We start from the raw sequence: 72089 nt of genomic DNA on the forward strand, positions 1-72089 counted from the left end.
CTCTATGAGGGAGAAGTTATCTCTATGAGGTAGAAGTTATCTCTCTGAGGTAGAAGTTATCTCTATGAGGTAGAAGCTATCTCTTTGAGGTAACAGTAAGAGCGTTTTGGAGAGTTGGGACTAAACACACAACAGACCATATATATTTTTTTAGGGTTAAACTCAGGTATTTCAACCTTATAGTTATGTGGACAAAATAAACAATATTCCAAACGCTGCGGGACCTACATAGAGCAAAAAGATTACATAATTACCAACAACTATAACCCAATAATGCAGATCAGAGAGGTTGCAAAGAGGGACCTATAATATATTGCAAGGAAATAATACTACTCAGTTCATATGTTCGTGCAACAGAGGGACCAGTCTGGACAAATCTCAACTAATATTGATGGTATTAGAAGAGTGACTAGTTAAACCAGATTTAGATTCCTTTCAACAAACCAACTGCCATGAACAAAGCTTTTCGATGCACTCCATTCAATAACACGACTGGCAAAGGTTAACGTGCAGAAATATTGTCCTAGATTGCTGTCCAGTCCTTTTCACATATTTTTGATGGGAAAGGCTCTCGTCAAGTATTTTTCCGGTTGGTCCGATATGTATATATATATATATATATATAGTAATAACCCTTGTGTGGGACAGAATACATTCAGATTGTTAAGATAGCTGGCGAATTCCTGATTAAAAATGGGTTTTATTGAATTATTATTTTTGAAAACTAAATTGCATTAATCTTTAATATGGGGAAAAATTTTAAGTAATTCTTCTGAGAACAATAGCCCAAGTAATTTTGTTATTTGAGGATTTGCCTTAAGTTTGTGATTAGAAAGACTCAGTTTTACTTGTTGCAAAGCTGAATCGAGAACTAATTTTGAATATCCCTTTGTTAAGTGACTTTTAAGCTTATTTTATAAGTGGCTTCCTAGCTTCACATTATTGATGTGAAATACGTATATACATTTCTAAAGTTATTTAAACATTCTATATTTTCATGTATTAAACAGAAAGATTGCGTATCAAACAGGATTAATATAAAACAGCCAAATGCGGGTTGTAAGCTTTCAATTTAACATTTATAAGAGAACTGTAAATAAAGCCTGATATCCGTTATAACCTAAATTATGTTAATCAAATATCAACAAGGTAACTTTTGTTTTCAAGCCAAATGTTAAATTTCTTGATTTTCCTAATGTAGTCATGGTGTACAAATGCTGTGCATGCAAGAGTTTGAATTGCAAGGTTATCATGATATGAGAACTTGGACGATAACAACATATCATTTTACAGTCCTCAGTCTCAGTTTACGGTTACATGAAGTCCCTGATGTCCAGGTATCCGTGTTTGATGCCTTACCTTCAGGTGGACTAATGTGGTGTGTAAAGGGTTTGTTGGGACTTTATTCACTCGCAATGACTCACTCACAAGGGCGCACGGATGACCTCACACACCTCAGAGATCATACCCCTTCATCAACTAAGGTTTTAACTGCGTTATACGTGTGTCTGGTGACACAGTAAGTCTCCGTCGTCCTGGGATTAGTTGCTCCTTAGACTGTACATAGGATTACTAGTTCCTGTCAACGTAGAGAGACTATTTGCTCCTATTCACTTAGTAGTAGAAAGTTCTCAAGTCCCATAGTGCATAGGGTCTGGTGGGATGTAGCAAGAGCCCAACTCCCAAAGTGTACAGATGACCTGATAAGGTGTAGCCAGGGCCCAACTCCCAAAGTATACAAAGGACCTGATAGGGTGTATCAGGGCCCCAACTCCCAGAGTATACAAAGGACCAGATAGGATGTAGCAAGGGCCAAACTCCCAAAGGGTTCAGAGGACCTGATAGCGTGTAGCAAGGACCCAAATCGCTCAGAGTAAAGGGGACCTGGTTGAGTGCAGAAAATGTCTATCTCAGTAGGTGCACAGCACCACTTACACGTAAACAATGATAGCTTGAGATAACGTTTATCTCACCAGCATCGTTCCTACGACCCCTCTCCACCCCGACATTGCCAAAACGTCTACCTCAGGCACTATAATAAGCTGTAGACAAGAACGCTGACTTCAAAGCTTAAAAATAGACCAGAACAAAAACCAGGCAAAAACAGGGGTGTTTTGGTCTTACGGAAGACTTGATGGAGTCAATTACTTGAGGTGATCGATACCTATAACAGGCAATTAATATTTCCCCGTCACACTATTACAAGGACTGAAACTTAGGGACATTTCGGGCGTTTGTTTTTACTCTTGCGTGTGGGTTTCTACATAGGACTGAAATGTTGATTAAAACATGAACTTGTTCAAGACAAAAGACAAAACGTTGTGGTACAAAACGTTCCGTCCTGGAATGAAATGTTCACATCCTTCACAAAGAAATAAGTGTGTTATGTTTGGTAATTGATCAGTGGTTCTTGATTGGGTATGTAGTGTCTATTGATAAGACACGTGGTGTCTATTGATTAGACACGTGGTGTCTATTGATTAGACACGTGGTGTCTCTTGATTGGGCATGTGGTATTCTTGTTTGGGCATGTGGTGTCTCTTGATTGGGCATGTGGTGTCTCTTGATTGGGCATGTGGTGTCTCTTGATTGGGCATGTGGTGTCTCTTGATTGGGTACTTTTTATCTTTTGATTGGGCAAGTGATGTCTCGTGATTAGGCATGTGATATCTCTTGATTGGGCATGTGGTGTCTCTTGATTGGGCATTGGGTGTCCCTTGAATGGGCATTGGGTGTCCTTTGATTGGGCATGTGGTGTCTCTTCCTCGACGCCGTAGAGGTGCTTGTTCGACTGTCACTAGGACAACAGCTTAGGGGTTGTCATGAGATGATGGTTGTTAGGAAAACAGCTGGTGATGGTGGTAGTTAGAACAACAGCTGGTGATGGTGGTAGTTAGAACAACAGCTGGTGATGGTGGTAGTTTGAGAAATTACAACTTATCTCAAGAAGCAATCCATTCTTGTTCATAACATATTGCTTATCGCCATGAGCAATATTTAAGTGCCACTTACACCGGATTATTGATTGATGGATAATAAGAACGTTCATTAACTAATTGACACCTGGAGAGCTAATTAATTTAGTTTTAACATTGAATTTATTAAATTGAAATGTTTTGTGCATCATTTGCTCACAATTTCCGAGAATTGTGTTCCGTATTAAGCTTCGTAATAAGCTTATTCATATTTCAGGGTTCAAAGGATCCTCTTCCCATGCTGCTGGATATATCATGACTAAAAACGTTTATCCTCCGCATACTGTTGTATATATCAGAGTTCAAAAGGATCTTTTTCCATGTTGCTGTATATCAGGACTCACCGAATGTCTCTTCCAATGCATTACACTCACCTGAGCTCTTATGTTCAGTATATTGAGCACTACATCTAAACCTCACAGATAATATGAAGTTTCACTTCAGTTTCGACTCTATAGATTATGTACTTTAGCTTTGATGCTATAGATGGTGCTCTTCAGTTTCAACGTGATAGATAATGCACTTCAGTTTCAGCACTAGTGCAGTTTTAACGCACTGCACTATAGATAATGCACTTCAGTTTATATGCACCCTCAAAATAACGTGGTTTTAGTGTAATAAAAAGCATAGCAGTATCGACGCTCTCTGGAACTAAAAATGAATTGTGGGGTTCAGTCTTTGAGCCCATTATGTGCCTCTGTAACCCTTCCACTACCGACCACATGATGGGTATGGGGGACATAATAAATGAGCTAAACTAATTAAACTAACTCTGGGACTAATAAGTATTCACATAGAGTGGTTTGGTGGGTTGTTTGGTTCGCATGCTTCAGATTACATGAAACTAATTCATGTTTTAGGTTTCTTAAACCTTTAAAAATGTTTGCTTGAAACGTGTGAATCAGTGTTTACGTTTCCCTGGCATCCCAGCCAATCAGAATCAAGTACATCAGGCGAGTGTACATGTGACTCATGTACATCACAGTACAAAAGGTAACCCTTGGAATTTATTCACGAATTTATTCACGTATATTCACTGATTTATTCACGGAAACCGGGTATTTCTACCATTATTGTCACGTTTTCGCCAGATATTCACTGTTTTCTATTCCAACGAGTTTCTAATTAGTGCTACAAGATTATCCTTTCATTGAGTCAGAAATTATAGGCTCTCTAAGGCTCCTTTCTCACTAATCCAAACGAACCTGACCCCCCCCCCCTCATGCTTCCTCTTCCACTGATCCATGCGCATCTGAACCCCCCCAGGCCTCCTCTTCCACTGATCCATACGAATCTGAAGCCCCAGGCTTCCTCTTCCACTGATCCATCTGCACCTGAACCCCCCAGGCTTCCTCTTCCACTGATCCATACGCATCTGAACCCTTAGGCTTCCTCTCCCACTGATCTATCCGCATCTGAACCCCCCCAGACTTCCTCTTTCACTGATCCATACGCACCTGAACCCCCCAGACTTTCTCTTCCACTGATCCATACGCATCTGAACCCCCCAGACTTCCTCTTCCACTGATCCATACGCACCTGAACCCCCAGACTTTCTCTTCCACTGATCCATACGCACCTGAACCCCCAAGACTTCCTTTTCCACTGATCCATCCGCACCTAAACCCCCCAGACTTCCTTTTCCACTGATCCAGCCGCACCTGAACCCCCCAAACTTCCTTTTCCACTGATCCATCCGCACCTGAACCCCCCAGACTTCCTTTTCCACTGATCCAGCCGCATCTGAACCCCCCAGACTTCCTCTTCCACTGATCCATGCGCACCTGAAGCCCGAAGGCTCCTCTCTGACATATATCCCACTTACAAAACCGTAATATGTTCCAGGCTACAGGTAATGCGTTATATCCAAGCGTCGTGTGTCTTCGTGGTATATCCTTCATTGGCCTTTTTCGTCTGGCTTTTGACTGACAAATGGTGCCATTTGTCTTCATCACATGAGCCGCCCTCTTTCTCATCTGCCACATGTTCCCGCGTTTTGATTTTGACAACATTTCATGCTTCTATGTTATGTATGAGTTCAATTGTTCAGAGCTGCGTCACAGGGGGAGCTTTAAGAACGCTCTTCATATGTTGACCACTCCACACACTAGAAAATGAAGGGACGACTACGTTTCGGTCCGTCTTGGATCATTCTCAATTCGATTGTGAGAATGGATCATTCTCAATCGACTTGAGAGTGGTCCAGGACGGACCGAAACGTCGTCGTCCCTTCATATTTTAGTGTGTGGATTGGTCAACATCCTTCAGCCTCGTTATTGTGACTCATTGCCTGCACGCTCTTCATATGTTTTGTTATGCAGGTTCAAGAGCTCAGTTTACTTGAAATTCATTCCAATACTATGTATGAAACATTCCTTTTGTTTTGTCTCTGATAGTTTAGGTGTAATAATTATAAAAATAGTCTATAATTATTTGCGAATATTAATGCATTGCAGAAACGGTTTCAACCCAACAACTATAAATAGCATCATGCATAATAGATGTAGTGCAACAATTTACAATATACTTGTTCAATGATTATATTTAACTTAATTAACTATACTTAACTCCCTAAAGAAAACAGCGGGAGAGTGTGCTGGGGAGAGTTGAAAGGAGGGAGTGAGGGCCTTTCAGTGATACATACGATCAGTTGATCTGAAAATTTTAGTAAAGCACTGAATCAACTGATCCATTGTAAGGTAAGTAAAACACTTCACTGATCTTTATGATTTATTCAGTTTCACTTACAAACGGTTGATGATGGTAACAAACAGTGTGATGAGTGTGTTACACTTTGTACAGTAGCCGGTGACACTAAGCGCTAAGTAGCAACTAATTTATTCAACAAATGACAGGCAGTTTGCACAGCGACAGGGGTCTCACTGTGGCATGGTTAGTAAACAAACACCGTCTGACGGAAGGCACATGAGACACACACACACACACAGACACGCACGCGCGTGCACATACAAACACACACACACACATCTGTGCATTAATTATAAACCATGGAAGGTCGAGACGATGTTGGACGCTTTGGAACGTGATAATATTTTTTCCTGGTAAAAAGTCGATGCTCTGAGAGGATACGAAAAGGAGAGAGAGAGAGAGAGAGAGAGAGAGAGAGAGAGAGAGAGAGAGAGGTCCAAATTAATGAAATATTACCTTTCGTGTTCTTGCTTGCAAATATCATGGTTTGGGTGTAGGCGATTTTTACTAGATCCTGACATGTTGCTCCTGTGGATGGAATAGTTGTGCGTTACACAATAGCTCCTCAGCTGTGCAAGCTCCCCATGCAGGGGATTTTCTTCTAGCAGTACGTATGTCTGCAACATGCACGCGTTTGAACCAAGAGACCTTCCACATTGAAGTGGCCCATTATCCCATTTTTCCACAGTGTACATGGATGTTTTGACAACAGAGTCGAAACGGATTAATAGGGTTTTAATTATATGTCACAGGGAATATTTTATCTGGAATTTCTCCCCAGCAGAGAGAGAGAAGTTCTATTCGGGTCTAAGTAAGGGATCCAATCAAAAGGGGTCCGATGGTAAATCAATCTATCCGTAGAAATATGTTCATCCACCCAGGTTGATACTTATATCACCTTCAGTGACAGTCAGGCTAGTGATATCACCTTCAGTGACAGTCAGGCTAGTGATATCACCTTCAGTGACAGTCAGGCTAGTGATATCACCTTCAGTGACAGTCAGGCTAGTGATATCACCTTCAGTGACAGTCAGGCTAGTGATATCACCTTCAGTGACAGTCAGGCTAGTGATATCACCTTCAGTGACAGTCAGGCTAGTGATATCACCTTCAGTGACAGTCAGGCTAGTGATATCACCTTCAGTGACAGTCAGGCTAGTGATATGACTGTCTATGACTCAAGACTCAAGTATACTTGTCACAGTGTAAATGGCGTGACCTTGAAGTGACTTAAAAGGTCTTGAAGTGACTTAAAAGGTCTTGAAGTGACTTAAAAGGTCTTGAAGTGACTTAAAAGCAGGATTCTGTGCACAGACGAATCTAATGATATATAAAGGACTCACAGGAAATGTTTGGGTGAGGAGTATTAAGTTTCCTTTGTGTCAGTGCTTCAACAGATGGAACCTTGAGAGGACGTGCCTAGTAGGGCCAGGACGTGCCTAGTAGGGCCAGGACGTGCCTAGTAGGGCCAGGACGTGCCTAGTAGGGCCAGGACCTGCCTAGTAGGGCCAGGACCTGCCTAGTAGGGCCAGAACGTGCCTAGTAGGGCCAGGACCTGCCTAGTAGGGCCAGGACCTGCCTAGTAGGGCCAGGACCTGCCTAGTAGGGCCAGGACCTGCTTAGTAGAGCCAGGACGTGCCTAGTAGGGCCAGGACTTACCTAATAGGGCTAGGACTTACCTAATAGGGCTAGGACGTGCCTAGTAGGCCCAGGACGTGCCTAGTAGGGCTGGGACGTGCCTAGTAGGGCCAGGACGTGCCTAGTAGGCCCAGGACGTGCCTAGTAGGGCTAGGACGTGCCTAGTTGAGCCAGGACGCGCTTAGTAGAGCCAGGACGTGCCTAGTTGGTCCAGCTCGTGCCTAGTAAGGCCAGCACGTGCCTAGTATGAGCAGGACGTTCCTAGTAAAGCAAGGACGTGCCTAATAGGCATGTCAAGCAACAAGGGACACTACAAACCAAGTAGGATCAGTACGGGCCAAGAGCTGTTAACAAGGAGACGGAGAGGAGGGGCCAGATTCACGAAAGCACTTACGAACGTGTACATCTTTCCTCAATCTTTGACGGCTTTCGTTAAATTTATTAAACTGTTCACAAGTATGAAAACTTCCTATTCAACTGTTGTTATTGTTATAAACAGCCTCCTGGTCCTTCGGAGTTCATTAACTGTTTAATAATTGGAAACAAAGCCGCCAAAGATTGACAAAATATGTACACGTTCGTAAGTGCTTGCGTAAGTGCTTTCGTGAATCTGGCCCGAGGGCTCTGGAGACGCCAACTGGATGGTATCCTAGAGAAGAAAGGGAGAGAGAGGTCCATACTCCTGGCGTGTTTACAGAACGGAAATTTAAGAATGTTATGTGATTTTCTTAGAAGATATAGAGAAAAGGTGAGTGTGGCCTGAAGGTCACATTCTAGAAGAGTTGAAGGAGGCCTGGTCGAGGACCGGGCCGCGGGGACGCTTAGCCCCGAAATCATCTCAAGATAAACTCAAGATAGAAAATCATCGGCTCTTGTTCCATTATTACCCCCTCGTATGTTTATTTCCGCCTTATATCTTCACTTCCATACCCAATGAAGAGTCAGGAAGGGCAATGATGAATGTCGTGATATGGCAATCAATGAAGAGTCAGGAAGGGCAATGATGAATGTAGTGATATGGCAATCAATGAAGAGTCAGGAAGGGCAATGATGAATGTAGTGATATGGCAATCAAAGCTTTAATGTCTTTGATGCCATCATCAGTTGTTCAACAGTTGACCTCGGAATTATATTTACAAAATATTGGAAATTGTTGTCAATCATACAATGAAGTTATTTATTCTGCTAATCAAATCTTCTCTGTCACACCATAATGCTTCCAAATGGGCTTCTATACATAGCAAAGCGTAGAAATGAAATACTTCTAGCTATAATAATTGTTTTTAAGCAAATAAGCTAACCATTAGTACTTCACAATCATGTATAACTAACATTTAGAAAGCACAGATCTTATTTTATGACATGACAAAACAAATTAGTATGATTTTTTTTACAAGCCAATACACTATGGCTCAGTGTTTAGAGGTGATGGTCGGGACCTTCTCCCTAGTCCACACTTGTACCTTGGAGATAGAACGCTTGCCATAGGTAGGGAGGGTGTCCATAGGCGTTCACTAAGGACCTGTGAACGCCGGGCGTTCAGTATTGGTGACGAGACATGCATAGTTGTCGGAGGAGCTAGAAATTCCACATGTGGGAAGCAGTAAGAAGCCAAGCTGAGGAAAGTCTGATAGTGAAGCCTCTTCTCTCTGTTAACGTCTGCTAAGTTAACTGGGAAATCGAAAGTCAGAAGCGAAGTTAGGTGTGTGAGGGCGGAGGTGAGGGCTGAGGAGCACAACAGGTGGAGAGGAGCATGGTCGCTGGTTATGGCTGAGGGGAGAAGGCTGAGGTAAAGAAGGGGAAGAAAGAGGCAGGAGAGGAAGAGGGAAACAGATGCTGGAGAAGGAGCGGCACTCAGTCCTCCTTGCTGGATGGCTGCTTCGTGTTCACCTGTGTCAGAGAAGGAAGAGGGGAGTTAGTGACGAACATTATGTGAAGAAGGATGGTCACACACACACACACACACACACACACACACACACACACACACACCTGGAGTATGCAGCCCCAGCATGGAGCCCGTACCTTGTCAAGCACTAGACGAAACTGGAAAAAGTTCAGAGGTATGTCACTAGGCTAGTCCCAGAACTAAGAGGCATGAATTACGAGGAAAGGCAACATGAGATGCACCTCACGACACTGGAAGACAGAAGAGTAAGGGGAGACATGATCAACCACTACAAAATTCTCAGAGGAATTGACTAGGTTCATAAGGATAACCTGTTTAAAACGGGTGGTTCGCGAACAAGGAGAAACAGATGGAAGCTGAGTACCCAAATGAGCCACAGAGACGTTAGAAAGAACTTTTTCAGTGTCAGAGTAGTTAACAGGTGAAATGCATTAGGAAGTGATGTGGTGGAGGCTGACTCCATACACAGTTTCAAGTGTAGATATGATAGAGCCCAGTAGGCTCAGGAACCTGTACACCAGTTGATTGACAGTTGAGAGACGGGATCATAGAGCCAGAGCTCAACCCCTTGTTAGCACAACTAGGTGAATACAATTAGGTGAGTACAAGACATGAATCATTGCTATAAACAACATGTGGCTAGAAAGGCGGGATCCAAGAGTCAATACTTGATCCTGCAGGCACAAATAGGTAAGTACACACACATACACACACACACGCACACACACATGGAACCCTCGCGACTGAGTAAACAGCGTTCGGGAGTCGTAGTCCAGAGGGCCTGGTTCGATCCCGCTGGAGTCGGAAACAAATGGGCAGAGTTTCTTTTACCCTGATGCTAATGTTCACCTAAGAGTAAAAAGACACCTGGTAGCTAGACAGCTGCTACAGGCTGCTTACTGTGTGTGTGTGTACTCACCTTTTTATGTTTGTGGGGGTCGAGCTTTGGCTCTTTGGTCCCGCCGCTCAACTGTCAATCAACTGGTGTACAGATTCCTGAGCCTATTGGGCTCTATCATATCTATATTTGAAACTGTGTATGGAGTCAGCCTCCACCACAACACTACATAATGCATTCCATTTGTTAACTACCCTGACACTGAACAAATTCTTTTTCTGTGTGTGTGTGTGTGTGTGTGTGTGTATGTGTGTGTGTGTGTGTGTGTGTGTGTGTGTGTGTGTGTGTTAGAGAGAAAGATATGTAGCAGATATAATGGAGGAAAAATAGATTGGTTAGAAAAATGGGGTCCACGAGCTAATAGCTCGATTCTGTAGACGCAAATACAAATAGTAGAGTAAATACACACACAACAATATTTAAAAACTCGTTCATGTTCTGAATAATTTTCAGTGTAGCCAGTTGAGAGTGTAGGATCTGTAGCTCAATTATACACCAGGGCTTATTTCGCGTGAAGTATTCAGAGGGCAGCGTGGGGTGTGTTTATACTTATAAAGGGGAGGGAGGAGGTAAATCTTCCTCTTGCTTGCCTTAACTGGTTGAGCTACAAGTACGTATTCATCTCTACATTTGAGGGAGCTAGAGGGGGCGCAGGAGTACATGTACTCTGACAGGTGTAGGGGGTAGTACTCACCCTTCTGTACATGTACTAGGACGGTGGCGGGGTGTGAACCCTGGGGGACACAGGAGTACATGCCAGAGTCACCAGGACCCACTGACGACACCACAAGTCGGGTCGTTGTCTCTCCTCGACCTCGGTCAATCTGTCAACAAAGAGATTTTGATGTATTATTCAGTGATGTTAGAATGAAATATATAAATATCTAAATATATATGCTTCAGATCTTTAGTATTTTCAGTAAATATGAACATTGATTTAAGTCTGGGTGTACAAACATTGCCACTAATAAATCCAGTTGCCTTATTGATATGTTCTAGTGCAATAATTGTTTTTAAAGCCTAGTTCACATGTTCGTAGTTTGGGCGTTCGTGTTTGTTTCATGGTGATAAATGCTTGCCATCTCGGGGACTCATCTTCGGGTTGACACCGCCCCTGGGGTACTCATCTTGACCCCTCCACTGGGGGACTCATCTTGACACCGCCCCTGGGGGACTCATCTTGACCCCTCCACTGGGGGACTCATCTTGACACCGCCCCTGGGGGACTCATCTTGACCCCGCCTCTGGGGGACTCATCTTGACCCCTCCCCTGGGGGACTCATCTTGACCCCGCCCCTGGGGGACTCACCTTCACGCCGCCCCTGGGGGACTCACCTTGAGGTTGACGCCGCCCCTGGGGGACTCACCTTGAGGTTGACGCCGCCCCTGGGGGACTCATCTTCACACCGCCCCTGGGGGGACTCACCTTGAGGTTGACGCCGCCCCTGGGGGACTCACCTTCACACCGCCCCTGGGGGACTCACCTTCACGCCGCCCCTGGGGGACTCACCTTCACGCCGCCCCTGGGGGACTGACCTTGAGGTTGACGCCGCCCCTGGGGGAGTTGTAGTCGATGAGGCTGGTGTCATGGTACCAGTAGACCAGGGCTGAGGGACCGCGGAGTGAGGTCACGAGACAGGTGAGGGTGAGAGAGGAGCCCTCCTCGATGTATAGCTCCCGTGGCCCCAAGATCTCCACCTTAAGGTTTCCTGAAGCAGCGAGACAGTAGTGAGACGGACGAGGGCGAGGAGGAGGACAGGGACGGGCGAGGGGGACAGGGACGGGCGAGGAGGACAGGGACGGGCGAGAAGAATGGGTGGGAGATGGAAGTCAGACAGACATGATGGACAGAAAGGGAGGAGAAATACGACAATAAAAGGTGGGAAAGACAGTTATGGAAGAAGGAGGTATAGGAACATCCCACCACCCACAACACCCACATTGGTAACGAATCTCATCGCTATTAATAACAATCTCTACCAACAAAATATTGGCTCAAAATCACTCTTTTTCTCTTTTTATCATTATCAAACGAACCGAGTGAGACCTTTGAATATAATCTTCCCTCCTTGGAGAAGCTGTGATGTGGAAACCATTTAGTTCAAGATAACATGCGCCCGAGAACAGAAATATTTAATAAACGAGTAAACCAAACTAGTTGATTTCCAGCACTCGAACCAGGACCAGTTTAACTTACCTCTAGAAGTAACTTCCCGCCAAACACACACCGAAACTACGACGTTGGTACAACGTTCGAACAAGTTTTAACACCTCCTAACCAGTTATAAAAACCAATATAGCAAGTTGTAACAGCGTTCTAATACGTCATAAACACGTTAAGCCAAGATGTAACAACTTTATTACAAGTTGTAACAAGCGGAAAATAGAGACAGTTTCGGTTTGTGTTTCCAGGGTTATCTCTAGAAGAGACTTATTTCTAGAAGAGACATCTCTAGAAGGGAAAAAAGGTTCAATTTCGGATCCTCGGAGCATTGGAAAATCATTCTGTGAATATCGCCATATTCATCTCTTCAGAGTGAGAGATATTCAAATTAGTATCAAGAACTGTATAAATATGAATTAAGGAACCTGCACAAGACTCGAGAGACTTTTGATTTGAATCATAATGATATTGAGTCAAGCCCCCTTACCTTGCGATGATTTCGGGGCTTAGCGTCCCCGCGGCTCGGTCCTCGACAAGGCCTCCTCATATGACATTGCAGATGACACCGATTGGAGCAATCAGTAATTGAGCTTCCGCTCTCTTGGTCACAACATTCTGCCTTACTGTACATCATCAAAGACTCCAATCGCTGATCGATGTTACATTTGATTAAATAAGTTCAAGATACATGGTAGGCCTTGATGCTGCTCTTCATAGGTCTATAATTCAAGGTCTAGGTTCAAATCCTGGGAATATCCAGCGCGTAGGTTCTAATCCTGGGAACACCCACCTCATGGCCTCTAATCCTTGGAACACCCGCCTCACAGGTTCATTCTCTCATCACCGCTCCAACGATTTTTCTCAGTGAACTTAGTGACTTGAGCCAAGTTTATCTCTTTTGAGAACAGCGTTCAGTGAACCAGTTACGGTGATTATGTCACCAGCCTGTGACAGCTGACGCGAGCTGTCAAGCTTCGGAGAGTAGCGAAGAGGAAGGTTAAGCTGATGAGTGAGAAGCTTCAGAGACAAACTAATATATATATGAACACGTTGTTCTGAATGAGGGTGAGAATAGCTTAAGGTACCTCAATAAACCTCAATAAACTTATTTATATTTAAATTTTAAAAAGGTAAGCCGTGGGAGGAGCAGCTTGAGCTTACAAAGCTGAAGAAGATGTGTGTGTGGTGAAGCAATTATAACTTGAAGTACGACCCCAGAAGGTTATTACATCACTTAGAACAGCTCAGTGAAGGATGAACAAAGGTCATTCTAAATACCACGACTGGTGGAAGGATTCAACACACAAGATAAAACCAAACTCAAAGGAACTTTTAAGATGCTTAAAAAGTAAGATAATTATAAGGAGAAAGTTTTAAGCAAATACGAATATATAGCAGAGGATGAGTCACAATAATGTGGCTGAAGATATGATGACAAAACAACACATCAGAAGATGAGGAGACGAAAACGTTTCGGCCCGTCCTGAACGCACCAAATTATAGTCGTTTCTCCATCTTCTGATGTGTGGTTTGGTCATTACGAATTTATACCACTTGCAAGGGATAGGAGAACGAAGTGCTGGGTCAGAACGAAGGTTAGAAACGGTGCCCAACCACTTGTTTCATCGAGGATTAAACACAGACCTGGAAAAAGCCAGCTTGTCACTGTATCAACCAGTCCAAGTAGTTGGACAAAAACATGCTTTAAAGTATAGTCAATTTAAATCCCGATCATCTTAAAGGCATGCAAAACCTCAAACTAAATAGCTACAGCTTCATAATTGTCTAATCGTTTTACACAAAAAAAATTAAATATTTTCACCCTAACAGAGCAATAAACAAGAAGGAAAATATATCTGATGAAGCAGGAATGTTTCCCAGTTTTAAATGATGAATGTTTCTCTGTAAATTGTGAGCTGGCAATTAAATGGGAGGTAAAAAGAGACGAGAAGGCTAACGAGAGAGGAATTCTACAAACGTTGGTACAAGAGCTTATTATTATTTTAAAGTTTTCATTTTTATTTTACAATTTAAGTCTAAATGGACCGACTATCCACTTGGTGTGGTTGATAGAGCGACGGTCTAGTGTCTTGTAGGGTTTGTTTTAAAACCCAAATGGTCCAAGTGATTGGGTGTCGTTTCTTCACCCTATTCTCATATCCCAGGTCGTTGACATCCTATCCCAGCTCTTTGTCCTCATATTCCAGCTCCTTATCCTTATATAGTGGCTCATTGTCCTCATATCCAGGCTTCTTGCACTCATATTCAGACTCATTGTCCTTATGCAGACGATGAGGCTGAGGCTTGTCCTTATATCCCAGCTCCTTGTCCTCATATCTCGGCAACTTGTCCACATACCACAGCTCTTTGTCCTCATACCCCAGCTCCTTGTCCTCATATCCCTGCTCCTTGTCCTCATATCCCTGCTCCTTGACCTTATCCACAGTGCTGCGCATCAGCTGTTCATCAGACTTCATCAGCTGTTTAATATATGTAAACAAAGTTGCCATGATTGAAGAAAGTAGTTTCGTAAGTGGTTCCGTAAATGCTTGATGAATCTGGCCTTAATGTCAGATGCACACTAGACCACAATTACCCCGGGGGCGCACGGTAGACCAATAATTTTCAAATAGTATTCAAAACCCTTTTGCAAGCATTCAAAAACCTTGCATACCCTACCCCTTAGGGATCTGGCACAGAAAAGAACAAAATTAAGGGATCTGGTCGTCTCTTCGCTGTAAAAGAAATATAGGATCAGAGCTATTTACGTATAGGCAAGGCATAGGGTTGTATTGGTAGCCAGTAAGTTCGAAAACCTGGTTGTGATTTATGTGTCAGGTTGAGGGTAGGTGCCGACCCGTCCTCGACTCAAATCCATTCCATCCAGCGGTCGACCCCACAGACGCATTCATAAATCTTTACATGCTGTTCATTCAAAATGGTAATTTGCTCAAATATTAATTATTATAATATTTTAGCATATTGTACATATTTAGCCATTGGTTAGGTTAGGTTAGGTTAGGTTAGGTTAGGTTAGGTCAGGTTAGGTCAGGTTAGGTGTTTAGGTTCAGTTTCCGATTATTTGTATTTGTAGTACGTGGGTTAAGAATTTATAGCGCTGTGGTTCGAACAAAATTCGTCAGTGAAGCACTTGTTCCGGAAGTGTTCAGACGTCATCAGGTGTGTGTGTGTGTGTGTGTGTGGAAAGAGGGAGGGGGCGTAGGTGAATACAAATACGTGAACACACACACACACACATTATATATATATATATATATATATATATATATATATATATATATATATATATATATATATATATATATATATATATATATATATATATATATATATCTACACACACACACATACAGACTCGTTGCAAGTTCTGGCGCTAATACGAGCTGCAAAATGACTCCCAAGGTAATGAAATTATTAAAGTTGAGTCGCTGAACCCGTCATCCCCCCAAACTTTATATCTTAAATTTTCCTGTAAAAAAAATTAAATAACGCATTGCGATTCTCTTCTAAGTTAATCATCATTATGAAAGTCAAGTGTCAGAGGAACACTTGAATAATAATGAGAAGGAAGTAAATAATTAAATATCGAAAGAAATGTAGTGACAAAAATATTGAAAGACACGTGAAGATTTTAAATTGTTATGGAAATCGCTAAAAATTGCAAGTTCTACGTGTTAAATAATGTGTCTTGCAAAATTGTTGCAGTCATGGAGGTCGTGTTTTGTACAGAAGTTGCAGAGATGATAATGTTTAGAGAAGATGATACAGCGGTAAAGATCATGTTCAGTGAAGATGATACAGTGATAAAGATCATGCTCAGTGAAGATGATACAGTGATGAAGATCATGTTCAGTGAAGATGATACAGTGATGAAGATCATGTTTAATGAAGATGATACAGTGATGAAAATCATGTTCTGCGAAGATGATACAGTGATGAAGGACATGTTCAGTGAAGATGATACAGTGATGAAGATCATGTTCAGTGAAGATGATACACCGGTAAAGATGATGTTTAGTGAAGATGATATAGCGATGAAGATGATGTTTAGTGAAGGTAATACAGCAATGAAGATCATGTTTAGTGAAGATGATACAGTGATGAATATCATGTTTAGTGAAAATGATACTGCAATGAAGATCATGTTCAAAGAATATGAAAATGTGTTCTACACTTGGGCCACGCTAGGTACCTCAACAATCCCCCAATAGATTGTTCTCTCGTGTAAGAATTGACCAAACAATCAGCACTCTAGGATCCATTCAACCAAAAAACTTACCATTCAGTGGGAAGTTATCATTTAACGATGAATGATAAGGTAAACATTAGAATGAATCATTTAGCCAGAAAAAGCCTTTGGAAGGGAGATGATGACAAGGATCTGGGATAGGACAGATGGAAGGAATAGTGCCCAACCACTAGGACAATCGGGGATCGAACACCTTCCTGCATGAAGCCAGTCACCTGCTGTACCAACCAGCGAAAAATATCTTGCTGCCACGATCTATCTTGCTATCTTGCTGCTATATCTGCGTGCCACCAAGCCTACAATTACTTCTAAATATATTTCATAGTTATATTTAATGTTGTTTGCGCCTGTGGCAAGAATTTGTACCGAAGATATCTCAAAAGTTATTGGTACCTTAAATTCCTTGTTAGCCCTAATGTTGATAGTGATTGTGGTAGACGTAATGTTGATAGTGATTGTGATAGCTGTAATGTTGATAGTGATTGTGATAGCTGTAATGTTGATAGTGATTGTGGTAGACGTAATGTTGATAGTGATTGTGGTAGACGTAATGTTGATAGTGATTGTGGTAGACGTAATGTTGATAGTGAGTGTGGTAGACGTAATGTTGATAGTGATTGTGGTAGCCCTAATGTTGATAGTGACTGTGGTAGCCCTAATGTCGATAGTGATTGCGGTAGCCCTAATGTTGATAATGATTGTGATAGCCCTAATGTTGATAGTGATTGTGATAACCCTAATGAATATATTAATTGTGGTATCACTAATGTTTATAGTGTTAGTGGTAAACTTAATGCTTAAGAAACGTCTCCTGACAGTCGGTCTTGACTTAACACTTGAGAACTTGTAGTAGATAATATACTTAAGAGTTGAAGTTACACTCGGGTCTTGAAGTGCTCAAAGTTGTAGTAATAACTCCTCGTTAATCATAGTTACACTTCACCCCATCATTCAACGACTAGTGGCCAAATTACCCGCAGCTGATTTTAGCAAGTTACATTTGCAACGGAGAAAAGATAGACGATGCTACCCGCCAGACATCATAATCTGACACACCAAGAGAATAATGAAGATAAATGGCTTAGTATCGGTTGATATCGAAATGTATTTATTGGGATGGCATTTAGCTTATGGATTACGGGAAGACGTATGCGTAGCATGCCTGGCATATGTATGCATAACTGTTATATGTATGCATGACTGTCATATGCCTGGCATGACTCACAGGAGAAACATTTATTGACCTGTTGAGGCAGATGTGTGTGGATTCCACATACTAGTGCAGGTCTGGTTACTCAGAATTAATACACTGATGGTGCCTACGAAAAGGAGGAAGAGAGAGAGAGAGAGAGAGAGAGAGAGAGAGAGAGAGAGAGAGAGAGAGAGAGAGAGAGAGAGAGAGAGAGAGAGAGGTGACGGAGGAAGGAGGGGCATAACAGAGGAAGGAGGGAGGGAGATTTTAGTCACTTATCAACATGTAATTGTGTCAGTTGCTTCCATAGGTGTAAACAATGATATTGTTTACAAATTGGGATCACTTGGGATCTTTACACATTATGGGATAAATGATCCTATAATGTTTATGGATCATTTATTTGAGCTTGTTACGTTATCTCAATATAGAGGAGGTGACGATACTTACAAACATATGAAGCAAACTAAGGTAGGCCTATTTCTCCATATGAAACACCTAATTATATATTATATTGACCACAAGTCTACTATAGTACCAAACAATTTGGTTCACAGATTAACTACTGTGTTTTTTAAACAGGGGGGATTGGTTCTCTGGAGTTTAAGATGACATGTGGAAAGTGATATCATGTTTGGAGCAGAGGTGTTAACGAAGGTGATTCTCACCGTCCTTAGTAGACGCTGTGTTGTTGGCGACGAAGACCTTTGTCTTGGTCACAACATGGCTGGGATCTGTGGAGAGAGACAGATTGTGTTGATAAGGTTTGGCTGTATTACTTCCGTTTGTATTCCCTTCCGTTTGCATTAATTTTGGCGAGGCGTCATGTTCCTACACGTGAACATGAAACCTCGCAAAAATTAATGACGAGATATAAATAATAGTTCTACCTGCTTCCAATATTACTTGCTGGGCTTGCTAATACTTAAGACGTTATGGTAATCGTTGCTCATAAATCCCCGTCTTAGCTAAAGCATTTTCGTTCAGCATAAATTATTTATTACTTTACACAATTATATATTCAAGCTATTTTGTTGTCTACACTTCACACTCTAGATATATCTATTTATTTATATATATACAATTCTTACATTCTTGTACAGCCACTATCACGCAGAGCGTTGCGGGCAGGTCCTTAATCCTAATTTTTTCCCGGAATACGACCCGACAAATCGTTTAACAACCAGGTACCCATTTACTGCTGGTTGAACAGAGGCTACAGATAATGATTGGTGCCCAGTAAATCCTCCCCGGCAAGGATACGAACCCAGGCTAAAGCAGTGGCGAAGCGCAGGGTGAATGTTTTACGACTGCGCCACGGGAGTACAAATATATTGAAACTATATTTTCCCCTCGGTATAAAACTGAAGATCAATCAAGGTAATCAGACAAATTTTCCTTTGGGAGTAAGAATAAAAGATGTTTGGCTTGGCGCTTTCTGCTTGCAATTGCTAGTTCGTTTTAAAAAGCCTTTAGGAAGAGTATGCAGACAAGAGGGTGTGATTGGAGGATAGTGAAGGGACGGTGAACAATCCCTTTGATCATCGGGACAGGAGAGGACTAATGATGCGAGGATAGTGAAGGACAGATCGCTAACCGCTGGAACCATCAGGGGATCAATACTGACCCTGTGAGAAGGAAGACACTGAAATAATTAATTTATTTGGATTTGTGTGTGCGTGTGTGTGTGTGTGTGTGTGTGTGTGTGTGTGTGTGTGTGTGTGTGTGTGCGTACTCACCTAATTGTGCTTGTGGGGGGATGAGCTCTGGCTCTTTGGTCCCGCCTCTCAACCGTCAATCAACAGGTGTATAGGTTCCTGAGCCTATTGGGCTCTATCATATCTACACTTGAAACTGTGTATGGAGTCAGCCTCCACCACATCACTTCTTGCTTCCACAACCTGCTCCCTAAATGCCTTCCATTTTTCCACTACTCTCATGCTAAAAAAAATTCTTGACTGTAACTCATATGAGTTTCCAGCTTCTACCCATTTCACCTCGTTCTGTTAGTGTTCCGGGTGAACATTTTGTCTATTTCCACTCTGTCAATCCCCCTGAGTATTTAATATATTCCTATCATATCCCCTTCCCCCTTCTTTTTTCTAGTGTTGTAAGGTTCGGTTTCTTCAGACGCTCTTCATACTCCATCCCTCGTAACTCTGGAACGAGCCCCGTCGCAAACTTCTGAACCTTTTACAGTTTTCTTATGTGCTTCTTTAGGTTGGGACTCAATGATGGGGTGGCATAGTGTAAGACTGGCCTCACGTAGGCAGTGTAGAGTGCCCTAAATCCCTCCTTACTTAGGTTTCTGAATGATGTTCTAACTTTTGCCAGTATAGAGTATGCTGCTGTCGATGTCCTATTTATATGTACCTCAGGAGTTAGATTAGGTGTTACGTCCACGCCCAGGTCTCTTTGTCGAATCGTCACAGGTAGGCTGTTCCTCCTCATTGTGTACTGTCCCTTTGGTCTCTAATCACCTACTTTCATTTCCATAACCTTACATTTGCCCGTGTTGAACTGCAGTTGCCATTTCTCTGGCCATCTCTGCAACCTGTTCGAGTCCTCTTGGAGGATCCTACAATCCTCATCTGTCACAACTGTTCTCATTAAATTGGTGTCTTCCACGAACATCGACATTCAGGACAATACTCCTGTAAAAATGTCATTGACGTATATTAGAAATCGAACTCTTCCCAGCACCGTCCTTGAGGTACTCCACTCGTTACTGCTTGCAAGTCTGGCTTCTCGCCCCTTACCTTTACCCTTTGGCTCCTTCCTGTTAGGTAGTTCCTTATCCATGCTAGGGCGTTTCTGCTTACTCCTGCCTGCCTCTCAAGTTTGTATAGCAGTCTCATGTGTGGTACTGTATCAAAGGCCTTTTGGCAGTCCAGAAATATGCAGTCTTCTCCTTCCTTCTCTGTCCTGCCTTATTTTTGTTAATTTATCATAGTTCCAAAAGGTTTGTTAAACATGATTTCCCTTTCCAGAACCCATGTTGATGTTTGTTTACAAACCTTAGTCTCTCCAAGTGTGTAGTCCGTGACCACCGCACCAATGATCGTCTAGACGATCATTGGTGCAGTGGTCACGGTACCCATGCCGTCCAGGGTGATCCTGGACGGCATGGGTTCGAATCCTGGCCGGGTCAAAGAGTTCTTAGTGATCTATGGCTTGCGCGTTCATGCAGCTTTCTCACATATATATAATATGTATATATATATTCCAATATGAAAAAAACAGAAAGAAATGAGGGAATAAGATGAAACTGATTTTATGTCCTTCTCCTTCCTCTTAACGTTCACCAGACCATGACAATTATGTTCTACAGAACATTCATGGAGTTAGTTACATAGCTGGAACCCACTAACTAATTCTTAGGTATTGCTCGTTCCTGTCAATCTTCCTGTTACTTTGTTACAGTTAACACTAATTGTAATCCCCTTTGCCGTCACTGAATGAAAACTAAATTCCCCAATACCGTGAAAATGATATTTAAAATATTTAGAAAATAACTACCAGTGTACAAATGTAATTATCAGAAAAGCATCTTTAAGTCCTTGTAATTATGCAGCACTTTCATGGAATATGAGGACAAGGAGCTGGGATCATCAGGGCTCGAACGCCGGTCTGAAATAATTTTCAGTATTTTTTAGGAAGTCTGATTGGTTCAGTTCTAATGGATTATAAATTACTTGCATCTTCCAGCATACAGGTTTGCAAACATAGACTTACCGAAGACTTTGAGCTGGACTCACTGTGGACTTGGAACTTGTCTCACTATGGACTTTGAACTTGACTCACTATGGACTTTGAGGGTGACTTACCGAGGTATTTAAATATGACTCATGATGGACTTTTAGGGAGACTCATCTTGGACTCTGGGAGAGGATGGGGGGACGAGGGTGATTCGCTGTGGACTCTGAGAATGACTCACTGTAGTCTCAGTAGGACTCACCGTAGACTCAACAGGACTCACCGTGGACTCTGAGAGTGACGTGACGGGAGAGTTTGGGCTCGGTGTTGACCTGACACTCGTAGACGCCCGCGTCCCTCAGCTGTGAGTACCGAACCACCAGCGTCCACTCCGTGCTTCCCTCAGCGTGCACCACCTGTCGGAGACACAGATGGTCTACTGGAGAGGTCTGGGGACAGGTGAACCACCTGCTAGAGAGGTAGACACAGGTGAACCACCTGCTAGAGAGGTAGACACAGGTGAACCGCCTGAAGCGGTTCCGTAAATACTGGGTGTTTCGTCTAGTAATCTGAAATATTTATATAAGTGTAGCTGGTGGATAACTATTGTCGACTAGTACCTGACTAGTAACTATTGTTGAGTAGTATCTGACTAGTTACTATTGTCGACTAGCAACTATAGTAATTATATGTATTTTTTATGTTTGCTTTCATGCCTTTTACACGGCCCCATAGACATTTATTGAAAAATTTCCATTTAATATATCAATGTTGACATTTGAATGGAAGTATATTGGATAGTCAAACCTCGTGAGTTAATGTTATGTCAGACGAATCTTTCAACGCCTTTTGTATCCTTTTCTGATGTACAAAAAAGCAAATCCGCCTCTGCCAATCTGACCCCAAAAATTTACACTATAAAAGTCTGCGAAACGTCTCATAATTTAGGAAATGCGTGACTACTGGAAGTATCAATCACCTTGCAGCGGTACGAGACGACCCAAGCGCTGAAGGTAGCTCGTTACGAGCTTCAAGACGGGCCAATAACCTGCCGTTGATTCACTAAACACCTCTTACATCACGCAGTCACCTGAGAGGAGCCTTGGGCGGTCGGTGGCTCTAATGGGTTAATTTTATCTCAGTGTGAAGAAGCGTTTTGATCAATGTGGCTATCGGGAAGTGGGTAGGTGGGTGGAGGGATGGTAGATAGGTGGGTGGAGGGATGGTAGATAGGTAGGTGGAGGGAGGGATAGTTTGGATATGGATAGTCGTTATGGTAACTGGTCGTTAAGGGTTGTTTATGAGTTAGATGGTGAATGCTGGCTGGGAGAGGTTAATAGTGATACTTTGCTTGTTAGAGATAGGTTGGCTGTGGGTGGGATGGGAGTTAAGGTGGAAAGGGAAGAGAGAGAGTAGGGGTAAACGTTGGTTAGGATTGGTTGGAAGAGAAGGAAGGGGCGCGAATGGAAAGCGAGTGGGTAAGGGTAGAGGAGAAAATAAATATATATATATTCGTGAAGATGAAATGGCAACGCTTTGAAGTGTTGATCAGTGGAGTGCATGTGATGAAAATATTGACAGAGCGTAGAGGGCTCGGTCGAGCAGGATGGGTAGAAGCGGAATGGGACACGTAGAGCACAGAAGGATAAGAAAATATAGAGCAGGCTACAGGTGGCCAAAACCTTCTAGAGCTGGCTAGAAACAGCCACAAGAGAATAGAGCAGGCTAGAGCAGGCTATAGCAAAAGAAAAGATGGTAAAGAAGAGGATAGCTGAGTAGATAAAGGTGAGGATAGCAGAGTTAATTTGGGCACCATACAAGTACCAACTCAAAAAAAGTGAGACTTCACTATCCAGTTTTGATAGAATCTCGAAGTTATAATCAACAAGAATGACAAAAATAGGAAAATAAATCACAACTGTTCGAAATAAAATAATATTGTTCTAGAGTTAATATCAAGAAGCTTAGTTAAGCATTTAAAGCTTTCCTTTTTACCATCACCTTCAGTTTGGCCAGTTGCGAACCCCCAGTTAGAACGCTGAGTGGATGATCCCATGACAAGAGTGGTTAGATAAACATGAGTTAGGGTGTTTGGGAAAGTACACAAGAGAATGGTTGGATAAGGCATGAGTGGGAGTAGTTGGATTAGTAGATAAAGAGGGGGAGGGGTTGGATAAGGAGATGAATGGGGAAGTGGGGGGTGGATTGGGTACCTGGAATCGTTGGTCGGCAGAGTAGGTGTGGAATCCTGTTGTCAGAATGTGTAGGTCCCTCCGCCTCAGCCACGTTACCTGGGTAGAAAAAAAACATCTTTAATAATACCTCTCCAATTACAATTGCCAATTTATACTATTTTTTAAACATAGTTGTTAAAATTGGTAAAAATCTGTATTTAGAAGGTGCTTAAAGCAACATTGAAATATAAAAACTGGTTATTCTGTTGTTTGAAACATTTATATTTGATTTGCATAATTGTGCTCCAAATAATAGTAACCAGCACTTGTATGTCATGTTGTAGGTGGCATATTAATCATTGTAGCTGTCATATTCCTTGCTGCACCTGTCATATCCCTCGCTGCACCTGTCATATCCCTCGCTGCACCTGTCATATCCCTCGCTGCACCTGTCATATCACTCGCTACACCTGTCATATCCCTCGCTACACCTGTCATATCCCTCGCTACACCTGTCATATCCCTCGCTGCACCTGTCATATCCCTCGCTGCACCTGTCATATCCCTCGCTGCACCTGTCATATCCCTCCCTGCACCTGTCATATCCCTCGCTGCATCTGTCATATCCCTCGCTGCACCTGTCATATCCCTCGCTGCACCTGTCATATCCCTCGCTACACCTGTCATATCCCTCGCTACACCTGTCATATCCCTCGCTGCACCTGTCATATCCCTCGCTACACCTGTCATATCCTTCGCTGCACCTGTCATATCTCTCGCATGCACCTGTCATATTCCTTGCATGCACCTGTCATATCCCTCGCTGCACCTGTCATATCCCTCGCTGCACCTGTCATATCCCTCGCTGCACCTGTCATATCCCTCACTGCACCTGTCATATCCCTCACTGCACCTGTCATATCCCTCGCTGCACCTGTCATATCCCTCGCTGCACCTGTCATATCCCTCGCTGCACCTGTCATATCCCTCGCTACACCTGTCATATCCTTCGCTGCACCTGTCATATCTCTCGCATGCACCTGTCATATTCCTTGCATGCACCTGCCATATCCCTCGCTGCACCTGTCATAACTGCGCTGCAACTGCAATAACTCAGTATCCACATCACTCTTACACTGCACGGAGCTGCAGAAACAGGTGTGAAGTTCCACTGCCATATCCTGCATTCACGAGCCCAAGTTTACTGAAAGAACCAGTTGGTTGAAAACTCTCGGCGTCTTTTCCCCCAGACCCGGACATTCCACCAGTCATCAGAGAGTGCCTCTGGAGTAGATCCACGGTGGTGGAATAGCTCTTTTAATAATAGGTATAGAAGTGTACAACAAGGAGAGAGTTTGGTTCATAGGTGTTAGAATGGGGAATTATTTTTTATTCTAGTTTTCTCTCATTCGTCAGACTGTTTAACACGTGGTAAATTCAGTTTGTTTACCTCAGACTGTTTACCTCAGTCCTCACCCGACACCGGTGTGTCTGTGGCAGTAGGTCACCTTACCAAGATAGCGACCATGGTCTCGTGTGCAATATATTTGATGGGAGGAACTCGCTTCGTGAAAATGTCAAGAATATCACTATGTAAAGTTTTTCAAAAGGCCGTTTACCCAGTGTTGAAACAGCTCCACGTATGGGGAACTAGAATCCATGTTTTGAGATCGAATTCAGATTCCTGAACTCTTCAGAGGCAATGGAACTCATGCTCCTTTATGCCCAACCTGTGTCTCAATATTTCCCCAGATGCTCCACATTTTCTTGATTCTATTGCTTACAGAATACTTACCTGCTTACAGTTAAAAACGTTCTGATAGCCGAGGAAGAATGATGGGAAAATTTAAATCTAATATATATGTCTAACAACAATAGCAAACTGGATCTGAAAGAAGAGATGCGACCAGCTTCTCAGTAATCTAGTGGAGAGTGAAACACTCTGGCTACGAAAACAGATAAGGATTCGTCCTGTTAGGGTCAGCGATCATCTTATCTTGCCATGACGCGCGCCAGTGTGTACTTATCTATTTGTACTCACCTATTGGTGCTTGTGGAGGTTGAGCTCTGGGTCTATGGTTCCGCCTCTCAACCGTCAATCAACTGGTGTACAGGATCCTGAGCCTACTGCACTCTATCATATCTACACTTGAAACTGTGTATGGAGTCAGCCTCCACATCACTGCCTAATGCATTCCACCTGTTAACTACTTTGACACTGAAAAAGTTCTTTCTAACGTCCCTGTGGCTCATGTGGGGACTCATTTTCCACCTGTGTCCCCTTGTTCGCGTTCCACCCGTGTTAAATAGTTTATCCCTGTCTACTCTGTCGATTCCCTTGAGGATTTTGTAGGTAGTGATCATGTCTCCCCTTACTCTTCTGTCTTCCAGTGTCGTAAGGTGTATCTCCGGTAGCCTTTCCTCGTAACTCATGCCTCTTAGTTCTGGGAGTAGCCTAGTGGCATACCAATAATCTTTTTCCAGCTTCGTCTTGTGTTTGGCAAGGTACGGGCTCCATGCTGGGGCCGCATACTCCAGGATTGGTCGTACATATGTGGTATACAAAATTCTGAATGATTCCTTACACAGGTTCCTGAAGTCGTTCCTGTCGGAGTCGTTCTTATGTGTGTGTGTGTGTGTGTGTGTGTGTGTGTGTGTGTGTGTGTGTGTGTGTGTGTGTGTGTGTGTGTGTGCTCGTATTCTACCCTAATAATTTCCAGATAATGCTTCCACTTGCGAGGAATATCTCTTGTGGCACCCTATTGTTTTTAAAAATGCCCCGTGCCACTCTGCTCTAGATTTATTTGAAACTAAACAAGTTAACATCACGACCGGTTTGATACTGGACTATAGCTAGCACCTCACACCGACCAGGACTATTGATCCCCCAAATCTGGGTCCTGGATTAGCTAGGAGCACCACACTAAACACTGGACTAGCCACCACCACAGTCTGATGCCTTGAACTATCTATACCCATCCTCTCGACCTTGGAATAGTAAGGAGCTCCATTGAAGGATTTATACTAGTTAACACTCACTATTCTTGGCCCTGTACTAGCTAACCCTACCATTCTTGGCCCTGTACTAGCTAACCCTACCATTCAGGGCCCTGTACTAGCTAACCTCACCATTCTAGACCTTGTACTAGCTAACCCCACCATTCAAGGCCCTTTACTAGCTAACTACACCATTCTAGGCCCTGTACTAGCTAACCCCACCCTTCTAGGCCTTGTACTAGCTAACCTCACCATTCTTGACCCTGTACTAGCTAACCCCACCCTTCTAGGCCTTGTACTAGCTAACCCCACCATTCTTGGTCCTGTACTAGCTAACCCCACCCTTCTAGGCCTTGTACTAGCTAACCTCACCATTCTTGACCCTGTACTAGCTAACCCCACCCTTCTAGGCCTTGTACTAGCTAACCCCACCATTCTTGGTCCTGTACTAGCTAACCCCCACCATTCTTGGCCCTGTACTAGCTAACCTCACCATTCTCGGCCCTGTACTAGCTAACTCCACCATTCAGGGCCCTGTACTAGCTAACCACATCATTCAGGACTCTGGACTAACAAGCTAGCGTTAAAGAAAAAAGTTATCTCTACGAAATACTAAATCAAGTTAACGAAATGTTCCTACGATCAGGCCACTACCTCTGGTGTTAGAGATTATCAAACTGCATCATTTTTTGAAACTGGAAACAGCCTCTTTCATCGGAGATAACGACTCGTTCCACTCAGCGAAGGAAGCTATAATGAAGGTAATTAGATATTACAGCAAACTGAGTGTCTTGAAGGCAGGTACTTGGCCAGGCAAGACTCGTAGACATTCGTGATAACATTTTTGTGTTGAAAGGAATACTCAAGTCTCCTTTCTTACTTTAAGTTGGGGTTATATAGGAGAGATGAGACGAGAGTGTGGATAAAGGTAATAGGGAGGCTGTGATAAGGGTACATATCCCAGTCATCACTAGTAGGGGTAGGTCTGAGGTTAGAGACTTAATGGGAAGGCTGTGATAAGGGTAGATAGATCAGGTGGTAGAATGTGCTGCTGATGTAGGGTAGATTAGGTGGTAGATAAGGGGAAGGTGAGTGGGGTGGAAGGTATTGGAAATGATGAGGGAACTGGAAGGACATGAAGGAGATAGTGGATGATAGAATGAGGGAGATATTAGTAAGGTAGGAGAGCTGGAGGATGAGATAAGGGCAGGTGATGAAGATGGTGGCATGAGGTACGTGGGAGAAGGAAGGATGCTGGTTATGGATGAGTAATGAAGGCAAGACCGATGGTTGATGAGGAAGACTAGGGTAAGGGATGAGTTGTGTCATGGAACAAAAAAACCTTCATGTCATTACTCGGCCCATAGTGTGAGTCATACTCACCCACATCCTGCATGAATAACTGTATGAGAAATGATATTTGCATTAAATGAATTATTATGTGTATTGAGGCTATGTCAGTTTGTATGTTGATTTGTATAGTTTATTTCAGTAAGACAAGATGGAGCATGGTAGATCTCTGATGATCTACAGTCGGCGACACTTTACAACTCCTGTGGTACACTGTAGCCAATAGGAAATCCATGACATTAATAATCAGATTCACAGCCCATGAATAGACCACAATCTTCCCTTCTTTGTGTCATGTTACGTTGCTCTAACTTGGTGTTTTCTGACTATTATAGATTTTGTCTAATTAAGGTCCTATTAGGTACACTCAACCAAATTTTTGAACAGCGAAGAAAGAGTTACCAGAGGACCCATTCCTCAGCAGAGCTGTTCATAGGAAGGAAGTTTTGGTAAAATCTTGTTTAAGATAAATGTGCTCTTCCTTATGAAACGAATTATGAGACAATAACTGTGTCTATCGACATGCAGCTTTCCTGTGATCTGTTGCTGTTAGCAACCAGTCTGGTGGATTATTTCTGAGGTAGAGCATTATCCACGCCAGGCAGCCAGTACCTAATCCACCCCAATATGTTTCTCTCTCTCTATCCTCCTACTATCCGTCCCCTACGCTCTCAGCATCCCAGCAGTAATTCCTCTGCATTACAAGCGTGTTCCAAGCTATTAAGGGAAATTGGATAGTGGACTTCCAGGGTGCTAAGACGTGGTGGTTGGTTGTTAAGCCGCGACGTCGTATCCTTGGATTACCATCCTCAACGATGCTGACGTATCACCCCCCCCCCCCTCTCCCTACAGGGATCGTCCTGAAGCTCATTAATCTTGGAACGGGTTTCTGGAATTCCTAGATCAGTGATTCTGAAACTGGAGCTACCGTACTTCTGGCGTCCTCTCTAGTGTTGAAGTGTTTCAAAGATACTCTAGTTGACTTTTTCCCAAGGGTGCTCTTGTATGTATGTATTCCAAAGTTGGTCTAGTATGTAAATATATATTCCAAAGTTGGGCTAGTATGTATATATATTCCAAGGTTGGTCTAGAATGTATATATATCCGAAAGTTGGTCTAGTATTTATATATATGTTCCAAGGTTGGTATAGTATTGCTTTGTTCCAAGTTTGGTCTAGTATTGCTTTGTTCCATTTTCGCTAGTCGGTTTATATGTTCCACCTTGGAACATATAAACACTAGAGACAACACAAGAGGTACTCGTGTCCCCAGTTTCATAACCACTGTATTTCCCTGTTCTAATGTCCAAGGCTCTGAATCCTGCATTTGTCCACCCACGATGGTCATGTACTTGAGTGTAAGAAAACACTTCAGGTTGAAGGACATTGTAGGCTGCTGACGAGTTAGCTGAAGTCATTTATCACTGCCGTTGACATCACCATCTTTCCTGACCAACGAAGGAGGTTATTCCTTAGTCAAATCAACTATGGGGATAATTCCCCCAAAATTACTGTAATGAGGAATAACAAAAATCTTGGCAACTATTTGAAACATCTATCAGAAAAAGAGAGCATCGAACTATATATAAACTTTCCACACAGGTTCGTACAGCAGCCTGTCTTCTCCAGTTGCTACAACGGACAGAACACGGTGTACTAGAACACTGGGGCCTGACTTATCGATCCAGGCACAGTCGCTATGATTTATAATATCCCTTTATTTGTTCGTGCCTTCTGAGCTTGGTACTGCTTCTCCCATCTGAATTTGGCAATGCTTCTCCTCTTTGAGCTTGGCACTGCTTCTCCTCTCTGAGCTTGGCACTGCTTCTCCTCTCTGAGCTTGGCACTGCTTCTCCCCTCTGAGCTTGGCACTGCTTCTCCCTTCTGAGCTTGGCACTGCTTCTCCCTTCTGAGCTTGGCACTGTCTCTCCCCCTCTGAGCTTGGCACTGCCTCTCCCCCTCTGAGCTTGGCACTGCCTCTCCCCCTCTAAGCTTGGCACTGCTTCTCCCTTCTTAGCTTGGCACTGCTTGTCCCTTCTGAGCTTGGCACTGCTTCTCCCTTCTGAGCTTGGCACTGCTTCTCCCTTCTGAGCTTGGCACTGTCTCTCCCCCTCTGAGCCTGGCACTCCCACACCTCTAGATGCTAGGCATACCACATATATATATATATATATATATATATATATATATGTCGTACCTAATAGCCAGAACGCACTTCTCAGCCTACTATGCAAGGCCCGATTTGCCTAATAAGCCAAGTTTTCATGAATTAATTGTTTTTCGACTACCTAACCTACCTAACCTAACCTAACCTAACTTTATCGGCTACCTAACCAAACCTAACCTATAAAGATAGGTTAGGTTAGGTTAGGTAGGGTTGGTTAGGTTCGGTCATATATCTTCTTTAATTTTAACTCCAATAAAAAAAAATTGACCTCATACATAATGAAATGGGTAGCTTTATCATTTCATAAGAAAAAAATTAGAGAAAATATATTAATTAAAGAAAACTTGGCTTATTAGGCAAATCGGGCCTTGCATAGTAGGCTGAGAAGTGAGTTCTGGCTACTAGGTACGACATATATATATATATATATATATATATATATATATATATATATATATATATATATATATATATATATATATATATATATATATATATATGCGAACAAGCCTGAATGGTCCCCAGGACTATATGCAACTGAAAATTCAAACCCCAGAAGTGACTCGAACCCATACTGCTAGGAGCACTCTGCTGGCATACAGGATCCCTTAACCGCTCGACCAACACGACCGGACAAAAGAGGATGGTAATCGAGGCTATTTCCATCCCCCCGCCGGCACTATATATAAGATATATAGTGATGTATAAGATATATATTATATATATAAGATCACAATTTTTCCAGCCACAACTTGGCTCATGTCTCTGACAATCAGTCAACCTTACTCACTGGTCTCTGAGCAGAATTTCCTTCCAACTTACGAGTTCCTCTAAATTTCCTGGCAACCATAAATATCTAATCCTTCACGCCATGAATAGCCTTTCTAACTCTATTCAGCTCTAAGTCACATTCAGAGTCGATTGTGATTTTTTGCCTGATAACGCATTGGCGAGTCTCTTCCCCCAGCGCCTCGCTCGGAGTTGGTAGCGTGGATTGTAATGATGGCTGGAATTGTGTGGGAGTAAGACGGCCGGCCGAGCGCTCTCTTGGAGGTGTTGTGACGCTCCGAAGGCCCTCTTGGAGGCACCCTGACGGCCCGAGCGCCCTCTTGGAGGCACTGTGACGCCTCGAGCGCCCTCTTGGAGGCGCCCTGATGGCCCATGCGCCCTATTGGAGGCGCTGTGACGCCCCGAGCGCCTTCTTGAAGGCGCCCTGACGGCCCGAGCGCCCTCGCGGAGGCGCCGACTGCCCCGGCATCCTCCGCACTATCGTACAGTAGCACCCTTCAGTTATTTGATATATGGACCAAAGAACATGAAGACCGTCATGGGCTGGCTTTCATGCTACGCTGTACAGCAGCCGCTGAGTGTTCTTGCGGTGGCGTGTAAGCTGTCTAGGCTCAGTTAGAACCCTCTCCATCCTACTGACTTCCCTTCCGAACTTTCACCCTTCTCGTATTTTCCCACCACATCTTTTCCATATGTCCTCTCTCATCCCTTCCCATACTCCACCAAGCCATCTCATATACCTCCACAGCCTTCCCTTTCAATACCATCCTCAACCTATAATTTTCTCACCCCAGAAACAGCCATAAATATGTAAGGGCAACAAGGCATGTCTGATGCTTGTGTGGGAGGGGTGACGGGGTGCTTGTATGGGAGGGGTCACAGCGTGCTTATGTGGAAAAGGTCACAGGGTGCTTGTGTGGGAGTGGTGATTGAGAGTGGTTCTGAACCCTGCAGAATCACAATTATGTGAATACCTAATTACACCATCAAGGTTTGGTCTTTATCTCATGGGTCCAGCATCTCAACATTTACTGGACTTATTTACCGATTTCCAAACTTATTGGAAAGCAATTTTTGGAAACAGCAGAATGTATATAATCTATGTATATAATCCACCCATCCCTAATCAGGCAAGAATATTTTCTTCCAATCTTAGAAAGGTTTTTGTCAGTGTCAATTCATTTCAATATCTTTGTGACTCGTCTGGGTACTAAGATGGCACCTCCTGGCCGGGTACAATAGTGTCTTTGTTTGCCAAGTTTTTTGCTTTGAGAATCTTGTTGGTTTGTCATCATTTGCGTGTGTGTGTGTGTGTGTGTGTGTGTGTGTGTGTTTATGTATATATGTGTGTGTGTGTGTGTGGCAGGTGTATTTATTATGTCTGCCAGACAGAGATGTTATTTTTTGGACCTGCCATTCTATCGGGACCCAGAACCCGATTAGTGCCTGACAGCTGAGTGGACAGCGTTTCGGATTCGTAGTCCTGAGGTTCCGGGTTCGATCCCCCGGTGGAGGCAGAGACAAATGGACAAAATGTTTCTTTCACCCTGCTGCCCCTGTTACCTAGCAGTAAAAAGGTACCTGGGAACTAGACAGCTGCTACAGGCTGCTTCCTGGGGGTGTGTAACAAAAAGGAGGCCTGGTTAATGACCGGGCCGCGAGGACGCTAAACCCCGAAATCATCTCAAGATCCTAATCGCCGGTTGACTAATACACTAACTCCCAACCTAATTTTCAGCATTAAATTTTTTAAAAATTCTCTCACGCACACATTCACGTGTGTATGTGTGTGTGTGTGTGTGCGTGTACCTGTGCGTGCTAATTGCCTCAGAAGTACGCCATATTCATCTCCACTTACGAGCACATGCTCCAATTATCCCGCTCAACTCTGAAGCTTCATAATTAATAATCTTGATAGAAATATATTACAATCGCCCCTAAAAGCTAGCCAGCGTGGGAACTCTGAGTCTGGTTAGGGAAAGAAAATAATTTCATTTAAAGTAGCATAACACAATTAATTATGTCTTCTCGTAATTCATTAATTGGCAGCGTAAATAATTTTTGTCATTTACATCGATGAATATAATATATATAAATCTAAATTTGAATAATACACAGGCTTCATAGGCCTAAACTGAGGCCTATTATACTATTTAGTTTATCATTTTATATTTCATATATATATATATATATATATATATATATATATATATATATATATATATATATATATATATATATATATATATATATGTCGTACCTAGTAGCCAGAACGCACTTCTCAGCCTACTATGCAAAGCCCGATTTGCCTAATAAGCCAAGTTTTCATGAATTAATTGTTTTTCGACTACCTAACCTACCTAACCTAACCTAACCTAGCTTTTTTGGCTACCTAACCTAACCTAACCTAGCTTTTTTGGCTACCTAACCTAACCTAACCTATAAAGATAGGTTAGGTTAGGTTAGGTAGGGTTGGTTAGGTTCGGTCATATATCTACGTTAATTTTAACTAAAATAACAAAAAATTGACCTCATACATAATGAAATGGGTAGCTTTATCATTTCATAAGACAAAAATTAGAGAAAATATATTAATTCAGGAAAACTTGGCTTATTAGGCAAATCGGGCCTTGCATAGTAGGCCGAGAAGTGCGTTCTGGCTGCTAGGTACGACATATATATATATATATATATATATATATATATATATATATATATATATATATATATATATATATATATATATATATATATATATATATATATATGAACGATCTCGTCGTTGCAAAATAATCTTATTAATGATGTTTCTCCATAAATCTGAATCAAATATAATAAAAATTACCGGAAGTGATTAAGGGCGCTCACAATATCAATTGTATCCATTAAGTAGCTTCAAGCTGACACTCTATGTATTAGCCAACGCCGACAAAATTGAATCCCATAAAATATTGCTGAGATTCCATACCATGGCACTGGAAAACTCTAATTAGGAAGTGATAAAAATAACCAACCTATGTGTAAAAAAAAATTGAATAAATTTCATTAACACAATATTTTTCCGATGTAATTACACCTCGTGTCAGAATTAGATTATATATTACTCGTATAAGAACTATTTTTTAGATAATTATTACCATTATATGTTTAATTATATTCTGTGAAATTTCTTAAAAGGCAATTTAAATTTTATTGACAGGAAGTAGGAAATTTATTTTTTGATTATATGGTAATATATATATATATATATATATATATAAATATATATATATATATATATATATATATATATATATATATATATATATATATATATATATATATATATATATATATATATATATATATATAGTTGTATTTGGTTTTGCTAATATTGCTGAATTTAATATATTTATCAACTGAACCGTATGCTATATATTGTCCTGTATCCTTTATATAACACATTGTAGGTAATATTATTATTATTTTCTTTTCACTGGTAATCCTTAAGTATATTTTATGCTGTTTACTTAATAATTAGTATTTTTTTCTCCAATATCTACGAGCTACTAAATATTTTTATTAGTGTTTGGGATGAAGAGCTTCTGCTATAACTTATCACCTACTGTCAATGAATTTGTCTTATTTTTCATTGTTGTTTACAGAATATCTCTGGTGATTGTCTGCAGAAATTATGGTATATTTAGTATCCTTGTTGTTTGTGGAGTACCATTGGAACTTGGCGCTATGGTGGTTTTTCTGCCGTCTCACAGTGGGCATAAAAAGGCATACAAGACATTTATCTTTTAAGGCTTTGCGGTGGGTGACAAATTAGTCCATCAGGAGTAAATTAGTGGTCATCTTACGCTTGTAATATACTGTGATTAATAGTGTTCGTTAAGTGTTAGTAGCGATCTTACCAATAAGATACCGTTAGTAGCTATCATAGCAATATAATATATATTGTAACCAAATATTAAATTAGGTATATATTAACTCCCATTTACTGTATAAATGATTGCAAAATTTATGAGGAAAAAATAGAGTCCAAGAGTACAGAGGCAAGGAAGAAATGAGCTTAGGATCCGTCGTGGTACAGAAGACAGAAGCAAATAATAAAACAGGAAAATACAACCAAAGCACTGGACATAAGTAAGAAAAGATTAAAGCAAGGGGGAGAAGCAGGAAATGATAAAGCAAGTTTATGGAGGCGGCTGTAATGAAACGTGTGTGTGGAACGAACATCAATAATCCAGGGAACCGACATGTAATGAAAATTTTTCACTGTGAATTGTTTATTGGTATGATTTATATGGTGCCTTGTTGATATTAAGGTCGTGTCCCTTGTATGTTAAATGTAGCGCACTCACTCTCTCAACATGACAGGTACTGGAGGTTGTGCACGCCGGTAGACTCACCAGCTGGTAGACTTACTTGCTGGTAGACTCGCCAGCTGGTAGACTCACTAGCTGGTAGACTCATTAGCTGGTAGACTCATCAGCTGATAGACTCATCAGCTGATAGACTCATCAGCTGGTAGATTCCCCAGCTGGTAGACTCACCAGTTGGTAGACTCACCAGCTGGTAGACTCACCAGCTGGTAGACTCACCAGCTGGTAGACTCACTAGCTGGTAGACTCACCAGTGTATATATACTATCCAAATGCTGAAACAATTAACAATTGAGATTGACTGGAAGGGATGGAAAGAGGACATCATTGTAAAAATGAAGAGTGAGGGAGGGGGGGGGGGAAGGAAGAAGAAACAGAGAAGGGAGAGGAAGGAGAGGAGATGGGGTAGGGGAAGGGAGTGAAAGAATGATGCTCAACCTATCGAACTATCGGAGGTCGAACTCTGTCCTGCAAAAAAGCGAGGCCGTTGGGATTCCAACCAGCCCAAGTGGAAGGAATAGGGGAAATTATCAATAAGAAACTTTTTGTTAAGAAAGTTACGAATGTTGAGTACTGAGCAATAGTTTACACTATTGTTACCAGCCCACAATGAGCATTGAACATCAACATCAGTTGAAGCATTGAACTTCATCTCCCGACGTTAAGACGGGAAATGAAGTGAAATATGACACAGGCATTACCTTCCTCCAGTGAAGTGTCACTGTGGCACCACTGGCACAGAATTAAAGATAACATTTTAACTCATTGATACGCGTAAGGAGGAAACATTAACTCTATACGTTACTCTTTAACACGAGTAACGTATAGAGTGTCAGTCTTGTTGAGGAGGCTAGAGCAAACCAGAGTTTTCACAACACTTGTCATCAACGGCATCACAACAAAAACAGATATACTCACATTGTCATCAACGGCACCACAACAAAAACAGAGATACTGACATTGTCATCAACGGCACCACAACAAAAACAGAGATACTCACATTGTCATCAACGGCATCACAACAAAAACATATACTCACAGACTTGTCGTTGAGATGGAGGACGACACAAGGCAGTTTGGCTGTCTCCCCTTCCTGTACCGTTACCGTCGATTCTGCTGGACCGAACTCCGGTCTCTGTCCCCACCAGCCGTCCGTCACCCCAACGCCTGTTAGACAGATACAAAATAGATGGAGAGACATCTATTAGCATTCACAGATAACCTTAAGATAATAAATAATCGGTAATAGACAGGTGGTATATAGTGAAATATGACCGACGTTTAGACGGGAGATGAAGTGAAATATGACAGGAATAATAATACCAAAGTAAACATTATATTTGGTCATGTGTAACACGACTGTTTATTATGATATATAGCTCAAGACCTGTCAATCTCATGGGCTATAGATGCTATCATCAACTTACTGACCAGCTTGTTGTATACCTTAGTATACTTCCACTTTATACACAAATAGAAGCACATTACGTCTCTCTCTGAGTATATATATATATATTCCTTGGGGTTTTGCCAGAGCTTACCGGGTCTTCATGGGTATATATATATATATATATATATACATATATATATATATATATATATATGTATATATATATATATATATATATATATAAAGCGGACATCGGTGTAGCGGCAGAGGTCGTTACTGAGTTGTTTGGTCGTCGCATTGCGTTAAGGAGAGGTCGTTGCTTTGCCTAACGATTCAATATATTTCAAGAGGCTAGTTGCTTGCCGATTAAGCAATCATGTTCTCAAATGGAGGGAGCTTGGAGTACATTCGGGCTTGAGTTAATTAATCCACTGTTTTATTACAGGTATACGAGCTGTTTCCATGTGACCTATGGAAGGACTACGTTGCAAGTATTATGTATAATGATACATATTGTAGAGGGCAGAGCAATATTTTGTAGTATAAAGCTCATAACCTAGACTTGTACCTCTACTCTCAGACACACATACTGTAGACCCCCCCCCCCATAACAGCAGACCCCTCCCCCATAACCACACCGCAGACCCCCTCATAATCACACTGAAGGACCCCCCCAACTATCATTCCAAAATCCTTACTATCACATGAAGATCATCACCACTACACGTAAACCTACTACAATTACACGTAAACCATCTACAATTACACGTAAATCCTCTACAATTACACGTAGACCTCTATCACGTCTACCTGTAGTCCTTAACAACTACAATTAGCAATTAGAACCCGAAATTTTCTCCTTAGAACACAAGGTGTAGAAACATTTTATATATTCAGTTAGTGGACGCCAACTCCTAACTCCTTACAGCCAACTGTAGTCGTGTTAAAGTCCTTGAGAGTAGAAAATGTTGAACTCCATCATCGAGTGTTGCAAACCCGACACTTGCAAATGCATGACATGTTGATTATCTCTAACTTGTCATCTCGGCAGGAGGAGCCTTAACCATGACGAAGTTGGTGAGGAAATTGCCTGTTATCTTGAGAGATTGGGTGATATATTATATAACCTGTTGGCGGGAGATTGCCTGATCTGGCTGCATTGTAGTACAGCAGAACAGTTGCAATGTTTGGACGATCAATGTCGTATATCTCATGTTCTGAATTCGTTTGAGCATGATATATGAATTATATATTCTTAACTCTCAAATATAGTCTATATGTCGAGTCATACTCAAACGTCAAGGACACAGAAGAATGCAAGCATGACATTATGTTCGTTTGGACAATATGACATCAGCTGGTGACATGAGTTGAATGGGAACATATTCTAGGAAATTCCATGACATTTAGAAATTATTGACGATCATCAATGATGAAATGATCATTGATGGTGATTGATCAATTCAAATAATTTAATTGTTTAAATGCGGTTTTGTTTAAAGGACATTATTGTCTGAAAGAGCTGTCAGCTTTATAGAGGCTCTCACATACATTTATACAGTCACTAAAGCTATGAGCAGCTGCAGTAGGGGTATGAATATGTTCAGCTATGATATGAATATGTTCTACTGTGGTATGAATATGTTTAGCAATGGAATGAATATGCTCATCTTTGGTATGAATATGATCAGCTGTATTATGAATACACTTATCTGTAGTATGAATATGTTCAGCTGTGGTATGAATATGTTCACCTGTGGTATAAAAACGTGCAGGAGAGGCCTGGAGATGAGAGTAGGGTATGAACACATCCAAGCTGTTGAAGGAAGATTTAGTGATAGTGGTATGAATACCTAAGGCAGTGACACTACCACATGCAGCGGTGGTATGACAAAATACGCCAGTGGTATGACCAAATACGCCAGAGGTATGACCAAATACGCCAGTGATATGACTAAATACGCCAGTGGTATGACCAAATACGCCAGTGGTATGACCTGCACCAGTTGTATGACCAAATACGCCAGAGGTATGACCAAATACGCCAGTGGTAAGACTATCCTTCATATTCCGACGGCCAGAAAGGTCACGCTGTTGGGTATTCGAAGCCGCGACCACAAGATCTTTATATTCACATCAACAGCGTTAAACTTTGAGAGGCAAAAGTTAGTTTTGAGAACTGCCTCTCTAACTATTTAATGACTGCCGTTGGCAGTTCTCGCCCTCATATATATATATATATATATATATAATGTATGTTGTTGAATATGACCGAAAGGTATGAATAATAATTCTAACACGATTTTTCTCAATATTTCTTATGTTTTTCTTCACTGTCGGTGATAATGAAAATATCAATTCTCCAAAATTTATTTTTATTTATGGTCTGACGCCTGAACGCGTTTCGTAATATCTTATGACATTTTCAAAGACATAATTTACACACAAATTCATTGTACTTATACTCTATTGGGTGAGGTGATATGGTACAAAAGTTTTGGGTGAAGTGAACAAACGTGTGACAAACACAAGACAGAACACTGAACAATGAGTATAACTTGGATATGTGAACATAAGAATGGAAGTAACTGCAGAAGGCCTATTGGCCCTTACTTCCTCTGGCAGCTTCCATATTTGTTCGGGGTCTTGAAGTGGGGTAGAATACAGTTGTGCATTAATTGCCTGTTGATTGCTGGTGTTGAAGTTATGATGTGTAGTGCCTCGCAGATGTCAAGCCGCCTGCTATCGATGTACCTATCGATGATTTCTGTGTTGTTTGTTAAGACTTCTCTGGTGATAGTCTGGTTGTGAGAAGAGATTATGTGTTCCTTGATGGCTCCCTGTTGCTTATGCATTGTTAATCGCCTGGAAAGTGACGTTGTTGTCTTGCCTATATACTGAGTTCTTTGGGGCTTACAGTCCCCAAGTGGGCATTTGAAGGCATAGACGACGTTGGTGTCCTTCAAGGCGTTCTGCTTGTTGTCTGGGGAGTTTTCCATGAGTAGATTGCCCGTTTTTTTGGTTTTATAGTAAAATGTTAATTGTATTTTCGGATTTTTGTCTGTAGAGATAACGTTCCTATCAACAATATCTTTCAGGACCCTTTCCTTCGTTTTATGGGCCGTCGAAAAGTAGTTCCTGTAAAATAGTCTAATAGGGGGTATAGGTCTTGTGTTGGTTGACTCCTCAGAGGTGCATGGCGTTTCACCTTTCTTTTTATGATGTCTTCAACAAAACAGTTAGAGAAGCCGTTGTTCCCGTATCTTTTGTTGAAGATATAATGAAAAGAAAGGTGAAACGCCATGCAACCTCTGAAGAGTCAACCAACACAACACTCTATATATATATATATATATATATATATATATATATATATATATATATATATATATATATATATATATATATATATATATATATATATATATATATATATGCTTGTTTATTCTACACAATACCTGAATACTTGTTTACAGTTTATAAATAAAAAGAAATTAAATAGTATTTACAGGCTATTTAAATAGTAAATTAAGACAATTGTCTTGGTCCAAGACGCACCTAATTTAGAAGGAGTTTAGACCCAAAGTCTTCACATCTGAAAATAAAGGGAGTAACAACGTTTCGGTCACAGGACTTTATAATATTCTAGGACGGTCCGAAACGTTTTTTCATTATTTTTCACACATGTGGGTTGAACATCCAATTTTTAGCAATGTTATTGCAACATTTTCAACAGGATATTTGTTGTTATATTTGATCATAAGTTTATTGAAAAAAAAATTATGGATTTTTTATTCGAGGGAAACATGCTTTGTTGCCAACATATACAACATATTCTCGATTTGTGGTGGACCAAAAACATTTATCTTATCTATATGAGAGAATACATTTGAATACTACATGTCAACCTTGAATACTACGCGTCAAACATGAATACAACGTGCCAAAGAAAGTGTTTTAGTTAAACAATACACCACTTTCGTTTTTTATTTGTTGTTAATTGTTAAATAATTTTGCTCAATGCTCTTTACTTCAAAATGACAACAGTATAAATGTAATTTTATTTCTCTGGTAATTTTGCTTTTTCTTCAAGTTTCTTTGCTACGTCGAGTTTCTTTAAGTACCGTGTCTTTCAGCCCAGGGTGGACACGGTCTGTGGGTGGACACGGTCTGTGGGTGGACACGGTCTGTGGGTGGACACGGTCTGGGGGTGGACACGGTCTGGGGGTGGACACGGTCTGGGGGTGGACACGGTCACGCAGGCGTTCATCCTCTCTTTTGCATAAATAAACCTCTTGAGCCTCTCGCTTTTCAATTTAGTCCTCACCTTGAAAGTGTGTGTGTGTGTGTGTGTGTGTGTGTGTGTGTACTCACCTAGTTCTCACCTAGTTGTGTTTGCGGGGGTTGAGCTCTGGCTCTTTGGTCCCGCCTCTCAACCGTCAATCAACAGGTGTACAGATTCCTGAGCCTATCGGGCTCTGTCATATCTACACTTGAAACTGTGTATGGAGTCAGCCTCCACCACATCACCCCCTAATGCATTCCATTTGTCAACCACTCTGACACTAAAAAAGTTCTTTCTAATATCTCTGTGGCTCATTTGGGCACTCAGTTTCCACCTGTGTCCCCTTGTGCGTGTTCCCCTTGTGTTAAATAGACTGTCTTTATCTACCCTATCAATCCCCTTCAGAATCTTGAATGTGGTGATCATGTCCCCCCTAACTCTTCTGTCTTCCAGCGAAGTGAGGTTTAATTCCCGTAGTCTCTCCTCGTAGCTCATACCTCTCAGCTCGGGTACTAGTCTGGTGGCAAACCTTTGAACCTTTTCCAGTTTAGTCTTATCCTTGACTAGATATGGACTCCATGCTGGGGCTGCATACTCCAGGATTGGCCTGACATATGTGGTATACAAAGTTCTGAATGATTCTTTACACAAGTTTCTGAATGCCGTTCGTATGTTGGCCAGCCTGTGTGTGTGTGTGTGTGTGTGTGTGTGTGTGTGTGTGTGTGTGTGTGTGTGTGTGTGTGTGTGTGTGTGTGTGTGTGTGTGTACATACACAAGTAGCATCACATGTATGCTTACTGATGCACTAAAGACAATCGTAACCCAACATCAATTAGCATCAATACCAAGCAACTGTAACAAGACTTCAGTCGTGCCTGTATTCACCATCACTAAGTTACAAAAATTTCAGGCGTTCTCATAGCCTATTTGACCCTACAATCAACACAATCAGGTATGTGAAATGATTGTTTAAAAGGATTTAAGATGACCAACAGACACATCTAGATATAACAGAAGTGACGACGTTTCTGTCGTTTCAGGACCATTATTAAATCGTGATAATGGTCCAGAATGGACTGAAACGTTTTCACTTTTCGGCTCATAAAGAAATATTGTTTATGGCATCACTGAGTATTTACATCTGAAATTGTTTTATTGAATATATATATATTTTTTACTTATGTATTTCCTATATTTATTTTGTAATATTTTGTATGTAAAATATATTTATTCATTTACTGCAGTATTTCTTTGGCGACAATATGATATCACGTCACCAGATAAATTGTTAAACCAATCGTAACTAAAACAACTCTCCTTCTCTTCATCGTTGTTAATGCGTCGTCACGCCATCTTCACTGAGTCGTGACACTAGTTCCATCACCATCAAACTCCTCCCTGAGCTGGCCAGACCAACGTTGATCTTCCAGGTAATTGCCCTCCCAAGCTTTTACGACCTTAACCACACACACATATTATCTGGTCACTGCTTGTACCTTTTCTTCCATCTGCTGAGCCCACAGTCAGCACCAACTTCAGCGGTGTACAGAGGCCCACTACCGTTGTTGGTCCTATGTGTATATATATATATATATATATATATATATATATATATATATATATATATATATATATATATATATATATATATATATATATATATATATATATATATATATATATATATGGGTGTCCTGCGTCATGGAAAGGTTTAGTCCCCTGGCGAGGCTACTGTTGTTGTTATAGATTCAGCTACTCAGAACAAGTTCCTAGTAGCACGGGCTATGGTGAGCCCGTTGTGGATTTACCTGGCACAGAAGCGGTCCCTGGCGAGGGGTTGCACCCTGGAGAGGACACGCTAGCCTCGATAACCAGAGCGCAAATCGTAAGATTGCAGGATGCTTACGACATACATAAACAAATCTATTAGAGCTTTGATGGGGGATCGAACCAGTTCGCTGGATGTTTCCAGACGAGCTCTAGTCACCTGCTCCACGATATAGTCAAAAGAATTGTAACCTGAAAAGGAAGGGACTATGAAGAGAAAGTGCCAAGCTATTACGACTATATAGCACTTGGAAGGGATCAGGATAAGGATTTGGGATGGGACGGAGGGAAAAGGAATAGTGCCCAATGACTAAGACGGTCGGGGATTGAACGCCGACCTGCATGAAGCGAGACCGTCGCTCTACCGTCAAACCCAAGTGGTTGAGCTGGACGGATTCAGCTGTCATCGCCACTCTTCATGCCATGAACCTACATATATGTAAGGAATCATGTTTCGGTCCGATCTGTAGTCAGCACATGACTTGATAAGGTCCAGGATGGACTCAAACGTCGTCGACCTCATTTCTGTAAATTTCATTAGTGTGGGCCGAGTTATTTAGCAATGTATCGAGGGCTGTTCGTTCTTGTGGAGGGGGGGGGGTGCCCAGACCGGGTGAGGATGATCCAAGTGAGTGTACTCACCTAGTTGTAATTGCAGGGGTTGAGCATTGGCTCATTTTTCCCGCTTCTCAACCGTCTATCAACTGGTTTACAGATATCTGAGGCTCTCGAGCTCTATCACGTCTGCATTTGAAACTGTGTATGGAGTCAGCCTCCACCACATCACTTCCTAGTGCATTCCATTTACTAACTACTCTGACACTGTAAAAGTTCTTTCTAATGTCTCTGTGGCTCATTTGGGTACTCAGCTTCCACCTGTGTCCCCTTGTGCGTGTACCACCCGTGTTAAATAATCTATCCTTGTCAACCCTGTCAATTCCCCTGAGATTTTTGTACGTGATGATCATGTCTCCCCGGGCTCTTTTGTCTTCCAGCGACGTGACGTGCTGCTCCCTCAGCCTTTCCTCGTAAATCATGCCTCTTAGTTCTGGGACTAGGCTAGATGCATACCTTTGGACTTTTTCCAGCTTCGTCTTGTGCTTGACAAGGTACGGGCTCCATGCTGGGGCCGCGTACTCCAGGATTGGCCTTACATACGTGATATTCAAGGTTCTGAAAGATTTCTTACACAGGTTTCTGAAGGCAGCTCTGATGTTAGCCAGCCTCCCATACGCCACCCATGTTATTCTTTTTATGTGGGCTTCAAGAGACAGATTTGACGTGATATCAACTCCCAGATCTTTCACTCTGTCCGTTTCGTGAAGGAATTCATCTCCCTTTCGGTATCCAGTGTCTGGCCTCCTATTTCCTCCGCCTAGTTTCATCACCTTCCATTGATGAAATAGTGTGTGTGTGTGTACTCACCTATTTGTGCTTGCGGGGGTTGAGCTTTGGCTCTTTGGTCCCGCCTCTTAACTGTCAATCAACTGGTGTACAGATTCCTGAGCCTACTGGACTCAGGAATCCAGTATCTACATTTGAAACTGTGTATGGAGTCAGCCTCCACAACATCACTACGTAATGCATTCCATTTGTTAACTACTCTGAAAATAATTCTTTCTAATGTCTCTGTGGCTCATCTGGGTTTAAGTTTCCACCTGTGTCCCCTTGTTCGTGTTCCACCCGTGCTAAACAGTTTGTTTTTGTCCTGTTCATTACCCGGAGATTTTTTTAGGTGGATATCATGTCTCCTCTGACTCTTCTGTTTTCCAAGGACGTGAGGTTCAGGTCCCATAGCCTTTCCTCGTAGCTCATAACTGCCAGTTCTGGGACTGGTCTGGTGGCATACCTCTGAATCTTCTTTAACTTTGTCTTGTGTTTAACTAGGTATGGACTCCAGGCTGGAGCTTGCTGTGTGTGTGTGTGTGTGTGTGTGTGTGTGTGTGTGTGTGTGTGTGTGTGTGTATGTGTGTGTGTGTGTGTGTGTGTGTGTGTGTGTGTGTGTGTGTGTGTTTGGGGGTGTGTTGGGTTGTGCAATTACCAAAGTGTAATTACCTAAGTACAATTACAGGATGAGAGCTATGCTCATGGCTTCCTGTCTTCCTTAATATAGCTGTCATATAAAGTTTTCGTATTAATGTTGTGGCTGCTGATGCTACTCCTTCTGCAGTTGCTGCTGCTGCTGTTCCCAGACCCGTTGCTCCTGTTTTGGCTGCTTCCACTTGCACAGCTGCTGTTGCTATTGTCACTGCTACTCCTGTTGCTGCTATCACCGGTACTCCTGTTGCATGTTGTCACCGCCACATCTGTTGCAGCTGTCACCCCTCACGACATGATTAATATCGTGACGCATTCGACTAAAGCGCGTCTGGGATCATCCCGGACGTAGGTTCGAACCCTTATTGAACCACTTGGACTGGTTGCAAGATCGAGGATCTCACTGTATGAATGGTCGGAGTTCTATTTTCGATGGTCGAAGTGGTTGGGCATCTTTTCTTCACTCCTTTATATCTCAGCTCATGTTTTCATATAACAGCTCTTTGTTCTCATATCCCAGCTCCTTGTCCTCATATCCCAGCTCCTTGTCCTCATATCCCAGCTCCTTGTCCTCATATCCCAGCTCCTTGTCCTCATATCTCAGCTCCTTGTCCTCATATCCCAGCTCCTTGTCCTCATATCCCAGCTCCTTGTCCTCATATCCCAGCTCCTTGTCCTCATATATCAGCTCCTTGTCCTCATATCCCAGCTCCTTGTCCTCATATCCCAGCTCCTTTTCCTCATATCCCAGCTCCTTGTCCTCATATCCCAGCTCCTTGTCCTCATATCCCAGCTCCTTGTCCTCATATCCCAGCTCCTTATCCTCATATCCCAGATCCTTGTCCTCATATCCCAGCTCCTTGTCCACATATCCCAGCTCCTTGTCCTCATATACTAGCTCCTTGTCCTCATATCCCAGCTCCTTATCCTCATATCTCAGCTCCTTGTCCTCATATCCCAGCTCCTTGTCCTCATATCCCAGCTCCTTGTCCTCATATCCCAGCTCCTTGTCCTCATATCCCTCCTTAAATAGATTTTTCAGTGTCAGAGAAGTTAACAAATGAAATGCGTTAAGCAGTGATGTGGTGGAGGCCCATGAATAGAGTGGACGATTTTCTTTTAAATGAATACTATGGATTTTTTAGTATACAAAGAGCCGGTATACTATCGGTATACTATTTTCTCGTACACTTAAGCGTTGCTTAATTGGGACGGCTGTCACTATGCTACCCTCTCGACTCACACTCCGCGAAGCCCGGGTTTGATTCCCGGATGGGACAGAAATGGTTAGGCACATTTCCTTTCACCTTATGCCTCTGTTGACCTATCAGTAAATCTGTACCCGGGTGTTTAGCAATTGATATGGGATTGCGTTCTGGGGGTGAGACAGTTAGTTGTTCGACTTTAGGGAACCTCGATAAACAGGTTTCCTGTACCCGATAAAACGAATTATGATATAAATTGCCTGTCACTCACAACAAGCAACGAATACATGCACGCTGTAATATCTCCCAGAAGTGAGTCGTGTCCCAGCACAGTTTCCCGACAAGTATCTGCCATTACTCTCCACTAGATATAGCTATTTGGTAACTACCTCCTGGCACAAACGGGCCGTCCGTAGCACCTCCTCCTCCCTGGCAATATCCCCCTCTCTAACTCCCGCAATTCTCTGCCCATCAGTGTTGCATTTAATCCAGCTATTGCGTGTTATCCGATCAGATCCACCAGGGAATGTGTCCAGTCGGCCGAGACGCCCGTCTCCTCAGGCTAGTGAGGTACAAGCTCTCACCCAGCATTATAGAGAACATTACTTGCTGAATATATCCGCCTGAATATCGTCCACTAAAGCTACATAAACAGTCCCCATTATCAACTTAGACACCCATTCATCTGAAAGTAAAGGAAGCGTTTCCTTTCGTCCAGGACTTGATAACGGTCCAGGATGTGACAGAAACGTCGTTATTACCTTTATTTTCTGATAAATGGGGTTGGGTGTCTCATTTTCAGCACCGTTATTTTGAGAAAGTTTGCGTTATCAGCTTCTGGGGAATGAAGCATCGGTGCAAAATACATTAATAGGCATGAGTATATGTAAATAATCGTTTGTAATGTATACTTCACATGCGGAAGATGAGTTGGGTTGAGGACCAATATTTAGGCCGGAGTGCACTGTTCTCTTGAGTGCAGGAAGTACAATATTACTCGCATGTACATATGAATGAAGTGCAGTATTAGCTTACGAATACACTTGAGTGAAGGGAGTACAACATTAGCTTGAGTGAAGGCATCTCAGTAGGCCATCTAGCTGATCCCATGATTGAAAACAATCATGAAACAATCAACAATTAAAAAAATATATTAAAATATCTTAAACACTAATTACAAATAGACAAAAACACGAATAAAATACATCATGGAAATAAAAAAAATAAGGGAAAAAAGATAACGAAATAAGAGCACCAATTTGAGAAATATGGCTAACGAAGTTATTGATAACGTTATGGACTTGATATTAACAATTTATCAATAAACTGCTTGACTTTTGTTTAATAGTTTATAAATGACTTAAAAAAGCTTTATGGAATTTTGAAATTGGAGCAGCGGACATATGAATATTTTGCGTGATATGAGAATGTGATGGAAATAACAACGGGGTGATGAATATTTTGTTGCCATGTTGAGTATGTGGGTGATGAATATTTGTTGCCATGTGGAGTATGTGGGTGATGAATATTTGTTGCCATGTGGAGTATGTGGGTGATGAGTATTTGTTGCCATGTGGAGTATGTGGGTGATGAGTATTTTGTTGCCATGTTGAGTATGTGGGTGATGAATATTTGTTGCCATGTTGAGTATGTGGGTGATGAGTATTTGTTGCCATGTGGACTACATGGGTGATGAATAATCATTACCATCACCAATCGCCAACCAGAAACTTCTCACCTCCAATCACGAACCGACAGTTTCTCACCGGGAAACACTCACACCAATCACCAATCTTTTTCCGACCAGAGCCTCTCACTCCAACCATTGTACACCCTTCCCTTCCCTACCAGTAGTCAACCACTCTACCAACTGCCTCGCCAATTTCTACCCTTTCTCCAATCAGCTGTGATTAGTGAATTGGCAGCTGGGCCATTAACGACGTTTACAGCTGTAGTTGACGACCTTCAGGTGGGGGCCGGTCAACTGTGTGGTGGGGAGAGAGAGAGGAGCTGGTAGAGCAGGAGAGAAAGAGGCTGATAGAGCAGGAAAGAGAGAGAGAGAGAGGGGGGGGTGCTGGAGAGGAGGAGGATGGTGGGACCAGTAGGCGGTATATGAGGACAAAGAGCAAGGAAATGGGGGACAAAGAGCCGATATGAGGAAAAAGAGCCAATATATAAGGATCAGGACAAAGAGCCTATATAAGAGGACGAAGAGATGGTATATGAAGATAAAGATCCGATATATGAGGATATAATGAAACTGAAAAGAGAAGAGAGCATAAAATAAAGACAAAATATATGTGGGGAAAAGGGAAATTGATAGTGTCTTGAGGTTATCTTGAGATGATTTCAGGGCTTTAGTGTCCCCGCGGCCCGGTCCTCGACCAGGCCTCCACCCCCAGGAAGCAGCCCGTGACAGCTGACTAACTCCCAGGTACCTATTTACTGCTAGGTAACAGGGGCATTCAGGGTGAAAGAAACTTTGCCCATTTGTTTCTGCCTCGTGCGGGAATCGAACCCGCGCCACAGAATTACGAGCCCTGCGCGCTATCCACCAGGCTACGAGGCCCCCAAAGTTAAGTTAAGATAAGAAATTGAAGGATTAGAGAAGATATGTGGGTGGAAGTATTTAAGAGAACGTGGAGATATTGAGACAGGAGAGAGAACGTGGAAAAGACAGAGAGAGAGAGAGAGAGAGAGAGAGAGAGAGAGAGAGAGAGAGAGAGAGAGAGAGAGAGAGAGGAGAAAGACCGTGGAAGAGACAGGATAGTGCGCATGTGTTTACACTGAGCGGCGACTCATAGCTGCTATTGGATCTTGTGTCATTGTGCTACGTTAGCAAAAATAACATTATGTTGTTAAGGCATTCACTAGCCTGTGTTAGTTCGTATCCTTGACGCTCGCTTCAGATGAACCGGTGAAGCAAGGGCTGAGGAAGAAAGAGTAGAGGCAGCGAGAGCAGAGGCCACAGAGGAAGCAGGAGCAGAGGCAGCGAGAGCAGAGGCCGCAGAGGAAGCAGGAGCAGAAGCAGCGAGAGCAGAGGCCACAGAGGAAGCAGGAGCAGAGGCAGCGAGAGCAGAGGCCACAGAGAAAGCAGGAGCAGAAGCAGCGAGAGCAGAGGCCACAGAGGAAGCAGGAGCAGAAGCAGCGAGAGCAGAGGCCACAGAGGAAGCATGACCAGAGGCAGCGAGAGCAGAGGCCACAGAGGAAGCAGGAGCAGAAGCAGCGAGAGCAGAGGCCACAGAGGAAGCAGGAGCAGAGGCAGCGAGAGCAGAGGCCGCAGAAGAAGCAGGACCAGAGGCAGCGAGAGCAGAGGCCACAGAGGAAGCAGGACCAGAGGCAGCGAGAGCAGAGGCCGCAGAGGAAGCAGGACCAGAGGCAGCGAGAGCAGAGGCCACAGAGTAAGCAGGAGCAGAGGCAGCGAGAGCAGAGGCCACAGAGGAAGCAGGAGCAGAGGCAGCGAGAGCAGAGGCCGCAGAGGAAACAGGAGCAGAGGCAGCGAGAGCAAAAGAAACATTACATAAGAAAGGAAAACAAAAAGGCTAAAAGAGCAAAGGCAGCGCCAACAACAGTAAACAAAAGAGCATAAAACCATATTAATTATTTCGCAACAATTACAAACACAACCTTAGCATAACAAATACAGATAATAAACACGTTCCTTGCTAAGCAGCGTTCCTTGCAACTCGTATTTATTGCGAATTTTCATGGTGAATAATAGAGCCATTGTTTCTGTAATAGAGTTACCAGAGAGCTTTCTGAAAGAACTTTTAGACCGTTGGTATATTTAGGAAATTGGTAAGCGATGTTAGCCGTGTAACAGAGATGTTATGCGTGATCTAACTAGATATATATATATATATATATATATATATATATATATATATATATATATATATATATATATATATATAAATTGATATGTTCGTTTGTGTATAACCGCTAATCTCCGAAAGTTCTTCACCGATTGCTTTGAAATTTTCACACAACGTTCCATTCGCGTCCGAGCAGGTTTTTATATACATACCATATATATGTCACGTCTGTGAGGGTAAAAGAACATGTTTTTTTTCTGAAAAACTGTGTTTTTCAAGTGTTTTTCATGTGAGGGAAATCTTCCAAACCTCTTTACCAAATGCTTCGAAATTCAGACACAACGTTACATTCGAATAGGCGCGTCGTTTTATATACCTACTATATAGATGCCACACCTGTGACAGGTAAAAACATGCGTTTTTCAAAAACAGCGCCATCTGTTGCACATAATGGCAACTTGCACGCTATATTAAATATGTCACGAATTCCATTTCAATGTTTCCGATTGCATTGATAAATTGTATTTTCATAGATTTTTATTTATTTTATTTTTTATTTTATTATTTTGTGTAACCTTGTGTTGGAATTGAGATGTGTTGTTTACCATACCGTTCAATTTGTAAGTATAAGTATAGATGGCACACCTGTGACAGGTAAAACTATGCTTTTCTTGAAAAACAGCGCCATCTGTTGCATGTAATAACAGATGGGGGGAAAGGGGGGAAGGGGAAGGTTGCTGTGGCTCAGCAACGCATGGCCGGGTACTTCTAGTATATATATATATATATATATATATGTGTGTGTGTGTGTGTGTGTGTGTGTGTGTGTGTGTGTGTGTGTGTGTGTGTGTGTGTGTGCGTGTGTGTATGTGTGTGTGTGTGTGTGTGTGTGTGCGTGTGCCTGCGTGTGTGTGTGTGGCTGGCCTCCTAAGTGTTACTCATTTTAGTCTTATTTCACTCATTTACTCACAAAGCCTAGTCCCAGAGTGTTTAGCAACTTTGGTGTTCCTCATGCTTCAGCAAACTCCAGTCAACAGAGTTATACAAGAAACCTAAATAGAAGAATCTTCACCCTTCCATAAGTAGTATTGTCTTACAAGAGGGAGGCAGCCATGGATCTGAGGCAGCAGGCTCTTGTCTAGGCACTAAGGGAAGTGAAGCCTTGGAAACTTGGAGGGGTTTCCTGAAAGAATGCTGAGGGCTCAAGCGTGTTAGTGTGACGTATAATTGTATAATGTCATTGTATAATGTCATCACTTAAGGACACCAGTATTGTGTAATGAAAAACATTATGACGCCAGCATTGTATAATGTAACCACTTAAGGGAATCAGTATTGGATAATGAAAACCCTTAGAGAGGATCAGTATTGTATAATGTCAGCAGTTATAGGATCGAGCATTGTATAATGCCAGCATTCTATGATGCCATCTTGCTTGAAAACAAACATATATTCTCTCAATAATACATAAAGCCCACGCAGCGTGAAAAAAATATTATAAAACCTTTGCACAGCATTATCTTTGCAATGAATCATTCTAACAATGGATGTGGACACATGTTAATATTTTAATTCTAACATGGAGAGATTTCAATATATCATTCTCCAAGCATTCAGTGTTTCATCACTATCTCTACTGAGATTTTTATTATTTACTGCTGGTACTCTGTAATAGTGGTCTGAGTAATGCAAATCTACTTGTGAAGATTTTATGAAGAGCCCTGATGTCATATGGAGCCCCAATGGTGATAATATTACCAGTGATGATAATGTTATGTAGAGCTATGATGATGTATTTAACGTCCTGATGATAACGTCAGATAGAACACTGATGTTTGCGTCATATAGAACCATGATGATTCTGTTATATATAAAAGTAAAGTCACTACAATACAATAACAATACTCTATACTGTCACTACCGTCTGTCGCCAGCTCTATACAATCCCAGAACTTTCTGTAAAGTATCTCGTCGTTCGCTGTAATAGATATATTGCCGTTACTCCGTGCAATGAATCCCAATTCTCGTGCAATCAATTTTCTTCTTCCTTGACATTGGGTGATTCCTTCCTCCTCGATAACCCTGGCCATCTTCTCATCCTGAGAATATATGCCCTATATATATATAATATATATCTTATATCAGTCCTACAGGAAGGACTGCAAAGCTCGCCTGGATTGTGGGTTAAACAAAATATCTAATCATAAGGATTGATTGGGTACCAATCTTTAACTGTTTGCCCTTGTGCAGTAATTGGATTTCTGATTAGCCGATTGATTGGACGTGTTTCAGGGGTAAAATTAATGGGGTAAGGCTTATCGTGAACAGGCTTATCGGGAAGGGAAAACTCTAAGCCTGCTAATTGGGCTCAGAAGTTGTGTGTTCCCGTATCACACTTATTCATACTTATCTGTAAATTAAATTAATTATATTAATTAAAATGGTATAATCTGGCTTTGAGAGATTATATGGTTGTCCCACATCTTACTAAGACTCTTGAACTCTTGTTAAGACTCTTTCAACTCTCAGTAACAACACTTTCTCTGATTTAGTACTTAATGAAAAGGAAACGGGTTCAAATACCTCCAATTATCGCCCAGGTGTTCAAGAATCTTGAACATTGGGTGATATGAATCTTGAATCTTAAACATTGGGTGATATGAATCTTGAATCTTAAACATTGGATGATATGAATCTTGAATCTTAAACATGGGTGATTTGAATCTTGAATCTTAAACACTGGGTGATATGAATCTTGAATCTTAAACATTGGGTGATATGAATCTTGAATCTACCCTAGTGACACCTACCACTGGTAGGGGATGTCTACCATTACCATTATGGTGAGGACGGTTCAGATGTCCTGCTAATTAACCACGTACATCAAGGCTCCGTCTTCTCTTCTCATTTGAGGATTTCACTATTAATAGTCTTTTCGTGCTGGCGACAGAAATAAATATCACACCTCCTTTTGTTCAATAATGAACTTCAATCCTCTTAACGTAGAGCGACGGTCTCGCTTCCTGCAGGTCGGCGTTCAATCCCCGACCGTCCAAGTGGTTGGGCACCGTTCCTTCCACCCGTCCCATCCCAAATCCTTATCCAGGTCCATTCCTAGTGCTATTTAGTCGTTTGGCGTTTTCCTCCTAATTGTTCCCTTCCCTTCCGTCCTATCCTAAATCCTTATTCTCGTATCTCTCCCTAGTTATATATATGTTCGTAGTTGCTTAGTGCTTTCTCCTGATAATTGGCGTTCCTGCTCTCTGTCTTTTGCCACCAAACCAATAATGTCTCCTCCTTTTAATGACAGTATCAGTAAATCTTACTAAATAGGCCAACATGTAGGTTCGAAACCCACAGCGATGGCCATTTTTAAAGATTTAACTTGATGAAGATTTTGGCACTCTAATTTGGCCTTCAAATTGTTAGAATAATCGTAGGAACCACAAATGTTGTGAATCGATTTTTTTTCAAGTCCAGACCTGACCTGGTTCTTGACACAACTCTAATTTGATGTCACAAACAATAATTTGCTTACCGGAAATTGAACAAACAAACTGAAGCTGAAAAAGATGTGGTTCAAGCAAATGCATTTGCAAATAGAGCAAAATACACAATTGCAGTTATAGCTACAGCAGCAAAATAGATACGTAATAATTTTGGCTGCAGAAATTAAAAAAGTGAAGCTAAACAAATATACAGTTGTAAATATTGTAAATTTAAGAGTTAGAGTTGACTGAATTATTAAGACGGAAATCCCTAAACAGCACACTCCATAATCTAACCTCACCTCATGAAGGTCTTCCTGGTGTGTTTGATAAGTTTATGTTTGAACTGTCATTTCTTGGTTTGAGAAACTATTTACTAGAGTGGAATAAGCTCAGAATCTGCGAGTAGCAATTTGTTAAGGTCAGTTAACAGGTAAAGGCCAGAAGACTTTTACAGCTTTACCTTTTGTGCCTATCTTTGATTACGATTATTTTAAAGCCGCCTTTATGCTTTTAGATAAGTTAAATTATTCAGAGATATATCATTGTCCTTGTGTCACGTTTTGTTTATCTCCTATCATTTATGTCAGTTATCATCACCTTACATTTGCTTGTAGTGAAATCTGGTAATTATTTCTTGGACCATGTCAGTCAGCCCGAGTCTTAGTAGAGTGTTGTTAAATTTTATACTAGCCCGACTCTCCCTCTTAAATTTTCATTAAGAAACATTGTTGAAGTCACAGATGAGTAATAGAATTGGTCCTAAAACCGATCCTTGGTGGATGCCACGTGTTAATCTTTGGCAAAATAGTTTTGACGTATTTTATGCGGGGTTGTGTCAATGGCTTCATGACAGTCAAGAAGTATGAAGTCATTCCATCTAGCAGTGAACTGTTTTGCTTACGCCAGATGGTCATGAAACTTCAGTCGACCAGGCACGATTTTCGTTCCCAGAAATCATGTTTGAAATTGCTTACAAATTACAAATTCTTATAGTTCCTGGAAAAACTTTGTTGTGAATAGTCAGTGTCAGTGAATTCAGTGTCAGTGAAGTCAGTGTCACCGCACAGTAAGTAATTAAACACCTTCAGTCTGCATGTAATCATGTATATTGGTACCTCATTAGCCTTTCTTCAGCTGTTGGGCAGCTCTCACCTATACATGTCTGCAGGGTAAAATTTCAGATTCTTAACCCAAGTTTCGTATCAGTATTGATTAATGTGATGACTCTTATTCTGAGCGTATCTTATCATACTTATCTTTGAAGCTGCGTAGTGACTTTGCTTCAGCTTCTTCTCTTTCATCCCGTTTCGTCTGTTTATACCATTCCTTTTAACCCGTTTATTCTCTTTGTCAAATCCGTTAAGCTCGTTTCATCTGCCTACAACTACCTCTCTAACCCGTTTTCAACGTTTCAGCTTGAAAACTATACAGTTTTTACATTAAATAAGCTCCCTCTGACTTGAACATTTACACAGATATTAAGCAACCTAATTTACAAGCTGCCTCATTTAGTTATATCTTTTTTTTAACCTATGACGGCTGGTGGAGTCTCCTACACACAAAATTCTTGTTTACATCGTGAAACTAAAAGCGTGAGTTATTAAACTTGTTTTCCAGAAGTATATCGCATGACTTCTCTTTGAAGTTAATAACTGCTCTACGAAAAAATAATTAGTTGTAATTTCAACAAAGGATTACAAGTATATTTTTGGGGAAGTATTGCAGTTTGTGAATAATATTTAATGTTTTATTTTTATGGAAATTTTATATTTGCCTTGTGAATTTATCTTTGTTTCAGCAAAACAAATATTGCATTTGCTTCATGAATATTAATTTTTTGTGTGTATTGTTTTGTGTGTTGTCTGGTCAACCTGAATGCTAGCTGGGTGTTGAATGTCTCATGGACGGTAGCTGGGTGTTGGGTGTCTCATGGACGGTAGCTGGGTGTTGAATGTCTCATGGACGGTAGCTGGGTGTTGGGTGTCTCATGGACGGTAGCTGGGTGTTGGGTGTCTCATGGACGGTAGCTGTGTCTCTCATGGACGGTAGCTGGGTGTCTCATGGACGGTAGCTGGGTGTTGGGTGTCTCATGGACGGTAGCTGGGTGTTGGGTGTCTCATGGACGGTAGCTGGGTGTCTCATGGACGGTAGCTGGGTGTCTCATGGACGGTAGCTGGGTGTTGGGTGTCTCATGGACGGTAGCTGGGTGTTGGGTGTCTCATGGACGGTAGCTGGGTGTTGGATGTCTCATGGACGGTAGCTGGGTGTCTCATGGACGGTAGCTGGGTGTTGGGTGTCTCATGGACGGTAGCTGTGTCTCTCATGGACGGTAGCTGGGTGTTGAATGTCTCATGGACGGTAGCTGGGTGTTGAATGTCTCATGGACGGTAGCTGGGTGTTGAATGTCTCATGGACGGTAGCTGGGTGTTGAATGTCTCATGGACGGTAGCTGGGTGTCTCATGGACGGTAGCTGGGTGTTGGGTGTCTCATGGACGGTAGCTGGGTGTTGGGTGTCTCATGGACGGTAGCTGTGTCTCTCATGGACGGTAGCTGGGTGTTGAATGTCTCATGGACGGTAGCTGGGTGTTGGGTGTCTCATGGACGGTAGCTGGGTGTTGAATGTCTCATGGACGGTAGCTGGGTGTTGAATGTCTCATGGACGGTAGCTGGGTGTTGAATGTCTCATGGACGGTAGCTGGGTGTTGAATGTCTCATGGACGGTAGCTGGGTGTTGAATGTCTCATGGACGGTAGCTGGGTGTCTCATGGACGGTAGCTGGGTGTTGGGTGTCTCATGGACGGTAGCTGGGTGTTGGGTGTCTCATGGACGGTAGCTGTGTCTCTCATGGACGGTAGCTGGGTGTTGAATGTCTCATGGACGGTAGCTGGGTGTTGGGTGTCTCATGGACGGTAGCTGGGTGTTGAATGTCTCATGGACGGTAGCTGGGTGTTGAATGTCTCATGGACGGTAGCTGGGTGTTGAATGTCTCATGGACGGTAGCTGGGTGTTGAATGTCTCATGGACGGTAGCTGGGTGTTGAATGTCTCATGGACGGTAGCTGGGTGTCTCATGGACGGTAGCTGGGTGTTGGGTGTCTCATGGACGGTAGCTGGGTGTTGGGTGTCTCATGGACGGTAGCTGTGTCTCTCATGGACGGTAGCTGGGTGTTGAATGTCTCATGGACGGTAGCTGGGTGTTGGGTGTCTCATGGACGGTAGCTGGGTGTTGAATGTCTCATGGACGGTAGCTGGGTGTTGAATGTCTCATGGACGGTAGCTGGGTGTTGAATGTCTCATGGACGGTAGCTGGGTGTCTCATGGACGGTAGCTGGGTGTTGGATGTCTCATGGACGGTAGCTGGGTGTCTCATGGACGGTAGCTGGGTGTCTCATGGACGGTAGCTGGGTGTCCCATGGACGGTAGCTGGGTGTCTCATGGACGGTAGCTGGGTGTCCCATGGACGGTAGCTGGGTGTGGGGGAGTCTCCTGGCCGCAAAACACATGGTTCAACTCCTGTTTACCAAGAGTATGCCCAACTTAGGTTTTATGACTCGTCTTTAACTTTCCTTATCTCTGGTGGTGTGTACTTGCCTAGTTTGACTTGCTGGAGGGGTGAGCTTCAGCTCCTCGGTCCCGTCTCTAAGCTCTCAATCAACTGGTGTGCAGTTTCACTATCGTAATATGATCTGTTTAATCAATATTTTAAGCTGAGTATCAAGTCTGGCTCCAAAACTTTTTGGGCATTCCTCTGTTTACTGTTTTGAAACTTAAAAAGGAAAAAAACATGCCTCCTAACTAAGGAACATAGATGTAAAGTGCCTTGTACTTTATACTATAGCTTCTTCTGAAGTCACTATACTTTGTATAGTGACTGTTCTGAGCCTCTTGTTGAATCACTTGTGACACAAAAGATTATTGATGTGTGTATTTGTGTTGGTGATTAAAATATTATGTGTATGTATATATCTATACGTATATATATGTACATGTATGTATGTGTACATGTATATATAACATTAATCATTTTGGAACTTGCGTCAAAAGATTGTTATTTGCTTAGATACACAAACTAAAGGGTTCAGTTCCAAAACCGATTATGTTCCTCTGTAATCCTTTACACCACCGCCCACGGGATGGGTATGGGGTGCATAATAAAGAAAGAAATTGAATTACTATGGCATTTTGTAAGGTGGAATGATCGCTGGTGAGCTGGTTTGATCGTTAGCTAGGTGTATGTTGCTAACTCAATCATTGTTATGTGTGCCTCTGGAGTAAAACTTGGAGTTAAAAAATATATAATTGTTGATATAAGTTGGCTCAAAGAGGTGGTTTTTCTTTATTGCATTTTCTGGAAAGTGACTCCTTCCCTTGACTCAGTTTGTATTACCTTACACTTACTGTAGATTAATTCCATTAGCCATCTCTTGGGTCATCTATGCGGCCTTTCTTACATACAGACTTATTCAAGACTTATTCAAGTATTCGTCTACCGTTGTCTGTCTCGACTCTTCTCAATAATTAAGCCTTGTCTGCATGGATTAAGGATTCGGATTAAGGAGGATAGGGTTTGGCGTGATAGAGCACTAGCGATCTATATGATAACACGTCAGCTGTGTGGTGTAGACAAAGGGTGAGGTATTTATCACAAGAAAGAGCTAAGCCAGTATCACCACCTAGCACACAGGGATTCCCTTCCCAGCGCTTAGCATCCACTAGGCGCTGGGATGTGAGGACAGATCGAAGGCACGTTGTTCATTCACTTGAATGGTTAGTGACCCCACCCGAGAGGTAACTGACCCCACCCGAGCGGTAGGTGACCCCATGCAAGAGGTTGGTAACTCCCAACCCAGGCCCAGATAAGCCCATTATATATTATCTTGATATTTTTCAAATCTCCTGCTCTCAAAGTTTTGGTAATAGTTTCTAAAAGCATATTAAAATATTCACGACAGCACTCAAGCAAATTAACCACAAGGAATTGTGAGAACAATATTCGAGCGTTATCGTGTATTAAGACATTTGGAAGGAAAACTTTGTGGTTTTTAGATAAGTTCTCTAAAACAATTCCCAACAAAGTACATCTAAAGTTTTTAAGTTTATAAGACGAGACACAATCAAACTCGAGAGAAACATTGAAGCAACAGGTGATAAGCTAAGCTTTTTCTTGCATACAGGCACGTATAAGAGGGATTAATATAATCTTAAAATTCCAAAGTTATACAAAATACAGATAATTGGATAAAACAACATTGATTAAAATAAATGAAAACACGCAGCCTAGATATCAAATACGATGATAAAAGCAGCAATAAATCACAATGGAAATCAAAAGAGCTCACAGAAGGGTAAATATGGATATACAATAACATGAATGAATGATGAATGATACTCACATGAGGAACAACAGAGAAGCAGCCACAGAAGCAGACGTCTCCTGCAGTAAAGTATCTGGTTGGTCATCATCTTGATGTTCGTGACTTGTGTCAGAAGGGCGAGATTTGGGCGTACGTAATGACAAGGACTCTGTCGTAGGTGTTGGGGATGACTTCGTTAGTAACGCTCTCAAGGCTCTTCAAGCTTGGGCACTAACGAAGTCTTCATTAGAGTCTTGGTCTCTGACGAAAGTGATGACGAAGACTTTGTCTATGGCGTTGATAAGGCCTTAGTTAGCATATGACACAGGCTGTGTCATTGGTTCTAACTAAAGAGCTGAACAATGCTCTGACGAGACCACTGGTAGAGTTTCGGACGAAGGCATTAACAAAGAGTCTGTTGAGGGCACTGACAATGCCTCTAAACATACAGTTGCTATGGAGAATAACGATTACGAAAGAACATTGTGTTTTGACAACATTCCACTTAGTAGTGATATTAAGTTCTCTTTTACCCTTAATATATATATCTATTTAAAATCAATTTGCGTGAGCTAGTTCGCTAAGTAGAGTCACCCGTCTACTTTGTTTAACGTTGCACTGTAGGTGATTTGAGCGGAAGTGTTGTTAAGACTTGTTCGACTGTTTTCAACACCGGTTTTCTAATACTTCACCAGTACAAACTTTCAACACTGTCTATTAACTCTGAAATAAATTTTTCTCATTAAATTTTCCTGCTTAGGCAAAGATCAAAATTGTTTTTAATATTTATTATAATTTTTTTTTAAGTATACTGGAAATAAAAGCCTGCGTTTGGAGAACAAATTATGTCACATTATAATATATGAAAGAATAGTTTGTCAATGGTAATATTTTATATATATATATATATATATATATATATATATATATATATATATATATATATATTTATACCTATGTACTGAATCACAGGTTAACGTTAGGTGATGTACGAAGATGGGGTGGATGTAGGCGGTGCAGGGAGACTGGCAAGGAACCTGCGGTTCGTATTGACGTCCTAGCTCCCATGAGGGCCGGAATGTTTGGCTTACCTCCACAGGGAGTCTCTCCGAGAGCTTCAAGCTTTACAAGATAGTCTTATTCGCCTGGTTCTTGGTTGCCATGGCAAGGAGAGAATCCCTTGCCATGAAAATGTGTGTGTGTATATATATATATATATATATATATATATATATATATATATATATATATATATATATATATATATATATATATATATATATATATAATATATATATATAAATATATATATATATATATATATATATATATATATATATATATATATATATATATATATATATATAGTTACAAGGCAAATAATAATTAATTTAAATTAAATAGAGATTTTATATCTGTAAGCGAGAATGTCTCATGGTCAGTCTGCCTAAGGTCAGATTTGATGGCCAGAACTCACACCAGAAGATGTGGAGATGACGACGTTTCGGTCCGTTCTGGACTATTATCACAATAGACTTGATAATGGTCCAGGATGGACCGAAACGTCGTCGTCTCCTCATCTTCAGGTGTGTGATTTGGTCATCATATCTTCAGCCACGTTATTGTGACTCGTCGTCTGCACTTGTAGGTCAGATTTTTTTAGTTACCCACTCCCAACTTTGCAGGGTGACTGATGAGGGGTAAGTGACCGACGTAGGCGGATCGGGATTGACCCCCAATGAGCAATCTTTCGTTCCGGGGTCAAACTAAATGGCATAACTGGTTCAAACACCGTCGGGTACCCTATCCAGAAGATATGTAAAGCAATATAGAACAAAATCAGTTGAATTCGTTTCCCGTTTGTTTATAACACTTTCAGTTATGAACTGACTCGACTGTCTACACATTAGAAAGAGATTGAGTGTATTTGCTTAAAAGAACACTTTTCACATAGTGGGTTTTATTATGTTTTTCCGTATACTAAAAATGTATAAAAAATTGATTGCCGAACGTAACCTTACTGTACATTATTGCATGCATGCAGGTGCAAGAGGCTATCGTAGTATTTTAGAAAACAATCCAGAGTTCAATTCTCTCAGCGGCAGAGAAGCATGCAAAGTAGATTTAATATAATTACCAGAGCATAAACATACCCTCATCGACTTCTTGTACAATATAGTATGTTTATCAGTATATTCCCATATCCCCCGATATACTTCTTATAACAAATAAAGAATATAATAACTAGAATGAAGGATATATACAGAACTGACTTAAAAAAAATAACATTCCGGACCTAGAACGTGACGCCAGGTCCCATGTCCTGGCAAGGGATCACGTCCATAAACACATACAAACACATGTCTGATATTCTTATCCCTCGCGAGTCAGGACCTCTTAACTTGTACGATAACAATAAACTTGGCAGCTCAGTTCACACGTTGGAGGTCATTCACCAGCACACAACACCCTGTCCATGGAGGACAGAAGAAAATGTATATATGCTGGTTAGCATTGTAAATGTGTGGCCACGTTTGTGGTAGGGAAAAACACAAAAAATAAAACACTGCGTAGCTCGCATGATCACTCCTGGAACTGTTTGAAAGGGTCTCATAGAACTGTTTGAAATTTTCTTCTGGAACTGTTTGAAAGGATCTCCTGGAACTGTTTGAAAAGGTCTTCTTGAACTGTTTGACACGGTCTTCTGGAACTGTTTAAAAGGGTCTTCAGGAACTGTTTGAAAAAGTCTTCTGGAACTGTTTAAAAGGGTCTTCTGGAACTGTTTGAAAGGGTCTTCTGGAACAGTTTAAAAATGGTCTTTTGGAACTGTTTAAAAGGGTCTCCTGGAACTTTTTGAAAGGGTCTTTTGGAACTGTTTAAAAGGGCCTTCTGGAACTGTTTGAAAGGGTCTCCTAGAACTGTTTGAAAGGGCCTTCTGGAACAGTTTGAAAAGGATCTCCTGGAACTGTTTAAATGAGTCTTCTGGAATTCCATGATGGCGCCTCCTGAAACTGTCTGAGGGAGTCTCCAGAATCAGTTTGATAAGGTCTGAGGGAACTGTTTGATAGTATTGCCTCGGACTGTTTGATGGCTTCTCCTGGAAGTATTTGATAGAGTCGCCTGGAGCTATTTGATAGGGGTCTCCTGGGAGTGTGTGATGGGGTCTTCGTGAGCTGTTGACGCTGTCACCTTCATCTACTTAACTGGGTTTCCTGGAAATTTTTGCTGTGAAGAAAATTTAGGACACACGCACGCTGGAATAGTCACCAGTGAGCAAGAGGTTTCTTATTATAAATCATAAACAAACTGCGAATTTAATTCGCAATCTTCCAAGACATAAGAAAGCTTCTATTTATCTGAGCTCCATAAAGCAACTCAAATAGGTTTCTGTCCAAGCTCTATTAGCTATGCTTCACAATACCGAATAGAGCCTTGCCTTCAAATGCATGAGGATATGAATTCCAAAACTATAAAAGCCTGCTGCTTTTCAAGTCAAGACTAAATTTAATTTTGTTTTCAGTAAACACGCGTGGTCAAAATCAGACGACAATTTTTTTTTCTAAATTCAGTCTTCGTTAATATAGGACTTACTTGTATTAAAAATAGCGACTGAAGTTCAATTAGATTACAGCAGCGAGCAGTTATCATCAGGAGGATAACATTGCTTATCTCAGCTGGTTAATCTCTTGTATAATACATTTATTTTGTTGAATGGTCAACAGATGGATTATACATCCATTTCCTTTGGCGATTATTGGCTGAAAGAAGATAATACACTGTTTTTTATTGTTGATTTGTCTACAGATCTTTTCTGCATTAAGCCACGAGATTTCCCTTTCCTTCACCGCCTTGTGGGGTTCTCCAACCTTACCTCTACCTATGGAGGTTCTCTCCAACCCTACTCCTACCCAACGAGGTTCTGTCCAACCCAGCTTCTACCCATGAGGTTCTTCCTTCAGCGTGGACCCAACCCCACGAAGATCACATCTCATACCACACACTCTCATCTCTCTCTCTCTCTTATCTCTTCACATGCAACACATGTATCCTTTACTCTCTCTCGCTCTCTCTCTCTCTCTCTCTCTCTCTCTCTCTCTCTCTCTCTCTCTCTCTCTCTCTCTCTCTCTCTCTCTCTCTCTCTCTCTCTCTCTCTCTCTCTCTCTCTCTTTCTGGTTTGCCGCTTCCTTTTGACAGCAGCTAGCCCCTTACCCAAGGAAACAACTGACCCCATACTCTTGACAACAACTGACCGCATACTCTAGCCAGCAACTGACCGCATTCTCTTGACAGCAACTGACCCCATATTCTTGACAGCAACTGGCTGTCAGGTTTTGTTTTTACTCGTGAATGATAAAAAACACAATGTTTTTTTGCTCTCGTAACCTTTTCCAGCAATGCCATGTTACTTTATAGGACTCTGGGAAAACATGATATTCTGTTCGATACAAGATTTGTGATGGGCTTAAAGTACCAAGCCTTTAAGTGGAATGGTTTTGGGATTTTATTTTTGTATAAAGGCAGTTTCGTTAGAAGCTGTTTCGGTGATGTATTGGGGGTTAGAATTAGACATTTTATTCATAAAATCTCATACAAATCGTTACAATTATGGATTACTGAACAATTATAGCAACTTAAATAAAACCAATCGAGGAATGTAAATCAAATCAAATCCAGCAATGTAAATCAAATACAATTAAACAATGTAAATCAAATACAATAAAGCAATGTAAATAAAATACAACAAAAGCAATGTAAATCAAATACAATAAAGTAATGTAAATCAAATACAATACAGGAACGTAAAGAAAATACAATGTCATCGTATTTTATATATTTCCCTGTTATCTGTGATGTGAGGGCCAGCAGATCCCTGGAGACGAGACCCAATACAACACTTCAGCGCCACGGAGGTATTATGTGGAAAGTCTTACCAATAAAGGTTGTAAACAAGGGAATGGAAGTATTAAAATATTCACAGCTAATAAAACCAATTGCAACAGATATATAAATCAAAATATGATTTTTAATTATCTTTAAGCGTTTCAAATATAAGAAATCTGGATTTGGAAACAAAAGCTTGACCTAATGGATAATTTAAGTACAAAAGCACACACAAATTACAGCAGCTTACAAATATATATATATATATATATATATATATATATATATATATATATATATATATATATATATATATATATATATATATATATATATATATATATATATATATATATATTATAATGAAACACATACCGTCACCACAATTTCCAACATTGTGGCATATGTTGCATCAAACGCAGAATTGTGATAATTCTGCTATAGATTTTAAAACGACGTGAACACCATATTGGCGTTTATACCTGATGATCTCTTTCTCTGTCTGTCTTTTTCTATCTCTTATTCTCTCTCCCTCTCTTTATATCTCACTGTAATTTTTGTCTAAATTCATTATTCTACAGAGGTCTGGAGGAACTCTTTTAAGTGGGAGGATCTTATACACTTGATATGAATTAGAAGAATTTGTAGATGCCTGTTTGTAAACTACTCGACGGGCTGGGAGCTTAACCTCAATCCACAAGGACCACAAAATTGTAGTATTTTCGAAAGAGTAACTTACCCTTCTTCCTCCTGAAGCAAGGTGCTTTGTCCTCATTGTCTGTAAGGAGAACCTTTGTCTTCCCAAACGAGATGAACACCTCGGTAAAGAGAGAGGGTTGACGGCATTCTCTCATTCCCCTCTTCTGTCTTCTCTTCCCTCCTTCTGTCCTCACATCGTCTTGTCCCCTTTCTCCCCTTTTCTAATCCAGCTTTGCTATGTTGTCTTATCTCACCGTCTGTTTCCACAATCTCTCTATTGACTATTCATTTCCCTCCAACATTCTCCTGTCTCCCATTTCCCGCCGAAATTTCCAAGAAGTTCATTTCCCGCCAATATTTCCCTGCCACCTATTTCCCGCTAAACATTTCCCTGCCACCCATTTTCTGCCAACATTCCCCTGCCACCCATTTCCGCCAGCCACCGCCCACCTCTCCACCACACAACTTCTCAGAGCAACCTGGAGACTTGATTAAACTTCTTAACCATTCCTGCTCCTTGAGGGTTTATGCCTTTAGCTGCCACTCTCAGGTATGATCTGCTCTCTTATATGCACCACTTGTTCCTCTTCTCTTGGGTTTATGTTCTTGTTCCACTTCTCTTGTTTTTTTGTCCACCTCTTGTTCTTCTTCTCTTGGTGTTTTTTCCACACTTGTTCTTTTGCTGGTGTTATAGCAGCAGATCTCCTGCGTCTGTTATTTTTATTAAATTAATATCCTGCTCACCAATTTGCTAAAATAAAATAAAAATTTCATAGAAAAAACAAATATATATATATATATATATATATATATATATATATATATATATATATATATATATATATATATATATATATATATATTAGTATATTTTGGTAGCAGTCTTTCCTGTAGACATATATTATTAAATATGACCGAAAAATTAAGATTAATAATTCTAACACGAATTCGTCATCAAATTCGTGTTAGAATTATTAATCTTACTTTTTCGGTCATATTTAAAAATACATATATATATATATATATATATATATATATATATATATATATATATATATATATATATATATATATATATATATATATATATATATATACATACATACATAAGGGTGTACCACCTCTGGTTGTTTGTGGGGAGCTGTATATCCTCGGGAGGCTCCTAATTTGTATTTATTCACACATCGTGTGTAAAAAGACTTCAGTTAGCTATTATTAAACTTTTCTGGCTCATTTTTGTGTTTCTGTAACGGGAGTTTGTGAATATTTCTGAACTCTGTTGTGTTACTCTGTAGTGAGAAAGTTGTGAAACGTTTGTACCACAGCTTTGTACCTCTGTAGCGAGTGTGTTGTGAAACGTTTCTACCCCAGATTTGTACCTCTGTAGCGAGAGAGACGAGCGCGCACCAGGTGTTTTCTTTGACACAATTACCATGTGGGGATACTGTTGATCGTTGCCCGGAGCGGCGATGTGTGTTGCAATATGTGTGTGGCCGGCCACACGGGCAGTAGTGAAGCGGACTGGTTGATGAACGCTGAGGCTTTGTTAAGGGATATTCTCTGCCATCCTTCATCCCTCTCTATCCCTGCCTATGTGTTTCGGTGTTTACCTGTGTGTGTGTTTGTGGTGTGTTGCGGCTGTGTATGTTTATATGGTCATGTTTGTGAGCGTTTTTATTTTTTTGTCGACGTCCGGGTTTGTTATTGTTACTGAGTGTTTTTGTAAGGGAATCTATCCGCTCCTTGTTTATCAATATGAATCTGTCTTGAATTGGTTATCTAGTCTTGAAGTGGTATTGTCTAGCCAAACTCGTTCGAGCCTTGGCAGCTCACCTAAGCTGTCGTGGTCAATGTCCCGAGGCATCTTTGCAGTAATTTCACAAACGCGTCGGTATTTTGACGCAGTGATCGATAACGTCTCAATTACGACGCATACTGTAATGACAGGGCGTTCATCGGTCATTATTTATTTGCTTATGATGAGCTTAAGGTGCACGTGTGAAAACACCCAGAACGCTGATTCGATCTCCGTCTTGTTCTATAGATTTTCTCAATGATCTAAGCTCTGTTAGAAAAAAATATTTTCACTATTAAGCTAAGCCTTTCATCTGATCTAAATGAATGATGACATTTAATATATAGGCTAAATCAATTACAAAGAATCTCATATAAAGATTGCGAAACTCTGTATGATTCTAAATGATTCTGTTTCAATCAGTCTATTCTAATTTAGGAACATAAGACTAAAGAAATCTGCAGGATTCCTCTTGACCCACACGAGGCCCCTCCAATTCATATCAACACACACACACACACACACACACACACACACACACACACACACACACACACACACACACACACACACACACACACACACACACACACACATCCATACACGTCTAACCTACAGCTAATTTGATCCCAATGCTGTCAAATTGAATCTAAACTTTTATAAGAAACAATAAAAACATTACAATATAATACAGCACAGACGTAGGAGGAGCACGTTCATGATCAACCGAACTGTTAATGTGCTTATAATTTAGGAAAAACATAATTTTTGTGTGCTTACTAATTTTAAACGACGTTCCCAGCAAGCACACAGCGAAACTACGACGTTTGTACAACTTTCGAACAAGTTCTAACACCTCTTAAAGTGGTAAGCGAATATATCAACATAACACATGCAAGTGGTGCAAGGACAGGATCCGAACTCGAACGTGGAATGCTCAACCACTCGGGAATCGAACACTGACCCGAAAGCAGCTAGGCCGCCGCTCTACCAACCAATCCAAGTTACGGCCTAATTACAAACAATCAGACGGTCGCCCTCTTGCATGCAAATGCATAGAGAATGAGAGCTCTATTATTTGGAACTACACAATATCCTCGTAGTTCAACAGTGCAATTATGATCCTGGGTAAATAATGATTAGGGAATATGGTTGTTGATTTGTGAGACTAATTACCTGGGAAAATAATATGAGAGGCATCGCTGGTTGTTTCATATGATTTATAGAAAGAGGCGCGATACATATATATAAGATCTGCCTCCTATGGGCCTATAGGAGCTACTTCTTATGAGCTAATAGAAGCTCTTTATATGGGCTAATAGAAGCTGTTTCTGTGGGCTAATAGAAACTTTCTCCTTTGACCCAATAAGAGCTGTCTGCTGTGAGTTAATAGGAGCTGACTCTTATGAGCTAATAGAAGCTGTTTCTATGGGCTAATAGAAGCTGTTTCTATGAGCTAATAGAAGCTGTTTCTATGGGTTAATAGAAGCTGTTTCCTTTGAACCAATAAGAGCTGCCTCCTATGAGCTAATTTGCCTTATGAAGATTCTTTAATTCTCCTGTTCGTATGTTCTTATTGTCTGATATTCTGAAGTCCTTTGAGTATATCAAATAAATACATTTTCCTGTGTTCGTTCGGCAGACGTATGAATATTTTTATACATAAGGTGTTAGATCTATGTATACTTGAATCAAGCATGTAGTTATTCTAGAAAGTCAGGCAATATTGTCAGGTTAAGATATTTTTCATCCCATTATGATTCAGTGGTTAGGGCGTGTGTTTGGGGTCTATATGGATGTGTGTTCGATCCCATTGTATGGCCTCATAATTGACTGGGTTCCTTACCTATTATGATATTCAATTTTAAACGTAGCTCGTAGAGCTCCAGCCTTCAAACCAACTCGGACGTAGATTCGAATCCTCGTCACGGCCCTTGTGGATTTGTTCTCCACCTTTAAGTTGTCTTAAAGAATAATTGGACGGGAGTAAGGCGAGTAATATGTCTCACGAGGCGAGCAGAGTAGACAAAGCCAGTCTCATCTCAATCATTAAATTGTCAGTCTATTTTATCTCATCAACTTCCATATACCTCATCAATTTCCTATCCTCCCTATCCCTCTCTCTTTCCCGTCTTTCTCTCTCTCTGTCTCTCTCTCTCTCTTCCCCATGTCCCTCTCTCTCTTTCTCTCTCTCTCTCTCTCTCTCTCTCTCTCTCTCTCTCTCTCTCTCTCTCTCTCTCTCTCTCTCTCTCTCTCTCTCTCTCTCTCTCTCTCTCTCTCTCATCCCCATGTCTCTCTCTATCTCGTTACCTCCCGCATCTGTCATCATAATGGGCTGTGAAACTAAGTCTTCTTAAGAAACTTGGAGAAAACTTGAGGGTGTGTATCCAGGTCGGCGTGGAGGCTACCTCTTGAATACACTCAATATACACGCCCGAGTGCTCAAGCCCCTCGAGCGAGGAGGCTGCCAGCCTGCAAGCCTCAGGTACACTTGACTGGTCAGCCTGAAATGCGTCTGAAATACACTGATATCAGGGGTAAGCCTGGAATTCACTGATCTCAGGGGGTAAGTCTGGAATTCACTGATCTCAGGTAAGCCTGAAATACTCTAATCTCACGGGTAAGCCTAAAATAAACTGATATCAGGGGTAAGCCTGGAATACAATAAATTGAGAGGTTAATCTGAAAACGTGGATAACTTTATACTGAGGAAAGTATGAAATCCATCACATATCAATGCAACCTATACTACACTGACTTCATTGGTACACTAACGCAAAGGTACACTGAGAGTAGCAAAGGCTACACTTAACGAAAAAAAGGCAGAACTACATTTGGCTTTGTACTTGCAGTGAGCAATTCTTCAATGACAGGAAATGTAAACTGATGAAGTCTGAAGAAGTCCTGGTCTACATACAACTGTGGAAACTACATATACTATATTATAACTACATAAAAACTATGGAACAAAGCTTGGAATACACTATGGAACAATGTTTGGAATACACACTATTGAAAAATCTTGGAATACACACTATGGAACAAAGCTTGGAATACACACTAGTAAACAAAAATTGTAGTACACACTAGTGAACAAAGCTTGAACTACTCAATTCTAGTTCTCATTATACTGAGTCATTGCTACTCCACATTAAGTCAGGTCTTTACTTCATTAAGTCGAAAAAATATGTGACTTTCAAATACGTACTAACGTTTTACATATTTATTTTATTCTGAGCCAAGAATATCATGATTCTTTGTTTCTTTCATTTAAATTTTCTAAACTAATTTTCCAACAAAATTGCAGAATCTACATAAATACATTTAGAGATATGAAATCCCTAGCGGCATGAAATTCCACCGTTACCATGAGTCTATGAAAATCGTAATTTGGTTTTCAAGACAGTATTAAGCGTTCCGCAGAAAACTAAGCTAAATGGGGCCTTTGTTTTTAATATCCAGTCGAGCCAGACTGCCGTTGAGTTCCAGTATTTTCCTTAGATACACTCTGCCCTCTAAAAGGTTAATTACAATGCCATCTTTTTGAACAGAAATTATTTAATGAGTAACTGGCGGTCAAAATACAGTCATTGTGTTTCTTGATATATCATGACACCAAAGGTGACATCCTGGATGTTCAAGGTGACATCAGTGATGCCCAAGGTGACATCAATGATGCCCAAGGTGGCATCTAGGATACTCAAGGTGACATCACTGATGCCCAAGCTAACGTCAATGAGGTTCAAGGTGACATCCCGGTACCCAAGATGACACGTATAACCAAGGTGACGTCTAGGATGACCATATTGACTCTCCATGACCAAAATGACTCTCCGTGACCCTGAAAACTCTCCCTGACCCCGTAAAGACTCTCCATGACCCCGAAATGACACTCCATGTTACACAAGGTGACACAGGTGCTGTGAGAAAGATGCTTCACCCTGTACACCATGAACCTCTGTTCTCAGGTTCATCAATATTCTCCCACCCTCGTGAGCACTGACAGAAGCTTTCAATCATCACAGACGGGGGGATCCAGAGGATGGTCTCCTCCTATTAACAACCCTGACTATGCCTCTAAGTTATACCTATAACATCAATGTATATTGCAGTTTCATATTGTAGTTTATCAAAGTTGTTGTTGATGCCTTGTAGAAGAGAGACGATTGTGTTGCAATTTGCAATCTGTTATCTCGTGCAGATAAATATTGAAGCCCCTTTAATTGGCCTGTTATCTTGTACAGGCTGTCGGTGTCGATGGGTTAGGTGGGTTACTTTGGTTCGAATCCTTCTCTTCGGGCAAAACCACTTACAATATTACGATTGGGAGGTTAAAACGGGCGAAATAAAATCGACAAACCACCGTTGGGTTTCATAATATGGTTAGTCAGCACCCAAACTGTCAACACAATTCATGGTAACTAAATTATAAATAATATTCACCAATGAACAGAAAGCAAAGAAGAAGTCATAGAAGTTACCTCCATCAACACCTATAAGGGCAAATTCGACGAAGAATTTTAACGCCCGAATCCTTAAGCTATAACGCAGTAGGCACAACAAAGCAATTAGGCGGAGCATAAAGAGCTGCCTCTCACTTCCCGGTAGTAACTGGTGAGAGAGCACCGAATACAACTACTGGAAATGGTGACATGCAGTACGAGACTTGAGGCAAAATATCTGGCAGCAAGATATCCCCCAGTTTACACTGCCAGCTGTACAACAGCTGTGAAATTACAATATTAAATAATTTGTCAATGCCAGAAATTTGGTTAAGTCTATTACTAACCTTATTTCAAACCACGATTTTTTTTAAGTATATCATGATATGTGATTTGAACAAAAGAAGAGAGCAAACCATGGTTTAAGATAAGATAGAACATAATCAGTTGTGAGTCGTGTGTAGAGTATTGTTCAATAATAAACAAGGGGTTTGGCAGGTGAAGTGACGAACATTGACTCTGGTCTGAGGACTTGCTTTGTGTAGTGGAATTCACACATAAATAGTTTGTCAGCTGCCGGATTAACAAGCATTTAGTAAATGTTTATAACGGCATTTTATGTTTAGGAATTTCGGCATGCTCAGAATTCCCAAATCTCCGACTTTTACTCAGCGACTTGCGGAATTCCTCCGAGCCAGCAGAGGAAGGATTACCATATGATTTTTCTCGATATTCTTTTAAACCAGAATAATGATTAAGTTCGCTAAGCTCCAGGTAATATTCTCTACCTGCAGTTCATTCTTAAAATATCAACCAAATGCTTATTTTTATTTCACATTTGGGGAGAAAACCTGGCGAATGCTTAGTCGGGTATATCTGAGCTGGAACTGTCATATATAAATATATTAATGGCTAAGTGGGTGTAGTTTAATGACTGTGTAAGAGAAATCACTGGACCATTTGCATGCAATCATTGCCTGTATAAACTGGTATCACACTTGCTCAAAGGTGCACACATTTCACCTATCAGTAGATCTGAGGCGAATTTACATATATATCTGCTTGTAGGCCTTTCGAGCCTGGAGTTATATATATATATATATATATATATATATATATATATATATATATATATATATATATATATATATATATATATATATATATATATATATATATCAAACTACTACTGAAGACCGAAGAGGTCAAACTACTGACCCATTCCAGGAAGCAACTGCACAAGCAACTACACAACTGCATTACATCCCACTTGGTAACGAACCCGGGATCATGGCGTGCGAGTCGAGAACAGTGTCCATTGAGTAACGCGACACCCTCTCTGATTGGTCAATAAGCTCTTGTGGCAGCCTAATTAACCCTCTCAAGGATGAAGCGCCTTAAGTCCAACGCCAAACTAATCTCAGAGATTATACCGAATATGTAACCATTGCTCTCTGACTGTCAAGATAACGTGTTGACTCTGATCAACCCTAGTTCCCGCGTTTCCTGCTATGAACCTCAAGCCATTGATGTTCTTAATTGGCTTTAAGTTTTTCAACCTCTGGGAGGTT

The 72089-nt window shown here is 41.3% G+C and overlaps 1 protein-coding gene across 1 annotated transcript; it reads right to left on the minus strand.

Annotated features, from left to right (window-relative positions):
- Positions 1 to 5692: 5692 nt before the first annotated feature.
- Positions 5693 to 37754, minus strand: LOC123774258 (uncharacterized). Its single transcript, XM_045768408.2, has 8 exons — positions 37724 to 37754; positions 36337 to 36464; positions 23665 to 23742; positions 21735 to 21867; positions 18424 to 18489; positions 11666 to 11838; positions 10824 to 10953; positions 5693 to 9212 (listed from the first exon to the last, which is right to left on the minus strand). The coding sequence occupies exons 1-8, from the start codon at positions 37752 to 37754 to the stop codon at positions 8728 to 8730; spliced, it is 1224 nt and encodes a 407-aa protein (XP_045624364.2). The 3' UTR covers positions 5693 to 8727.
- Between the last annotated feature and the right edge of the window lie 34335 nt (positions 37755 to 72089).

This window comes from Procambarus clarkii, chromosome 61 (genome assembly GCF_040958095.1).
Source record: "Procambarus clarkii isolate CNS0578487 chromosome 61, FALCON_Pclarkii_2.0, whole genome shotgun sequence".
Taxonomy (NCBI): Eukaryota; Metazoa; Arthropoda; class Malacostraca; order Decapoda; family Cambaridae; genus Procambarus; species Procambarus clarkii.

Coding starts and splice junctions, on each gene's coding strand:
- LOC123774258 (XM_045768408.2), bottom strand. CDS start 37,754: ATGGTTAAGGCTCCTCCTGCCGAGATGACAA. Junction 36,465..37,723: donor TCCTCCTGCCGAGATGACAA/GTTAGAGATAAT, acceptor TCTGTCTAACAG/GCGTTGGGGTGACGGACGGC. Junction 10,954..11,665: donor GGGGCGGCGTCAACCTCAAG/GTCAGTCCCCCA, acceptor CTTTGTTGACAG/ATTGACCGAGGTCGAGGAGA.